This window comes from Elgaria multicarinata, chromosome 3, assembly GCF_023053635.1.
Source record: "Elgaria multicarinata webbii isolate HBS135686 ecotype San Diego chromosome 3, rElgMul1.1.pri, whole genome shotgun sequence".
In the NCBI taxonomy this organism is placed as follows: Eukaryota; Metazoa; Chordata; class Lepidosauria; order Squamata; family Anguidae; genus Elgaria; species Elgaria multicarinata.
This window is the reverse complement of record NC_086173.1, coordinates 23,916,624-23,981,696: the sequence shown is the minus strand read 5'-3', so window position 1 is coordinate 23,981,696 and position 65,073 is coordinate 23,916,624. Positions and strand designations below refer to the sequence as shown.

Sequence of the window (65,073 nt, the reverse complement as noted above, 5' to 3'; positions counted from 1 at the left end):
CAATCTTTTGCTATTTTGTATGAGGTTTCTGCCCCCCCCCCCGATTTCTGCGAGGATCTCAGCTTCTTTCCCAGGAATATATGTGGTTGCTCTTTGTGGTGGTGAGGAGATTCTATGTGCGCGTAGCGCTCAATAAACCGGCACATTGATAGCTATTGGAAGGCTAACATTACAGCCTAGTAACTTCTATGGCAATCTCCTGTTGCCATATCCTGGCCAGTACTCTGAGTATTAAATCAGATAAGTTATAGCATATTATGTTCCTCGAAGGTACATAGAAGAACAAAGCAGTTAAGCGGAGCCAAGAACCCAAATAGCTCAGGTTTAAAAATTAATAGCCATATTACATGCTAAAATCCAGGGTGGGCTATCACTTGCAAGACCTCAAGTCTTACTGTAGCTTTCTGAACACAAGCTGGAATATAACCTGCTCCCTACCACCAACCCACCCTCCCAAGCCCCACTGAAGAGATCTATGAAAGCTAAGTAACTGTTGACTAAGAAAATGACTCTACTCAGTTATATGATTAACAAGTTGTTGTGGTGATAGTTGTTGTCATGGTGCGACAGAGAGTAAGGATTAAAAAATTAAAAGGGGGTATGAGGGCTTTCTATTATTATTATTTTCATGATGATGATGATGATTATGGGGGAATCAGCAATGCGAGGAGTGTCATAATTTAGAGAGCAAGGGTTTTTTTTCTATTGAGAAAAGTAGTGCTCATTTGAAAGACTGCCCCCATCCCCAATTCTGTATTAGGTTGTTCTGAATAAGGTTCGGAGTTATACTCGGAAAAAATTAATTGAGAGAATACCCCTCTACCCCACCCCAGCAATACTAAGGAGGTGTTCTGATAGAGGAAGAAGAAGACATCAAATTTCGTATAGTGTTTCACAAAATAAAGAAAAGCAAGAACCCTGGATGATGTGCTGACTTTATACAATAGAAATATGTTTTTTAGGTTTGTGCGGAGGAAGTGTTATCAGACCAGGATTGTCTTTCTAAATATGGCAGGCGGTATGACACCCCACTCCCAAATTCAGTTTCTATTTAGAAACAGTTTTTTTTTAAAAAAAAATATGAGGGGATTTTCCTTTCCTCTGTATTGGAATGCTTTGTTTTTTGTTATTATTGCTGTTGTTTCTTTTTTTAAAAAAATTGCATCAAGCTCCTTATCAAACTTTCTGCAGGAGAAAGGAGACAATTTGATGCTCCTTGGAATTAATTGATACCTTCAGCTTTAATATGCAACAGGGATAATCACGGCCTTCCAAAAGTACTCAAGAGGAACTAAATAGATTGGCTTTAGGTTGTCAGCTTTCTAAAATATCTTGGTTTATTCTATTAGATATGTGCCTTTAAAAAAAAAAAACATGCAAAGGACAAAATAGGTCACGGTTTTGGCAAAGTAAATACTGTATGGACAGCAGCTATACTCATATCTTCCGAAGGTTGGATTCGCACATACATGCCCTCCAAGCTTTAAACATTTTCATAAACGCAGGTAATACAGAGATTCACCCATTATATTTTGTTACTGTAAATTAGCATTTCAACAGATAAATGGCTGATCATAGGTACCGTAATTATTCACAATAGTCTGTGGTAATTCATTGATTTCACTGTTTATTATGTATAGAAAAGTTTCCCCTTCTTCATATTAACAATTCTTAGATTACCTTCGTTTTGTTTTATAGCAGCATGAAGAAGGGTGGAGGGAGGGAATTTATCATGCAGTTATGAAGTTTAATTTTATTTTTTCCCCTCATGTACAGAGGGAAGTCTAAAGTAATATATGTTTAATCGACCCAAGTCAAGAAATGTAATAAAAGTTAAATCCTCCCCTACTGTGTTTTTCCCTCTTTAAACGATTCTATTAGATGTGGATGAAAGCGGAGAATTTACAGACTTAAACATTATTGCAGCGTATTCCTTTATCTCTTATGTGAGAACATGTGTAATTATAAGGATCTCGTGCTGTTTCGTTTACATCTCTCCCTTGACAAAATATTGTCTTGCTCAGTTGTTAAACAGGCTTGTCCTTTCTGGGGCTGTTGTTATGCATATAAAATATTAGCAGCATTCCAGTTCGTGTCCAGTGCTGCTTCATTTTTCTTGTGTATGTTGCTGTAATTCTGCGTTTCACAGCAGGTGTAACTTCAAAAGGCTTCTGTCTTTGTGTGTAGACCTGCGTGCGGCTGTTCCATGCAGTTTTACTCTTGTCTTGTTTCTGCGAATTTGGAAGGTCCTGGCAGGGGGGACGGGACACACACACACACACACACACACACACACTGCATATATGATATATCTACATCTATCAATATTTCCATTAGTATATCTACCAATGTATCTATTAATCCAGGCACACGTCTGTTTATGGCCACAATCCAGTAGTTATGTGGACTAACGCTGGTTAATTTTAGTTTTTAAAGGTCCTTAAGCCTGTGTTGGAGTGTGTGTGTGTGTGTGTGTGTGTTGTTTATGTATATTGTATACATATTATTATGTGTGTGTTTATATATTTATATGTACTCTGTGTGTATGTATGCATACACAGTCGCATACATATAAACACAAAGAGTAATGAATAGGAAGGTGTATGTTTATTATTGGGAAAGGCAATACTTTGATAAAGTTAATTTCATCTCCATGTTAGGACATTCGTCCATATGTAGTTTTGATCAGATGATCTACCTGGAGTTTTTAGACTCCTTTACTACTATGCTTACGTGTGTGTGTGTGTGTGTGTGTGTGTGTGTGTATAAAAATAATACTTCATCTCAATAACCTCATAGTGAATTGAGTGGAAAACACAAATTATTCAGTCCTAAGTGTTTTGTTTGGCTTTTCTTCTCTCTTTGTGTGCTCTGGCATAACTGCTATCTCATTTAAATAGTTCCTGGAAAGTGCAAAGGAATGGCCCAGATTGTTTCATGGAGTACAAGGAAGGGTGGTGTGTGTGTGTGTGTGTGTGTGTGTGTGTTGCTGGCAGGCGACTGCCTGTGCATTTGTGAAGAGAAAGTTGCTTTTACTCAGCCCTAAGGGAGACTGGTATGCCGAAGTCAGGTATAATTAATCGAGGCCTAGTGGAGCTTGCATGTGGGGTTTAAGACTCGAGTTGGAATGTGCCCGCCTTCAGTCGAAACTTGCCCTTGTTTATATATGCTGCCTTCGCTGTTTATATGCATCTAACACCTTCCGTTCTAGCCGGCTGTGCAGCTCCTCAACAGACAACGCAACATGCATCCTGGAAGCAGACTTATCTTGTGATGGAGATAATTACAGCCTGTCTTGATAGAAAGGAAGAAAATTGTGGTGGGAGAATTATAGTGTTGGGGTGTTGTTATTTGTTGTTGCTGTTATTGTTGTTATTATTATTATTCAGACTCACTGGGCTGGTGAGTCTAGGCTTGGTGTCTTTTCAATTAATTTAATTTGGAAATTTCTTGGCAGTGTGTGTTATGTGTGTTTGTGTGTATCTCAAAGATGAGATATAAGATCTGGCTCAGGGGAGCAACCATTTTATGCCTCGTTTAAATGTTGTTGTCCCCTTGGTGACTTGCAACCTCAACCTGCATTTGTGAATATTTTCCCCTTTCTCCTCTTCCTCCTCCTCCTCCTCTTTCTAACCTGAAATTTTAAGAAAGTCACCACAACGCAGTGGAATAAATTGGTCCTAAGGTTTAATTGCACGTTGGAATTTATTGTCTTCTACCCCCACCTCCAAGCACTTAAGAGTCTGGAATCCAAAGTCATAACATCTGACAAAATTCTTAGGAACAAGCATGGGAGTGCAGTTGGTGGGGCTGGGGTAGGGGGGGAGAAGGCCATTAAACAGGTACAAACTCCTCCAGAGTAAGTTTAATTTTAAGCTGCCTGTTTCTTTCCCTCCTCCTACCCTTTACCCTGGAGTTAAATTTAAAGATCATGTCCATAGGAAATAAAGTTAAATACATAATTGCCATCAGTAAATGGCTGATATGGAGTGGGTTGGGGAATCTGGCCCATATATTTTCAGCATTTTAGATTTTTGCATAACTGAAATATAATAGGAGGAGCAGTACTTGTAGTAGTACTAGTAGTACTGTTGCTATTACAGCTGCTATGGCAAGCATCACAAAGCTTAGGAAGGTTTAAGGAATAGTCCTAAGCAGGTAGTGGACCTCTTTATTTGCAACATTTTCTGCATAAGGAAAATGGGGATAGGGGTTGAAAGGGACATGCGGATAAAATCGAGAGCGAATGAACGACGGAAAGCACAAAACAGCTATGCCCCGATCCTGAGCGCCTCTCCTTGGAAGTAAGCCTCTTTGCTTTCCCGGCCATTTCCTTCCAAACCAGAGCGCCGAGAATCGTAAGCCTTGAGAGCCTGGGCAGAGAAGGGAGAAAGGGGGTCTCCACATGGGGAAAACTTCAAGGGACGACTTTATGCTTAGTTTGCTTTCGCTTTTGAAGGGCTGTCAACACCGCGACGCCTTCAGGCTACAGCTGTGGGGCCTGCAGGGGATGCGAAAACTGCCGGGAGTCCCCAAGAAGAGGAGAAAAGTGGATTTTTTAATCCGAACTTGACGGTGTTTATTGAACCAAGTGGAAACTCGGAGCGAAGGAATGCGCCATAAGCGTCGCCGCTGGGTCTGCGTGTCAAGGGTGGCGTGTGTGTGTGTGTGTGTGTGTGTGTGTGTGTGTGTGTGTGTGTGTGTGTGTGTGTGTGTGTGTGTGTGTGTGTCCTACGCCCAAGGCCCTTGCCCGGAGTTTGCAGATCCAAAACCTCGCTGCGATTTTTCGTCCTCGGGTTAGCCAGCGACACAGAGGGACCGTTTATAAAGAGCTCCGCCGGTCTCTCCTCCTTTCCCAGCTTCCTGGGGCGAATCCAGCAGCTGCTCAAGAGCCCCACAAGCCTGGCTTGTGTGTGGGGTGTGTGTGTGTGTTGCTGCCTTAAGTCCCCGAGGCCTGGCTTGGGTGCATAGGAAATCCTGAGGGATACTCCCAGACAACTGAGGGGCTAAGGTGGTGATGGTAGTGGTGGGGTGAAGGAGGAGGAGCAGGAAGTTCAGCAGGGCTATATAGGGTTTTAATCTTGCAGACACCCTTTGAAACTAGAAGTGGATTCTCATTATAGAGGCCTTAAGAGTGAGCAATCCAGTTATGTGCAGATAGAATCTATGGTGGGGGCAGAAAAAGAAGGTGGGGGCTGTTCATGCTTTAGGTGGGTAAGCGGGTGTTTTCCAAGTTTCTACCTAATACAAAGTTCCCCTACATGTACAAAAATGGCGGAAGCAGCTGAAAAGATAATGATTTTTAGTCTCAGATGTAAACTGAGGATCAATAAAATCTCCAATGGGGTCATTTCCCCCCCCCCTACCACCACTACCACCACCACCTTTTCCATTCACGTCACAGATGACGATCTGGGATTTTTATTTATTTATTTTAAAGCACATATAAATACAGTTTGTTTGTTTGTTTGTTTGTTTCAAAAAACCTATTTTCCTCCTCCTCCTCCTCTTCCTCCTCCTCTTCCTCCTCCTCCTCCTCCTCCTCCTCCTCCTTTTTCAAGCTAGCCCTTTATTACATTTGGTTTCTTCCGCTATAAAGGAGACAGAAGATGCGGGGAATGGGCCACGTTATTTCATGATTGATTGTCTTCTATCAAAGGGATGAGGTTTTGATAGGAAAATACCAGTCTTTTCCTGAAGTACTGGACAGAACGAGTAGAAATGTAGCCATTTCGTACCGCCAGCAGGTAACTGACGAACAAAACCCTGATGCCAATATATTACCAACTTCTCCAGCTGGAAATACATCTTTAAAAAGAAGAATATTTCAGGATGTTAATTTCTTCTCCAGAATGGTTAACCTAAGCTTGCCCGTGTAGACAGAGACATGGGGATAGAAGTATGCATACACAGCGTATTTCAAAGGTTTCATATGGTGTCCGGCAGTTCTGAATGCACTTTCTTTTCTTTCTTTTCAAGAAAAAAACCCCCTGATCCTTCTGTGTTAAAGGCATGCCTTCATTTTATCTGTATACAAACTGCTCCCGTCTCTCGACTCCTAGGCATACGACCCCTTGAACGAGGAAGGCTTTGCACTACAAGCCCTGTAGGATCATTGGCTATGAACAACCTGCACCAACGGGGGACATTGGTTCGGTTTTGTTTTTCTTAGGCGTGGGAGGCTTCCTTGAAAATAAACGACATCTTTCGCTGTTAGGTTTCTTTTTTGTGTCAACACGAAAACGCTCCATCCAGGAATATTTTAATGACCTTGCTTGCTTGCATTAAGGTTACCAGCAGTCTTGACTTTTCTACGCCCTTCTCTTTTATAATCCATTATTCTTGGTGTGTATTCATATGCTAGACTTTCTGTCTTTGTGAAAACAATCCTGTTCTTTCTGTCGTTGTTTTTCTATGCTCTGAATAGATAGTGTATATTTGTGTGTGAGAGGGAGAGAGAGGGGGGGAGGGGGGAGGGAGGGAGATATTTCCTTGCCAGTTCAGTATGTCTAAGCAACTAGCAACCCGTTGGAAGATGTATTTATTTTCCTAGACAACATTATATTTCTTCAATGCAAACATTTCATCTCTTCGACACATTTCATATACTCCTCTGTATCTCTCCTCACCCCACCCTCCCCTTAATTTCTGCATAGAGGAAGCCTCGGCAAAAGATAGCAGCCAGGCTCGCTATTAACTACCTTCGCACATTAAGAAAAAAAATGAAGTCACTGGAGACTTTTGATTGACAGATAAATTGAAGTCAAGAAAGGCCAAAGGACAACTGATGTCCCTACAGGAAAATGTCTCTAGGTTGAAAACGGCATGAGAATAGTGGGCAAATGATGGTTAGTTCAGGTTTCAGAGCCCAACTGTTTTCAAATCTGGATTTTTTAGGCACACACAAACACACACAGGGGTGGGATGGGGGAAACACAGGCACATCCAAGTCTAGTTAAAGTGTGTTCCTTATAGAATGAAATACTGTTTCTCTATACCCAGCTAGAGACGGCTGATGCATAATGATTAAGGACTCGTGAATTAAGATGCAGCCTGGAATCTTTAATCAATTCAATCCAGCAACTTTTACAGAGTCTTTTAAAAAAGAAAGAAAACAAAATAGCGGTGGGTGTAGAAAAGAGAGAGAAAAGGTATTGACTGAGATTTCTGCGAGGATTTGACTGTGCCTGGTTCCTGGCTCCTTCTTCCTCCCCCACCCCACATAGATTTCCCAAGCAAGGTGCCTAAAAATAAATCCACTCCTGCTCCTATGTCTATAAGGGGGTCCTGCACGATCTGCGAGTGTAATGCCACTGGTGGAATTGCATCTGTCTGGGGCACATGTGTGTCCCCCCTCTCCTTCTTTGCCCCCCCTCTCTCAATTTCTCTCTCTCAAACCTCCATAACCTTCCCTACTTACACTTTTCTTCTGCCTTTCCCCCTTTTGTTGCAAATTTACCGCACCTCCAAACCGCCTCTGCTATTACATTAGGAATCTTGAATACTCTGACAACACCACACATACACACACACATTTTCTTCTTGTTGTTATCCTGCTTGTTGTTGTTGTTGTTGTTGCATTTTGAAGAGAGAGAGAGAAAACACCCAACCATATCATTTTTCAGATTTCTTTCCCAGTTCAAGCAACCAACGCCATCCTTCCAGACTTCTCAGGGTACAAGCTATATACTTACCAATTTACTCTACCAAGCAAAAGGTTCTTATTTTGTAAAACAGACATAAATCCCCCCACACACTCAAACCCATACATGTCTTCAAGTGAAGTTCCACAATAATCCATTTGGTAAACAACAACAAAAGTTTCAGAAGCATGACAGTCTTCTTCTTCTTCTTCTTCTTCTTCTTCTTCTTCTTCTTCTTCTTCTTCTTCTTCTTCTTCTTTTAAAAAACAACAAAACAAAAATTAATAAAGCCAGGAAAACAGAATAAACTCTCCAAAACAAGCACACTGTGGCTTGCTGTCTTCTCATGCAAAAGGTCCCTCACTCCCAGCTATGCCTTATAACTGAAACTTACTCGTACAGTTTTATTTAATGAACGACACATTTATGAACAATCAAATGATCCTCGTAAAATTTTTATTGAAGGACATAAAAACATCTACCACTACTTGCTGAATAATGTAGCCTCTCACAAAGATGAGAGCCTCTTTTTTTTTTTTTTTTGGTTGTTGTTATTATTATTATTATTTTCCACTCATGTTTTACAAGGTCATCCTCTTCCTCCCTCTGTGCTTGTGTGTGTGTGTATGTGTGTGTGTATATGAATGAGAGAACACATGACTTCAAGATTTCTTGCTGCTAAATAGACTGACGAATATTCATCGCAATACAGATGGCAAAACGTCTTTCTATCAGGCAAAAGTATACACACACACACACACACACACACACACACACACACACACACACACTGATCATAACCATTCATGGGCTGGTGCTGAAGAGGAGGTGAGCCAGCGACCCAATTCTGTTAGGACCTTCAAGCGACCCCCCTCCCCCTTTAAGGATATTCCATGTAATGTATCCATTATAGAATACAAGCTGCAGAAGCAAAGAGACCAGACAGAGACAAATTGCGTCAAGAAATAGTTCCTGTGATACCTTGCTACACCAGATACCTTGCACACTCATTAACGGCGGGGCTATGGGAAAGCCAGGTCACAGAGCCAGCCAGCCAGCGAGCCAGCCAGCGCCGTCGCCTTTCCGCTAATGGCACGTAAGCTCCAACTGCTGCTAATAACTGCATTATTTCAAGAGTTTTATGAAAACCGAAGTCGCATAGGCGCTATTTAAAAAAAAAAAATAGGAAGAGGGGGAAAAAAAGACCTGCGGATTGATCTACACTGTATTTTGGGTAAATACAATCACGTGAGCGCTCGGAGCCAATGGCAAACTAGGAAAGGCTGAAAAAATAATTACCTGCCCTGATTGTTCTATGAGAAGATAAAAAGTACACATACAGTTCATACAATAATCTTATGAATGTAAAAGAGGGGGGAACAATGTCGGCTTCTGGTCCCATAAGCAACTATTATGTAGATTCCTTGATTAGTCATGAAAGCGAAGAACTGTTGGCATCAAGGTTCCCAGCTACTGGCTCTCACCCTGCAGCAGCCAGACCGTCAGGATTAGTACCGGAGTGCGCAGATTTTCCATCCTGCAGCTTTGCCCCCAAACCGGCCGTTTTTACAACTTCGTGGGCTCCCGTGCATTCCCAGTCGTCCGTGGTCTACCACCCGTATACCCACCACCAGCCTCATATTGGAGCTGACACCCGATATATGCGCACTTGGCTGGAGCCTATCTCCGGCGCTGTCTCTTTCCCAGGTTTTCCAGCCAGCAGCCGGCACTACGGGCTTAAACCCGACGCCTTCCACGGCCGCAGGGACTGCGGACCGGTGGATGGACGTAGTTATCCGGATTATATGTACGGATCCCCGGGAGATCTCAGGGACAGAACCCCGCAGACTATACCCTCCCCGGAATCTGAGGCCATCGCTTCCAACAAACACAAAGAAGAAAAGACCGAATTGGACCCTAGTAAGTCGAAGTCATTCTTGTTTACAACCGGGAAGGCATTACAGCCGCCTTGCACAGTACTCAATAAAAAGGAATTACCTTGCTGTTTAGAATTCTTGGCGTCCTTGCCTTGAAACTCCAACTGTACAGGAGTAAAAAAAAACCTGGCTTAGAAGATCATAAGGGCAGCTAGCAGTGTGTTTGATTGGGGAAAGAAGGGCGGAAGGAGAGGGCAGGGGATTTTTTAATTATTATTTGTTTTTAAAATATCATTGTCTTTTTTTCCTTTTGTCTTTTTTCGCTTGTTTTCTCACCTTGGGAAATCCATTTGTTTGATAAAATATTCATAGCCTGCCATGCCCTCACTTCCTTGCCCTTCATGCTTTTGACTTTTCGAGGAACTAATCTGGCAAATAAGATAGTCTTGGCATGTGGGAAGGGAAATAATATTGATATGTTTATGTATACTTAAAACGGGGGGGGGGCAGAGAAAGAAACCCCACACTCAGGTCATGATTCATGCAACCTTTGCATCTAGCCAAAAGGGTATGTCCTAGGGTGGGTGGGGGGGAGAACAGAGAAAATTAGTGTACATTAGCAAATCTAAATACTTTGGGCTAGAACAAGTTTACTAGACTGGGGGAGGGCAGTGGTACATGCACATTTTTTTAAAAAAAAGCATTTTATAGTTCTACTTGCCAGTGAAGGGAGCAAATGAGGAAATACCCTTGAACATTGTTAAAAGAGAAGCTAGGGCATCCAAAGGATTTGTGCATTTGTAGTTTAAAAAGCCATCCTTCTTTCTGCACAGTCAAATGTTCACTTCCTAGTGGACATATGTCATTTAAGTGTGGGTGATTGTTTCTGGGCAATTGGAAGTCAAGACACAGCAAACAAAATATATGGAATTCCAACCACCTTCATGGCAAGAATTAATGCCTACTTGTGTATATATATGCATATGTCTGCATGTATATGTGGGTGCATTTTTGTGCCCATAAACTGAAAGACAACTCTCTCTCATACACACACACACACACAATCTCATTCTCATGCCAGGTGTTTACAAAGCCTTCAGGCCTAACAGTCTTATCAAATGCTGATTTGGTCTTGATAAAGTTTATGTGCTATATAGGCAGAAGGATAGATAGGTAGATATATAGATAAGGAGAAGGAGGTACAGAATACAGGCGGAGTAGTTGGTTTAAGTAGCCTTGGATCAAGAACGTATTCATTCACTTCCAACCTGACCAAGGAAATAATTACTCTAAAATGTGTGATATTTCCCTTTAACAAAGTTGCAGTATAGCATAAGTTTAGTACAGAAGAATGTGGCTGAAGGTTGTGGTGGGGGGCATGTTTTTCTTGGAGCCAGTACGTTTATCCTGGGGCATTTTCAAGATATATTTTTTTAAAAAAAAATGCCAGCAATTCCATCAGTGGGAAGGTTATAGAGAGGGGATTGGAGAGTAATGGTTGTAAACAGAGTTTATGGGCCTGTGAAGTGGTAGGAATTTTGACTTTTTATGACTATGTTCTTAGATTACTCCTACTAGTGTTCATGTCAATAATAATAATAATAACAACAACAACAATAACAACAACTTTGCTCTGGTTTTGTTTTTAAATTGCAGCTTGGCCATTTAGTTAAAAAAAGAGAAAAGAATAACAGTCAGAAATAGGGTACCAAATAGGACAAGTAAAACTCCTAAAGAACTGCCCCAGTGCCTTCAGTGTTGTTGTGCATTGCACCTTCACTTCCTATAAAAGATACACACGCCCTTAAACTATCCTGAAGGTCACTTCAGATTTGATCAGATAATGTTGCCAAACAGAAGGGGCTTTAAAAAAATTAATTGAAAGATCACAATTGGCTGCATATGGAACTAGGGATGCTACCAGTGAAGTTAACGATAGCTATATAAATGCACCTACCTAGGTATATTGACATATATGTATATATTTAAATGCCCCAATCTTTCTTTTCCAGACAATCCCGTGGCAAACTGGATTCATGCACGTTCTACAAGAAAGAAAAGATGCCCCTACACAAAGTATCAAACGCTGGAATTAGAAAAGGAGTTTTTGTTCAATATGTACCTAACACGGGACCGCCGTTATGAAGTGGCCAGGGTTCTTAATCTCACGGAGCGCCAAGTCAAAATCTGGTTTCAGAACAGGAGGATGAAAATGAAGAAAATGAACAAGGAGAAAACCGATAATAAAGACCAGCAGTGAAATTGGCCGAGTCCCTCCAGTGACTGGAGAAACCCAGGCGGTGGCTCTTCTTTCTTGGGGTTCGAAGAGTTCCTGACTTTTTTTTCAGTGTGCTGATGAGTGTTTAGAATTAGTTAAACACACCAACCATTCTGGAGCAAAAGACATTTAAAGAATGCTTTTCGTAAAAAAACAAACAAAAACAAAAAAAAATCCCAAAAATTGCAACTAAAAATAAACTTTTTTTCTTTTCAGAAAACAACCAAGTACTTGAATTTTGTTGTTAGTATTTTTATTTTGTAAGTTAAATTGATCCAGTGTTTTGTTTTGTTATGTTTTATTTTATTTTTATTTTTAAAAATTCATGACTCCTGGCTGCATATTTTGTACAAATGGAAAGGAAAGTGGGTGGGGGAAGGAAGGAGAAAGGAAAAAAAGTGGGGTGATCGCTCAAACGATGTTTCTGTCATAGTGTTGGACGTTTCTGGTGTGCCTATTTGTGTCTTCCCTGATTGTCACAGAACCGTTCTGTAATGCTGTTATGTTTTGCTAAAGTAGAGAAGCTCTCTGTAAATATATACCTAACGTCACAAAAAAAAAGGAAAAAAAACCTTTGATAATCGAGGTGTCTTTTTTGTTTAAACTCTTTTGGAGAGATAGCACCCTGTCGCCACCCCACCCCCACCCCTACCCCCAGTTCTGAATGGATTACAGGTTGGGGAGACCTCGCCTTGGACCTAAAAGGTACAACCGCGGAAAATATGTCCATGAAATTAGCACTGAGAGTAATCTCGGATCTCTTGGAAAAGCCATTAGAAAAATAGATTACCATCTTTCAGGAAGTCAGACAGGACAAGAAAAAAAAGAATAGAACTTCCACTCACATTACACTCTCTCTCTCACTCTCTCTAGATCTAAATCTGTATTTATATAGTGGTAGACTCATAAAAGAAGAAGTTTGTGCAAGGGCGACAGTGTATTACACTTTTTTTTTAGTCCAGAGTAATTAATTGTACTAATTTATGACCCCCAGCAATCAAAGTATATGTACAAGATTAAATATGTGTGGTAGAGGGGCTTTGCTCGCAGCAAGTTCTTACCTTTGTTATCAATCTGAATGAACGCTATTGAAATTCTTTGAGATTATCAATGAAGTGACAAGAACGTGTTAACTATGTTGCTGGCGGGGGGTGTGGGGCTGGCCGTCTAATTACTCGAGTGCAATGCACACACAAAAACAAACGGGGGTGTAGTTTGTTCATAACCCTCTAAAGGGGGAAAAGATAGAAGTCAGAGGTGATGTTCAGATATATATAGATATAGATATAGATATATAGGCTAAAAAGTGGCGTTCAGGGCTGGAATATTCTCCCTCAACCCCTGTCTAAGGAAACCACTTTCTGGACAAAGAGAAAGTGGTTGACTTCCTTGACTTCCTCTGGCAGGCAGAAGGCAAGTCTAACACTGTTTTAAAAAATCAGATGTTTGCACTGCTTAGGAACGAGTTAAGTGACTCGAGGCGGGTGGAGTGGGGTGGGGGTGGGGAAGGCCAGGGATTCTCATTCTTTATAGTCCATTTTAGCCTTCCTTACAAATGGATGTTTCCGAGGTCCTTTCCAAGGGCTGGCTAAATGAAAGTCAAGGGATAAAAAATGAGCAGCCGCGAGATGTTTCATCATAACAACTTGTTTCTGGGGTCTCTTTCTCTAATGAAATGAGCCCAGCACCGTTTTAATCTTTCTAATGATAAACAGATCGGGGTAATCATGGCTTGGGCTCTCCCTAACGGATTCAACCTTCTCAAGAAATAAATAATCATTATATATATATATATATATATATATATATATATATATATATATATATATATATATCAACACCCCCACACACACCCAACAACCTGGAAGCCATTATCCCCGCTGATGTCATCAAACGTTTGTTTCGTAACGTCCAGCCTTTCTGTCGCATTAATAGATAATTTGCAGTTGTATGCATGCATGTATGTATTTATTTAGAAGGCATAAAGAGCTGTGGGGGGAGGAGGAAGGGGGAAATGGGCGGAAGAGATTCGCTATCCGCCTCGACAGAATCTAGGACGAAACCTTAGCCTTCCGCTGTGTTATTCAAGGCGTCAAGGAGCATCCAGGGGTGGTGGGGAGGCATTGGGAAGTGGGAAGGAATAGTGTTTTAAAACACACACACACACCATCCAGCGGTGGCAATTCATTTATTAACCCAATAATAATAATAATAATAATAATAATAATAATAATAATAATAATAATAACAACAACAACAACAACAAAAACAACAACAACAACAACAGATAACTATATCCGTGTATGTGTGTTGTGCATTTGAGAGTGCCAGAGAATAAAAAAATAAATTCCTATCATCTATCTTTCTTCTTTCCTTCTTCCTCACCACCTCAGTAATAGGCTCAGGGCCCACCATGAGGCGGTTTTTACTAACTTTGATCCTCACCATGCTTGTAGAACCCTCCACTTCCACCAGACCTCATTTTCAAGACGACTAAAGATGCAGTCTCTTTCACCTTTCTTTCCCCTCCCCAACCTCGGCACCACACACACACACACACACACACACACACACACACACACACAAACACCCTACCCGACTTTCTTTAGCAGGGCTGAACTCCCATTGGAGGTAATGGGGACGAAAAGAATGTAAGTTATGCTTCCTTTGTCTCCATAAGACTGTTGTCCTCCCTCCCTCCCTCCCTCTCTCTCCCCCCCCCCTCTCTCTCTCTCTCTCCCTCTCTCTGTCTTTCCCTCCCCTTCCCTTCTCTCCTCCTCACCCGTCTCTGTTTCTTTCTGACCTGCTTTGTTTTATGTAAGAATCCAGTGACAGTTCATGTGCAAGTCTTCCGCCTAAAATGCAGGATGTCTCTTGATATATATGAGTTCTGTGCACGCTTACTCTGAAGTGAACGCCACTGAATTCAAAAGGACCGTCTCTCAAGTAAATGTGCACAGGATTGCATCCTTAGGCAGTTTCATGCAGTGAAGAAAGTAATGTCATATGATTTTTATTTTATTTTTAAATAGCAATCCAACCTTGCAATCGAAGATTCATCCAGCCAGGCTTGGTTGGTGCATTATTTTTATTGTTATTAAAAGCTACAAAAACCCAAAGACAAAAAACCCACCAACACTTCTCCGCCTCTGTGGATACCTTCCCTGTGCTTCCTTCATGATAAAAGAAAAGACAAGAAACAGTGAACCGTAGAGTCCTGCGTGCTTTTACATTCTGTTATATGTAGGATATATACGTATATACATATTGGAGGGAAGGGTGTGTGTGTGTGTGTGTGTTTCACACACACACTCAGAGAGAGAGAGGGGGGAGAGAGAGGGAGGGAGGGAGAGAGAGAGAGAGAGAGAGAGACAGATCATCTTTAACTTAAAAACGACCCTTTTGTAGTCGACACAAAAAAGACAGGATACAGCAGCTCTGAAAGTAAAGCCATAGGTACATTTCCGCAGCCCAAAAATGCCAGTTTTACAACTCTGTTTGTCTCACTGCTGGGTGTACTGAATAGAATTGAACAAAACAGGACTTCAGAACCGGCTAGACGTCTGGCCTTAATTGTTTTATGGTTTAAATAAGGTGGGTGCTCTTCTCTTTGAAACCGGATTATTGGAATGTTTTGTCTACCAGCAACAAACAACAGACGCACACAGACCATTCTCTTCAATCCCCTGCCCCCCCCCCCCTCCTTGGCAGAAGAGAAAGAAGACCGGGGAATCTTCTAAAACATTGCTAGTTGTGTGTGCTTGGGGGGGGGGGGCACACGGTGGCAGGAGAGGTGAGAGGAGCTGCTGCATTTCGCTGGCGTATTTGTGCAAGTGTTCATGTGTGTGCACGCGCATGTGAGTGCATTGTTGCCATTGTTATGATGATAAGCAGTTATTTAGCGTATGTAGGAAAACCGAACAAATGCACTGCCTTTAGAACACTATTCATTAACATTAACAACAACAACAACAACAACAACAACAATGAGCCATAATCAAAATCTAAATTTTGATAGTCACCAAATAGGCACTGCAAGAATTTTCTATTGATTGAGTAATGAATGTTGATTCAGGATTATTGCACTCCTTATTCATCCCCATATTTTGTAAAATCAGTTTTTTGTTTTGCTTTAGTCGCCTTTCGAACTTAATAGGACTCGTGTGCTGGAGAGGGGGCGGGGGAGGAAGGGGGTTATAAAGAAGGTGGCGATTGGTGCTTGCGATTGGTGCTTGGAGATCTTTTTTTTTTTTTTTGACCGAAAGGTTTTGTTTCGAACACGGGTGACTTGGGGGAAAATGGCACAAGATGGCGCTGTTGCTCAATCTTAGAAGCGATTAGCCGATTAACGTACAAAGACTGGGGTTACTTTTAGGCCTCTCTGGGAGATTGGAAGAAAAAAGGACTTCAAAAAATAAATGTATAACCTGCGACTTTTTGCTTTGACTTGCAAGATAACGTCAAATCTCGAATTGGAGCACAATCAAGCTTTTGATTGCTTGTTTACCGTAAACTTTCAAGGTGAAACCATGTTGAAATTAGATTTGCATAGCCGTCAGTCATCATATACTAAATGCATCTAGTGAATAAAGGTATGGTCGGCCCATTCACGACTAGCAAAATATATAGATCCTTTCTCAGAAAATGGTGTGTGTGTGAAAACTAAAACAAGATACAAATCTTTGTGATTAATTGCAAAAAGCAGTATCATTTTAGTAACAGAACCTCTGGGTATTATGATTCGAAAAGTATTTTTTTTAAAAATAATCATCATAATGTATCACACAATACAATTGGTTTTATAAAGGTTCTAGTTCATAAACATTCATGCATTTAAAACCAAAAAAACCCAAAAATCCTTCCCAAAAAAATGGTCGTGTTTTTATAAACCCTAAAGGATAAAATGATGGTTATCTTTCAAATAAAAGAACTGCATCTGATTAAATTGTATGAACTTGTTTTTCTACTTTAAGATTATCAACCTTTTCCTCTAACTCACTTCTGTCTCAGAGTATCACAAACAGCCGTCCCTTTTTGTATCTTAATTTTATTCCAAAGCTCATTTGTTTTTGGTTGTTTTTTTTTTAAATGAAATAAAGATATGGTTAGGTGGGAAAACCACATTTAACAACTTTCTGCCATCACATAACTTAGTTAATTGTGTTCAAGAATGTAACCTGGCTTTGCAATTCCTGACACTGAATAAACAGAAAGTTTAGGTACTGGAATTTTGAAACTGGAAAGTCTTATTGATCACCCACTCTGAAAAATGGTCCCATTTACTCTGAGTATGAGTCTTATTTGCCAATAAAGCCGTGTCTAACCCATTCAATTGTTACATGTGTTGTTTGGGAGCTATTGAGCTTGGCCACAGTATTTTCTCATTTAACATTTGGCAAGGTGTGTGTGTAGTTCCCACTACTAATACAATATTTCATTGTATTTGATTTGCTATTTTGATGCAATAAAGGTAGAAAGAAAAATTAAACAGGTATTGTGGGTGGAAAGCAAAGGCAGCCCTGCTTAGCAAAAATTCTTCTTACCCATTTTAGAAAGAGGAAAAGCATCTATTTATTTTATTTGGTAATCTTTACTTAGGTTTTCCCCTCCTGGTACTAAGACTTTAGATTTTTATTTTTAAATTGCAAACTAGAGACAGACTTTGCTACTGCTGCTGCTGCTGTTAAAATCAGGCATAAATAAGGTAAGAATTAAGGCTGCTATGCAGACAAAAGGAAGGGAGAGTGTGAGAGATAAAAAAATATACTCATAGATTTGTTCTGAAGAGTGTTTTACTGTTTTGCACACTTCATAACAGTTGGGATTTCCTCAGCCTGGCAGCCCCTCCCCTTCTGAAATTCATTAACTTTCCATTTTCAGGGAGGGGGAGAAAAAGAGAAACACTTGAAGAGATTTTAGGGGCGGAAGAGGAGGAGGGAGGCTACTGATGATTTTATGAAAGGGCCCTGAGAACAGTTAATTTATAGAAGTGAGTTTGATTCGTGTCACTTTTTTAAAGTGGCGTAAAAACAATACCCCAAAAGCTCAGGAAATATTAATTTGAAAACTTTAGAAAGAGGGGAAAGCTGCCAGTGTTATGCTTCTGTTTAATGACCTGAGCTCTTTAATGCAGTCGTAAAAAATGAAGCCTCCCAGCTGAAAAGGCTTCAGCCCTATGAACACTTTGGAGTGGAGAAAGTACCGAGAAGTGGCTTGTGTGAGAGGTCTTTACAATACATAGGTACTACATACATACTACATGCATAATATGTGTGGACAATTAGCCATCAGCTGGTAATAAAGACTGTGTGAGGAGAGAGATCTACATTCTATCAGGACCCCAGGAAACACTGAATATATCCCGTGATACATACCCCACCTCTCACTACTTGGACGAGGCGTTTCCTGTAGACACAATATACTTATTTTCTTCAAGAACATAAACATTCCATTTCTTGTCATATGGGAGTAGTACACATCCACTGGTCCAAAGACAAAAAGAAAATATAGCAAGGTTCCTACAATCTTTATTTTAAAAGGCAAATATATACATACAAAAGAGATCCATAACCAGCCAAGGAAAATCAGTAGGCTGTCTATATTATTTTCATTAATCTATGCGTTGTTGGTTTTGTTTTTTTAAGAAAGGGGGGTTGGCTCCCCCCACCCTCACATATACATTAAATCATATCACACACACCCATGAGTGACAGACACATAAGCTAGAGTTGGAGAGGGGGTGAGTTTTAAAGGGGGGTCCCCTTAGTTTCCATCATCATATGGCCTGCTACTGATATCTCTTGCTTATTCCCCCCCCTTAAAAAAATCGATCCAGGCTGGTGTTTTATACCTATTACCTGTTGAAGTAACCTAAATTGACCTCACCGGCGCATGTATTTGCTCACATAAGTGAAGAGGCTCCGTTGCATGGGGGGCGAGGGGGGGAGAGAAAGAGAAGCACACCTAAGGGTATTACTGCGCACCTTTCATAACCCTGTTTCATTCACTAGATATGAGGGAGTCTTCTGCTCCCCCCTTTCCTCCTTTTGAAGGGCTGCTTCTTTCACCTCTCAGCCGCCGCCCCCCAACGAACCCCTCGATTTCTCCTTGTCATCTTCTTCCTAGCCTGTCTTGGCGTGGTGGATTGATGAATCTAGATCGCGTGTGTGTATGTGTGTGAGACACACACACACACACCACCGGGATTTTGAGGAATTTGCCTGTGGTGTTAAAGGGAAGGGAACAAGTAAGAGAAACTGAGAGAGAGCTCTACCTATCGACGGATATAAGAGAAGTCAAGAGCATTAGGCATAAGCAGCCATATCCATTCAGTCAGGCACTATGAAACGTCTTTGAGAGAGCGCATTAAAAAAAAAAAAAGCCCACAACCAGCCACTAACCAGGACTTTGCAGAGTCCAGGGAGAGGGGAAAGCGAGAGTCTTTAGCACTGACTGATCTCTTATAGAATTAAAGACTTTTTTTTTTTTTTTTTTTTTTTTTTGGGCTTAAGCTTGGTTTCTTTCTCTCTTTCATGCGAAAGCCATGAGTTCCTACTTTGTAAATCCTCTTTTCTCCAAGTACAAAGGCGGCGAGTCCCTGGAACCAACTTACTACGATTGCAGATTTCCACAAAGTGTAAGCAGAAGCCATGCTCTCGTGTATGGTCCGGGCACGACGGCACCCAGCTTCCAACACCCTTCACATCACGTTCAAGAGTTCTTCCACCACGGAACGTCCAGCATCTCGAACTCGGGATACCAGCAAAATCCTTGCGCCCTGGCGTGCCACGGAGACGCTTCTAAATTCTATGGCTACGAAGCCCTACCAAGGCAGTCGCTTTATGGTGCCCAGCAAGAGGCGGCCGTGGTACAATATCCTGACTGTAAATCCTCTTCCAACAGTAACTCTAGCGAGGGACAAGGGCATTTAAATCAAAATTCTTCTCCTAGTCTCATGTTCCCATGGATGAGACCTCACGGTTAGGATCATTTTTTTTCCTCTCCTCCTTCCTCTTTAAATGTGTTCTTTTCTATTTAAGCCGAGAAAGAAAAGGGTTGGGAAAGAGAGGGGGGGTGTCTGTATTTTGAAAAAGGCAGATAGAGAAATAGAAGGGTTGGTTGTAATAATATTTCTTCTTCCTGTTTGGGTGGGTGGCGTGTGTGTGTGTGTGTGTTGGGTGAAGGGGTGTTGTCTTTCTTTTTTACAAGGTAAACAAAGCTGTAGTTGGCTTTAAAAGCCAGCAAGGTGATTTCTGGGTTTAAATCACAATAAAGTTAAACTTTCTTTTTATGGCTTGCCTCGAGGAGAGGAATAAGATATAGGTCCCACGAGGTTATTAGCATGTTGATAATATGCTGCTTTTCCTAAAATGTCATACAGCTTTTCTTAACCGCTTGACGTCTTAGACTAAAAGGAGGGAGCTTAAAAGAAAGATATTGTTTAAGAGCATGGGGATACTACAATTAAAAGTTTAAACTTTTAAAGGGCAACTTTGTTCAGAGATTATTATTTTTAAGGAAAAGAGGAAAGAACCCTTAGAGTGCCCAATAATAATAATAATAATAATGACAATAATGACACTAACAATACCAATATCAAGAACAACAACTTCTCTACAAATTGCTAGATTAAGCCTAACTTTGCTGAAAGGACCTATACACAAATGCCTCACTGAATTCTATAACACTTCCCCTAGGACAAGTTTCTCACTCCTATCATTTAACTTTAATTTAATTCAAGTTTTAATTCAAAACACATGAAGGCTAGTTTGTGTTTAAGAGGGAAATTATAAGGCAGGTTTAACCATAATGTCCCTCCTTTTTTTTTTTTTTTTTTTAGAACACAGTGGCCCTGGAAGGATGGCTTGAATATGGCCCAGAAAGTCTTCAAATCAGACATATAGAGTAGAATAAAAAATGAGGTTATTCTTATGATTGATGATTTGGGCTTCAAAGCAAAACTCTGGTAGGATAAACAGTATATTTGTGGAGTTTTATAGAACAGTATATATATATATATATATATATATATATATATATATATATATATATCAATCACACACTATAGGTATAGTGTAGCTATATATTTAACGTATATAATCGTTGTTATGGGATTTGCTTTGAGTACATTCTCAATATGTGTGTGTGTGTGTTGCTACAGCCATGCAAATGGATGTATAAGAAGACACTCCCACAGACAACAGAAGGACAATTAAAAGAGAGAGAGAGAGAGAGAGAGACAGAGACCACACAAACAAACAAAAAAGAAATAGCTGGGTGAAATGCCTGTCCTGGGATTTACCAACAAAGTCTGAGAAACAAGGAGGGGATCTTTTTTTTTTAAGACCTGCATTTGCACTCGGAAGTCAAAAGTAAATATTGCACGTACAGGGAAGGTTGAAGGGGGAAGTGGCTGCTTGAGAACTCTGCTTACTGCTGCTATTTTATTTAAATTAATGGTTTCATTCATTTGACCGTTGGAATGCTACAAGGGCTGTAGGGGTTTTGGAGACGGGGGGGGGGGAGTAGCCAGTTTGCCTTTAGGGGAGATGGAAACAGAATCAAAGCAAAGAGAAAAGACCTTAACGAGGTATGTGGTGTGTGTTTTGTTTTATTTTTGGTTGTTGCTATTCCACAGCTCCCGGAAGGCGCAGTGGCAGGCAGACTTACAGCCGGTATCAGACCTTGGAGCTAGAGAAGGAGTTCCTCTTCAACCCCTATTTGACACGGAAGCGGCGTATTGAGGTCTCTCACGCCCTGGGACTGACAGAGAGGCAGGTCAAGATATGGTTCCAGAACAGGAGGATGAAATGGAAGAAAGAAAACAACAAGGATAAACTCCCCGGAGCCAGGGAAGAAGAGAAAACGGAGGAGGAAACCAACGAGGAAGAGGAAAAAGAAGAGGAGGAAAAAGAAGAAAGCAAGGACTGATGTCTCTCAGCTCCTTGAAGTCCTCGTTTTATGGCAGATGATAAATCGAGATGTTTACGACGGTCATTCGCTTTTATAGAGTATAGAATGGAGAGACTCACACACAACAGTAACTACCTGTCAAACAGTTGTAGCCCCCCTTTTTTATTGTCATAGAACTTCCCCTACCTCCCCCCTTATATCAGCGTTTTTAAACATTTTATTTTCATTTTTTTCTTCTTACAATAAAATAAATATAGAACCAGATTGACTTCAACCCTGTCCATACCCAGCATTATCTACTTCCATACAAATGGACCTCACCACCAGCAGCAGTAACCCCACCCCCTTTCATTTCTTCCTATATTTCAGTTATTCAACAAATACCTGCAACTTATGTATTTATTTGGAATAGGAAGGACTCCTGTTTCTTCTTGACCTACTCTCCCCACCGCACCACTCCAAGTTTGATGTAAAGGGGACTGGAAGGAGGGCGGGAGTGTATGAAAATGCTTTATGATGTAGTCTTAACTTTAAACAAACAAACAAACAAACCCAACAGCAATCCTAGCTACCTATGTATTCTTCCATGCTAAGGTCCAGTTATGATTTTAATGTTTAATGTCGGTACCTACTGAAGGACATTTGGGGGTGGAGATGGAGGCTTGACAGATGCCTGAAGACAGATCCACATGCTTACTAGTTATCTATGAATATATGTGTACATAGTGTCTACCTATATACGCCCTGTGATTTGGCAGCCAAAGGCTGTCACCCTAGGCATCTTAACTTGGGAAGAAGTCCCACTAAAATCAGTGGGGCTTAAGTTTGAGTAAATATGTTTAGGATAGCTGTGAAGGACATGGAACTATCTAATGTTTTCTATGGGCGTTGTTTACTAGATTACTTGTGTGAGCACTCGAAATTCTTAACATACTACCTAATGGGAAACCTGCAATAACCATCTATTAGCAACAAGGTGGGGGCTTACACATACCTTTAAAAAAAGAAGCAAATAAACATCAACCAGCTTAGTTGAAATCATTTTTTTTAAAGAAGAGTTGTGTATTGCCCTAATACAAGCTACTAAGTAGCAGAACATAATAATGATGATAACGATGATAATAATAAAATAAAAAATAAAAAAACATTGTAATGTATCTTATCACTACCTATAGAAGGAGTCATGCTTTGAAAGTATTTGTAATGCGGTTTTGTTGTCGTATGTTGCTGCTTATTTTTCCTGGAAAAAAAAATTCCCAACAACTGAAACTGCCTAGATAAGAACGCACAGTATTGTATTATTTTATTGTGCTTATAATGTAGTTTAGGACTTAAATTGCACTGAATGTATAGTTATCTATTTGTCTTGACTTATCTGTTAATGCAACATGCTCGAATTACACACACACACACACACACACACACACCTACACCTCATTTGTTTTATGTAAACCATCGTCCTCTGCGTGTTCAAAACTCTGAATGTAGCAATTTCTGCCAGAAATCCAATTCTGGCACCCGTGGATTTGTATTGTATACGTGGGACATTACGTAAATAAACAATAAAAAATAAGGGGAAAAATGATCGAGGTTTCTCAAATAACTTGGCAATTCTTTAGACCTATACATTCACACCCACTATCTCAGGATGTCCTAGAGGATACCAGTGGACAATTCATACGTTCAAGTTACCTAACAGTTCAAAACCAAGACCCAGCTTTTCACTTCCAAAGAAACGAGGCGTTATGTTAACACATTCACAGACTCGGGTTTAAGATCCTAACTGCTTTGATTTGGAACCATGAAGAGCCAGGAGATTTGGGATCACATGTGGTTCAACCTCTAGACAGCCAATGAGTAAACCAAAACAAGGGGGGGGATTTAAACCCCCTCATGTTATGATAAAGAGTTCACTCCTGGCATTAGGGATCTATTCGAGAAACTCTCTTAGGCTGCAATCATAAAGACACCAACTAGGGAGTAAATCCCATTGAACAGGGAAGGACTTACTTCCAAAGTAAATATGTCTAGGATTGCACTGCATGTAACACAAACAATCCACTATCTGCACATGGATTTAAGAATTAATACCTCCTACAGATTATCCCCCTTCCCAAAGTCTAATTTAGCTTTAAATTCTGTTGCTAGCTTACCTCTATTACTATTAAACACATTTATTTTTTATAAAGTCTATAAATATATGTCCCTCGTCTTCATCTTCTTGCATGTTTAAGCCATATTCACAGGAAATATTTTCTTTTCCCTGGCATTCATGGGGTGGGGTGGGGATCCATTGAAAATGTCACAGTCTGGTATTTCACATGTAATATTGCGGAGGGGTGGTATTCGTGCACAAAGATGGGCCGAAGGAATCACTGTTTCTTAGGTCCCTGTCCATGTCAACGTTACAAAGAGACATTTCAGAGACATGAAAATGTGCTTTGCGGTGCAATTGGGCTTATTTAGAAGACATACGCTGACTGTATAGGAACACAATCAGAAAACTGAAGGAATATTCTAAATAATATTTTTCCACGTATGCACGTGCATACCCACACCCACACACCACTATCCTTGACAAAATGCAGTTGGCTAGTATATTTATGCATGTTCTTGTGTATTCCCTTTTTTCCCCTTTCCATTTATGTATGAATGTCTGTGTCTGTTTGTCATCTGTATAGATATAGATGCAAGTGTGTGTTGAGAAGGGGGGTATCACTATATCTGGTTTGCTGTGAAATGGACTACATCCTACATCGGTATTTGGTATGAAAGTGGACAGGTTGTTTACACTGATACCCCAGATAAGGCATTGCAAGATTCCTAAGATACATCCTGGCTTAGTGAACTGAATCTGGAGAAGATACTGGGGAGTTGGGAACATTCTTAACTTCCAAAAACACACACCCAATCATAAAGCCCTTAAATGTGTAAAGTGTGTGTGTGCGTGTGTGTGTGTGTGTGTATGAGTGTGAAGGGCTTGACAACGGTACAAGAGGAAAGGTGGTGTGATGTATATTTACAGCTACATCTATACATCCGTATTTCAGTGTTGTTTTTTATTGTTCCAGCTGAACGCCTGTATTGGTATTTAGAGATCTGGGAGAGATTGTGGCTACGCTCGAATATTCAATGGTTTTTTGGAAGGTGGTTGCATAGGTGTCACAAGGAACCCGTGAACCTGAAAAATAATAGAAGTCTAGAGCAGGTTGCTTGCAAAGGGACATGCCTCTCCAAACGCAAAAGGCACACACTTTTACAGCATAATGCACATGCTTCCGCGATGATGAATGGAGGGTGGCTATGCGTCTATCAAAATTCTAGTTAGAAGCATGTTCGATTGGGAGAAAATATGACATGTTTTAATGATTGTATACATGTATAAGAAAGGCAGACTTTTGCACCAGCTGTGATAGAATTCGAATCCAGAACACAAAGTCGTAGCTCTCGTCCATAAAGGTGCACACCCCTATTATTAAATGGCATATCCTTGGGTGGACATCCTAGATTCCATCAATTTGCCTGCTCTTTTCAAGGGATGGACAATAACGCTTGCAATTGTGTAGACTTTATGAGGCTGCAGAGTAGAAAGGTAAGACATTTTATTACTCACCATAACTAAGAGAAGGCCTGGCCTATTTATATATGTGTATTTGTATGTATGCGCACACATACACACACACGTGTGTGTGTGTGTGTGTGTGTGTGTGTGAACGTGGGAGTATTCAGAGTTTATCAGTCTCACCTTCTGCGGGTTGAACTAAAAGTTGACACATACCTTTCAAAACCAAGCTTGAGAGCATCTTATCTGGTTAACTAACTCAAAAGTGTTGCCTTTACAGATAATTTTCTTTCTCTCCTCCCATCTTATTCCCAAAGGCTTAAGAAATTCACTGGATAGACAATTCTACAGTGAATTTAAGAAGCCGCAAAAAGAGGCGAGAAAACTTAGTTAATTTCAAAATAAGGGAATTGGGGGGGGGAGCAAAACGAAGAGGGGGAAAAAGCTGTATCTGCACTCTATCCATCATATTTAAGTCCACATTCCTAAGTGGTTTGAATTGAGGGAACCTTCTGAATGAGACTTATCTATCATAGGGTTAGGAGTTAAATTATTGAAATTGCAAGGAAAAGCTGTTACATTCCAGGGGAAATGTTTATAGCTTATAGTCAATACAACCAAGTCGCATCTTTAGATGACACGTGGTTTTTAATTTATTTATTTATTTATTATTTTTGGTAATCACTTCATCATTGGAAGAGGAGTGGTGGAAAGAGAGAAGGAAAAGGCCATTTTTATGGGGTGAAGTAATTTGAAAGAAGATAACGTTTTTCACAAAGTGGCTGATTCGGAAATGATCATTACTTCAGTATTACTGAAATGAGATTCCTCCACCCGCCTAGAGTAAGAAATATCATCCCATTCTGCGCCTTTTTTTATTAGCCAATCAAAATTCTTTCAAATCTCCATTTGTGATTTGTGAAAAATAGAATTCCTTGAAAAGCTGCACTGAAGCATATTGCTCATTTTCTCTTAATTTATTATTCTAATCACAGCAGCCGTTACATGATAATGCACTCATTAAGCAGGCGGGGTGGTGGTGGGTAGAATAGTTTCTATTCGATACTTGGAAATGTACACAAATGATATTTCACACACACATACACATACACACACACACACACACACACACACACAAGTTTAGAGGCCCAGGTTTTCAGGCAGAGGTTGAAAATAATCTGAAGGGGGAAAGTTTCCAGGTAAAGAGAAGTGAATTCTCTCTCCTTTTCCCCACCCTAGTCTCTATCTATCTATCTATCTATCTATCTATCTATCTATCTATCTATCTATCTATCTATCTATCTATCATCTCTATCTATTCTCTCTCTCTCCTTCCTTCCTTCCTTCCTTCCTTCCTTCCTTCCTTCCTATTCAACTTCAACTAAATTGGCAATCTACTTTTCTTCTTGCAAAAGGTAGGTAGCTTTGAAATTTCTTCCCTTCCACCTCCCTCAACCAGATGCGAAGTAACATGAAGTAACATTCACATCACCTTAAGGAAAGGAGTGTGCGGCTATTTCCAGGAGCAGGGAACTTCTATAAAGGAATAGAAACAATAGAAAAGGAACGAAATGTGTCTCTGCTTTGCAATGGGTGAAAGCTGTGCAGGACAGGTTATGCTCTTGGTGGAGAGAGAGAAATCCCCTGCTCTCTTCGGGATAGAAACAAAAGAAAGGGAAGGATATGCGTCGGAGCTCTACTTTGCAAGCGATGAAAACTGTGCAGGACAGGTTATGTTCTTGGTGGAGAGATAAAATTTCCTGCTCTCTTTATGGACCCCTTTCTCCCTAGAAAATGGAGAGTCCATTGTCTCCAGAGCCACTGTTGTGACGGTTCCTTCCTTGTCGTAACTTTTAACTACCTATTATAAAATTTATTGACGGTTTGTAAAGTGAAAAAAGTAATTTCCCTTCCATCCGGTTGGATTACAACCTATAATGTGGTTTCAGACAGACACACACTCGCACGTATACTGAAAAACACACCCTTCTTTCCCCCAATGAAGAATTTTTAAACATAAAAAGAAAAGTTAACTGCCATGCAAAATAAAATTTTAAAAATGGGTGCAATGCAGCTCTATTAAAAACCAATGGAATACAGGTAAAGTTTGACTGATATTAGGATAAAAGGTAGATATCCTCCAATTTCTATTCGCCCTCCCAGATTATGACTTATTTTTAGGTGCTTATTCAGTTATGAATGTTAACATTTTCAAGAAAGAATATCTATCGCTTTAGTCTGTCTATCTAGATATCTATCTAGATTTTGATCTCTATTTTGGTATCTATTTAGATATCTTAAAGAGAGATAGATGTCTACCTCTATCTCTATGCCACCACTGACTCTAAACTAGAACGTCTGAAAGAAAATGATTTCTTGAGGGTGTTTAAAAAACAAAACAAAAAACCCTCAGAATAGTTTTTTATCAGTCATCAGTGTCTGCCCTAATTCAAATAAATATTTCTAGTCTTAGACCCAAAATTTCAGTGTTGTAATACTAATACAAATACATGTCCATATGTTAAATCATACATGTCCATATGTTAAATCTTACTGTAATATAAAAAAGGTAGAGTCAACTCTTTGTGATCCAATATTAAGAAATTCTGCTGGTCCGCAAACGCTGAATATACTCAGTGTTTATCATATGAAGTCAAAATCAACTAATGTTGAAAAGCGCACCATTTTGGAAGTTCCCCTTACAGTTTTTGAGGAGTTGAAGGCTACCGGTAGACCAGTTGTCCTATTTTTGGGGTGAGGTATTTGTGTGTGTGTGTGTGTGTGTTTAATTAATATAAAACCCAATGAAGTCCAAAACTGTTATGTCGGCTCCCACTGAACATGGATTGGGATATAGGGGTTGTGTTGGTATCATTTAGATGATATGCTCTCCAAGAGTGAACATGTGGAAATTAAGGAAATGAAAATGAAGGGCTTTGCAAGTGTCAGAGAGGATGCACCTTGTATTAGGAGCAATGCTGTTTGAGGAGAATGTCTACTAGGAGTTGGAACCAGGGTGGGAAGGAGGGTAAATAAAGTCGTCTTGGTAAACCCAGTATGTGTGTATATGTGTGTATCTAAATCTATATGTGTATGCATATCTATATCTATATGCGTATACTTATCTATAACTAATCTATATCCATATTTATATCTATATATGTTCAGCTTATCCCCACTTTTTCCTTTTGGTATCCCCATGGGGCATTACCCATGAGTTAATTTGCTCGCTTTAAGGTGCAATCCGGACATATGAAAATCGGGGGGGGGGGAGGGGCAGCGTGGCCCTGGTGGGTTTGTCACTTGAATAAGCAAATAAGAGCCAGAATGGAAACAATAAGGAAATTAGCAGCAACAATAGGAAAAGGAGCATTGCATGATGGGCGCCCACAAAACCCTCGGGCCCCCCGCCCCCCACATATTAGGTTCTTTTCTTTTCTTTTTTGTTGTTGTAAGGAATGAATAAATAGGCTTAAAAACGAAAGCAGCCCCTCTTCGTCCTCTGTCAGATATCTCCAAAATGTATCCGGTAATAATGTCTTTTAATGAGCGAAAATAGGCGGTGAGAAAAAGGAAGCAAAGTGTGTGCGTGTGTGCGCCGTGTGTGTGTGTGTGTGTGTGTGTGTGTGTGTGTGTGTGTATGCGTACATATATATACACACACATGTAGATATATAGAAAGAAGAATTCTATAAACATGGCGACAAGAGAAGAGCATTTGCACTCGTCACAAAAATGCAACGCATTCTTGGTTGTTTGCAGAAAATTTACAGCTGAGCAATAAAAGTTTACGACTGAATCACAAGTTGGATTGGCCACAGGAAGTCATGTGGACTCCATCCATGAACGTGAACTTTTTATTGTGGTTTCTCTTATGACTCTTTCGCAGTAGTCCTTCCTTTAACAGTCCAAGCTGTGCCAGTGAAACGGGGGTACGATGGTATCTGTATTTTTTCCCTTTAATTATTATTAGTAATTTTTTTTGTGCGGGGCGGGGTGGGCGGGAGGAATCTCGAATTGTCTCTTGTTCTTTTTTCTTTGCTTTGCCTTTCCTTTTTTTTTTTTCCTTGGGGTTGGAATTGTTGGTTGCTGTGGGCATTTTAAGAATAATGAGTTTACTGCTGCGGCTGGTTGCCTCCTCCTCCTCCCATTCTCCACCCCTAGGGGCAAAACGCAACACATTTCCTTGGGAGGATGCAATGACGAGGGGGACAAGGAGTTGTAAATACCTTTATTTTTTTTTAAAAAAAAAAAGGGGGGGGAAGATGTGCGAGCCCAGTCTTTTCCCCTTATCCCCATGCCATGTTCAAAAAGAGAAGGATTATTTTACGTTTTGGTTTCTTTTCTTTTTCCTTCCCCCCCCCTTTTTGTTTCTCTCTTTTTTTAAAACATGCATATTTCTGTGGAGCTGAACACACCGTCAGCGGAACAGAAAAGAGGCAGAAAAGAAAGAGAGAGAGGGAGGGAGAGAGAAAGAGAGAGAGAGAGAGAGAGACAGAGGGAGAGAGAAAGAGAGAGAAAGGGGAAGAGAATCTGGTAAGTGTTCCCTTATTGGCTAAAATGTGTAACTAATGATCCATGGCGGTGGGTGTTAAAGATAATGATGCATCGTTTTCGCGAAGCAGACGAAAAGAGGGGTGTAGCCTGCTTATGACAGAATATGATCAGGAAGGATCGGCGCAAATGTGGTTAATTCGGGGTGGGGGGGAGGGGAGGTTTGCGAGTGGTGATGTCACTGCGGTCTGGTTTGCTGGAGACGGAGGATGCCGGCTGCAGTCTGCCTCCCCTTTACAATGGTGCAGTGTTTACTAGGGTGGGGAGTATGGCGGGAGGGCTCGGGAAAGGAAGCGCGCGCGGGGGGGTGGACGGGGGGGGGAGAGAAAGAGCTTGGGATAGTACCGTCCACTGGTTAAAGTCAAGGAGAGTGTCTGGAACGAGCCTCCGATGGGGCAAAGGTCATTGAATCCAATTACTTAAAAAAAAAAGTTCTTTAAAAACAAAACAAACAAGCAAACCAAACAAAAACAAAAAAAACCCCAACAGTAGCAACTTTTCATAAGAGCGATGGAGTGCCGTGAGTACTTCAGGCACATGCGCAGTGCGTGCTGCCTCATCCAGGAAACGGCGTAGAGAGAAGCCCCCCTGGTGTACAGCGAGCGAGAAGGCAAACAGGAGTGCCATTTTTAATGAGCAATTATGGGCTGGCTCTGTTTGTTGTGTATCAGGAGGTTCGTTACCTTTCCACTCCTTCCCCTCCACAACACATGGTTTCAATTGGCTTTGCCGGAGGCTTATCCTTTGAGTAGTGAATTTTACTCTATTTTTAGAAGTGGGTCTTCCTCACCCAGCCACCTTTCTTCTTTTTTTCTTTTTTGCGTGTTTCTCTTACAATTCCGCTGTGTCATCCTCTAGCTTTGGGGTGGAACGGTTCTGTCCAATATAACAAGCATTAATCATGACTTTCTTTATCTCTCGATGTGGTTTGGTACCTGTTTAAATAGTTTAACCTGCTTTGTTTGGGTTTGTCCATTCGGACATTTTACACGTGGCTCGTCTATTTTCAATGCACTGTGTGTGGAAACGGTTGGATGTATTGGTGACTTGTTTTTGTAGAGTTATACCTTTGATTAAGACGTTTCCTTTCCAACGTTTTAGAAAACTATCTGAGATTCCCCCTTTCTCTGTCTCTCTCTGTGTGTTTGTGTGTGTGTGTGTGTGTTCCTTTCTTTCCCATTCTAAACTCTCCCCACCCCACCAAATAAATGTATATATCAAAAGGCAGCCCACCTTTCAAACAAGAGAGGCAGAAAGTATTATGTCCACATTTCGGTGATTACTGATACCTATCTGTCTGGATTTTCCTCAGTTAATGTGGGTGCGGGCTATGTTCCAATAATTACAAATTAATCGAAACATAATAATAACAAACACAGGCAGAGATGATCAGGCTTATGCCAAAAGGGTGGGGGAGGGGAACAAAGACTGAGGTCCCTTCCTGAAGCATTATAAATGGCTCCCCCCCTTACCAATATTAATACAATATGTGGAAATGCAAATCTTGGGGACGCCACCCTGTTTGTCTGTCATTTTTAGGACCTTCAGCTGGATTCCTTAATGAAATATTTAACACATTCTCCATCAAGGTTTATCAAGACCTCACCGCAATTAAATTTGTCACTGCATGGGGCTCCCCCCCCTTTTTTTTAACAACGTCTAGCTGGATTGCTGCGTGCATTGCAATGAAAGACTATTGTTTATTAAAGTGGCAAAAGTAGCTGTCCTTTTCCTGTGGGTTGGAGTTAAGAGAAATCTGAACAAATGCTTCCGATTGTGCCAGTCATCTTATTCTTTGGGGAAACAGCAGTAGCAGCAGCAGCAGCAGCCATCAACAAACCTTTTAGGTGCTGTAAATAAAAGAAGCAAAAACACAGCAAGCGGTAAGTGGTATGTGTATGTATCTGCACAGATGGATGGATGGATAGATACCTACATGATAGATAAGTATGTGTCTGGTTTTGATTCTGGGACATGACGCATGGTCCATTTGGAATACACTTGTTTGGCAAGGGGGCGGGTAAATTAGCTTGGTTTGCAGCTTATGCATCCTTAAATGCGAGGGCGCGCCATTCCAGTCAATGGGAAAGGCTTACCCCCTTAATAAATGTGTTTTGCTTTAGGGGTGACAACGTAACCCATGTGGCTTGCTTGCAAGGTATTGGGCTTTGGTATGGAATAACATGCACCCTACCTTCATTGGCTTGGTTGAATATTGGTATTGTGTGGTTGGTGCCATTGCTGTGGTGTAAATAGGGTCATGGAAGCAATACTTTTAATGATGGAACAATGATTATTTGAACCACGTGGTTGCTGAAGTTGTCATCATTGTCTTCTTCTTCTTCTTCTTCTTCTTCTTCTTCTTCTTCTTCTTCTTCTTCTTCTTCCTCCTCCTCCTCCTCCTGCTCCTTCTTCTATCAGTGTTTCTGGAGTTGTATTTCTGTTTTTCCTGTGGAGTGAAGTTTGTTCGGAGAACCACTCTCAGATGAGAATCTCTCTCAGATTTCTTAGGCTCTTATAACTAAAATCTGAGTTATTAAATGTTGTTGGTGTGTCTTTTGTGCCAGCCTTGTGTAACAATCACCTCTCTCTTAGGGCAGAGGATTGACTACGCAAAACACATTTTAATGTATTGATTTTTTAAAAAACTGACATATTGCCGTTGTTCATAAACTTGGAATGTTTGAGGAGACATAAAAAGTGTAATAAGAATCTGACATATTCTCTGCATTTTACAGACTAAACGAAATAAATGACTTCTTTTATCTAGAGCATTGCCATGGAATAGAAGTTATAGTGTAAAGACCAAAGCATGATTGACATGCAGAAAAGAAAGGGAAAAAAAGAATAGATTGTAACATACAGGGCCAAGATCCTGTGGAGTGATAGTTATGTTGGGCCTCGTCATAGCTTTTAATGGTGGTTGATACCTTATCATAAACACTGTAGTAAATGTGAAAATTGAAAACCACGAATTTGACATGGAAATATAAATCATATATATTTATTAAAAGGTAGATAGGGCCATAATAAAAACAGCTGAAAAGAACCATACAGTTTTACAACTATAACATCAATAAGACATTTCATTACAGCAACAAAACCAATGATGAAAGACTATGACTACCAATAATAATAATAATAATAATAATAATAATAATATCGAAACCATTCTAGTATGTATCTATTTTTTCAACTCAGAACCAGTGAGAGAAATAGAGAGAAGAAGGAGCCTGGCAGGGACTGAGGGGTTACAGGTTATAAAACAGAATGAGTCAAAGTTTTTTTAAAAATGACAACTGCAATAATAATAGCAATAATATACTTTGAAGTCATGGAACACATTGATTTACATTCCATTCCATAGATAGAGAGGGGCGAGATATTGGTGGTGTGCGCCTGAGCGGCTGCAGTTGAAGAATAATCGAGTTGGGTATAATCACGATTTCTTAAATCAGGGTCAAATAGAGCATGTTGCTCAGAAGAAATAAGTTCTGACTGAAAAGCAATAACAACATCCAAAGCCCTAACTTTGAATTATTTCTAAAAAATAAATAAATAAAGTTGGGAAGGGATAAGAATATAACTTCTCTTTTCAGTGGTTTTTGTGATGAGTGATTTTGGTGTGTGTGGGTGTGTGTGAGTGGGTGTATTTGGGACTTAGCTTTCTACATTTTACATTATATTGGTTCACCATGTTTGGCCTATGTCACTATAAATATTTTGTGGCCCATTTTCTCCAGCGTTAAACGTTTCAATAGGAGATTATGCAGGTACTTCACTCCTTCTTTGAAGCCAATTTGGAATATTAATAAACAGTCTTAATTTCCCCCCCCCATTATGTCCGTACATTTCTTTGAGTGGAGTCCTTTAAAAAAAAAATAACAAATAAAATAAAAGGCTGCTTCATTGATAAAAAAATATATGTTTGGGTTAAGGCCGAAACTGAACAGAATGATCACAGAAGCAAAGGTTGAGAAAGTAGTATTTGGAAGGAGAAAGCGATGCAGGAGAATCATTGACGGAATAAGGAAATGTATCTGTAAGTCGAGAAAGATGTTATCGTGTGGGTGGGTGTATCACGAATAATGTGTGTGTGTGTGTGTGTGTGTGTGTGTGTGTGTACATTTCAATAATGCTTCAGCCCTTCGGTCTCTTTCTTGGAGTGGTCTTTCAGAGCAAAGGAAGTTACTTGGCTGGAGGTTTACAGCCCAATTCATTTTGGGCTTTAAAAGAATTTCAGCATTACATCCAGTTCCTTGGCTGAATGGAAACGCGTTTTGAACTGGTCACGTTTGAATCGAATGGCAGGTAGTCTGGAGACATGTGTCCTTTCGGGAAGTTCCTATATGCTCAGACCTGTTTATGTTTTCAGTGACATTCTGCCTAAGTGTCCGTGTACTACGGGGGTGAAGTTCGTGGAGTGGAGTGGAGCGGGGGGGGGGGCGAGGGGGCAAAAGAGAATTAGAAAGAGATAAAACGTGGCTATTTTGAATATTGAAATGGATATAGAAAGCCTGGTGTTGCAAAATCATGTGCCAAGTTGTTCCTTAAAACAATCCCATTCACCGAAGTTTATTTAGGATAATGAGTACAGTATCATTCGCCATTATTTGTCTTTGGGTGCGTGCGTGCGTGCGTGCGTGCGTGTGTGTAGACGCCCTGTGTCCTGCATGTATAAAATAAATGGGAAGGGGGGGAACACAAATTATTGAGACGCAGGGTGTAATCCAACTCCATGAAAATCCACGAGATTCTTGCCATTGATTTCAATGAGATTTGTGCACTGCCTCCTTATCGTCCTTCTCTGGCACTTTACACACGAACTAGATTTCGTGTGGCAACGGTTTTACCGCAAGCCACAGCCGCTTGCTCAAAAAAAAATGATAGCAGTTAATAGGCTTAGGCCGCCCACGTCTAAATCTCACTACGAAGAGAGACGCTTAAGGCTGTTTCGCTCTTTCTGAACGCATTACTTGGACGCAGCAAGTCCCGCCGGTTTCTGCTGGTGTGAACTGAGCGCAATGTGGTCGAGATCAAGGGGTTAGTTCCCGTTAAAGACTACCGCTGAGTCCTTTGCTTGAAAGTAACCTCAGTCGGTGGCCACGGCTCTTTTCACCTAGCGCCTCAACTTCTTCGGGTTGTTTGGGTGGACGAAAGTGGTTTGGTTTCTTATTTTCGAAGTTCTCCTTGATTTAGGCCATCATGAATGGTGCTATCTACACACCTACGCACACACCTTTTTGTACCCTTAACGTGCGTGTTGTCGCTGCTGCTACTTTTGCTTTCTCTCCCTCTTCCTCTCTCTCCCCCCCTCTCACCGTCCCTATCTTTTAATTGCTACTTTCTTTTTGTTTACTTGTTTTGTATACTGCCACCAAGTGACTGAAAGTTGGCAAGCCAACAATTTCCCAACTCGAGCTCGACTTCTCTCTCCCCCACACAACCCCACCCCACCCCCCAATTCTTTCGGAGGATGGATGTTGGATATTGGGAGAGACAGGGGGAGAAAGAGTAAGGCCAAAATAACTTTATTTCACGACTGGAGAGTTCAAATGCTTGCGGGGCTGTGGGCGAGTCTTGTCTGCTATAAAAGCCGGAATGGCAAAGATTTTTACTACTTGCAACCTAAGGCCGTCTCCTCCGCCCATTCCTTTTGCTGTCCTATAAACAGCCCCCTATTAAGGTTGTGGCTGGACAGTTCCTACTTTTAAAAGTTTGGTCTCTCAAAGCTATTTGGAAGTGGGCTGTTTGAGATGGTATCTATTCACTGGAAGTTTCTTGGTCGCTGTTGTTTAAAGCCTTCCCCAACCCCCCAAACCCGTCCGCCGCCCCCCACAAGCCCGCAGCCCCTCATTCTAGAACACTGTGTTTTAAATCACTTCCACCGTTTAGGCATTCATAAAAATAGATAAGGCGCGTCAGCTCCGGGTCACCATGCCCCCCTCCCTTTCTAGAAAAAGGATGGGTGCATTTAAGCAGATCTTAAAATATGAAATTGTGGCTCCATTAAAGGCTCTGTAAATTGCCTCCGTTTCCTAAAGTGCAAAAAGGATTGCCTCTCCAAATATATAGTTTAATTCTGTCTAAGTGATCACCTCTTTTAAAAACACACATCATTAAGGCAACTAATATTGTGCCCTGACTTATTGTTTCTTTTGCTACTGCTTCCTCACCCCCCCCCCCTTTTTCTTCCTGGCATCTTGAGATTAATTTTTCCCTCTCTCCCACCCCCATGTGCAAACAATAAAATAAAATAAGAACTGGTAGATAATGACAACCATTTCTCATGGTTGAATTATTCTTCCTGAACGTATTAAAATCATATTCTTCTTTGTTTAATCTGTTCACGGGCATAAGTAGTTGCTTATATCCATATTTTATGTTGCTCTATATTAATATCACGCTTTATAATTTTTAAGCCGGTAGCTATTCTCCATGACAACTCGGTGTGACGTCACAACCGCAACTCTCTTGAATGTCAAAAGGAAGGAGGGAACCATTGTATGGAACATTTCCGTGCCATAAAAGCGGAGTAATCCAAGTCAACCATAAAGTTCTTTAAACTGAACATTCTTTGGTGAAGTTTGCAATGCTACTGGGCCGTAGTAGTCAGCGCACAAGAGCGAGCAAAAAGCTAACATAGGCCCACCCAACCAATAATAATGTTATCTCCTCCTCAATCTGCATCAGGGCCTTGACATATAATAATAATAATAATAATAATAATAATAATAATAATAATAATAATAATAATAATAATAGCAATAACAACCCACTGCTAAATACACTCAGGTAGACAAGCTGTCAAAGTCGCCAGCCCCTCGTCCTCACAAAATCCCCAGTTAGAGTTGTCGATTAGAAGAAGCGCCTTTAATGGACTAAAATTTAACTCAGAGCTACAGTGGAGGCAAATGCAGAAGGCAACGTGGTTATTTGAAAATGATTGACCAATGTGCAGTTCCCTTTTATGAGCCTGGAAGGTTTCGGACCTTGGAAAGGAGGTGCAACCAAGAGATCTGGAATAAAAGAGAAATAGATAAACAAACAAACAGACAGACACACACGTACATGGGAGGCATGGTTTAGTCAGTAACGTTTTGGCTGGGGAATACAGCAGGGAAACTACATACATGGTTAAGGGTGTCAGAAAAGAACTTGAATCTCTTGCAAAGAACCGGGCCACACATTTATTCCCAACATTATTAAAAAGCATTTTCTCTTTCCACTCCACCGACAGCCAAAATTGTTTCGTCTCTCTCTAGGATTTGTGTTTTGACATTCCCTAGAATTCCCATCCCCCGCTCAGTGTGTGTAATGTTTAGGCTATCGCCTTTCCTCCCCACAACCCCATCTCCCACCCCCACCGTTTGAATACCCCAATTTGAAATCATTGGAAACTGGGATTCCTTTTCAGCAAGTGTTTGGGTTATGTAATTTTGAATTTACAATTTTTCACTTTTGGAGCATAATGCTGGGCGGACTCTGTCTCTCTCTCTGTGTCTCTGTGTCTCTGTCTCTCTCTCTCTCTCTCTGTGTGTGTGTGTGTGTGTGTGTGTGTGTGTGTGTGAGAGAGAGAGAGAGAGAGAGAGAGAGAGAGAGAGAATTTGGGCCATGTGGTGTTTCATATGGAGTGGGAGAGTGGGGCAGCAACCAGAATTTCCTGGGGAAATTATTAAGTTATAAACTGCTTTTCCATCAGTTATGGAGTTGTAGAAATACAATAGCATACAATCCAGGGATTTGTATTAGCATGTTTTAAACCGATAGCTTTGATTCTTTCTCCTTACAGTGAAGGATTTTACAGGCCCAACCAGGGAAACGGAATTTCCCTGATGGGGGAAGAAAAATAAAATGTTCTTAGAAGGATGTGGGGCAAAAACGTAATAATAATAAAAAAAGAAAGAACCTCAGTTACTATTATTGGTAGTTATTTATCTGTGCATCAAATAACAAGAATTTATTTTGTGATAGTTAAACTTTATCAATCTTTTATTATGGCAATGCTGGAATAAAGTTTAAGCAATGTTATGACAGAAATGTGTGTTGTGGGGTGGAGAGCCTGAGTGAAACTAGTAGTTTGCATATTTAAAATAATAAAAATGTAATTACTGTCATATAGGGGATGGTTCAAAACAATGCAAACGTTATCGGTCAGGCACAATTGGCTCCTGGTGTTTATGTGCCATATATTCTGAGATAGCTTTTTTAAATATATTATTCTTTAGTTATTTATGGGCAGAGGCAACATTTGATTAAGAAGGTTATTCTGCAGGAGCAGGAATAACTCGAGTGCAAACGCTCTAAATAAATAATTACAAGGCAAGAAACTCCCGCCTGTAATAAATGTCAAATGTAAAAAGGCTGAGATAACATATATAAGGTGAGATCAGCTGAAATGAGGTATCCAGTACGAGGTGCCACGTGTCGAATAGCCTGAAAATCCGTACTTCTTCCATACAATCTTATGACCTCATTCTATGCTTATTTATTTGTATGATTATCTGTCAGCCTTCTGTTTTCAATACATTTATACATAAAGGCTCTTTTTATATCCCCTCCCTGGCAAAAAAAGGTGAATCATCAAATGCGACTGTGTTACTCTGAAATGTATGCATTATATGTAAAACATTTATAAACATATATATCTATATAGATATATAGATATACACACACACACACACACACACACACACACACACACACATACATACGCACACATACATGCTTGCAGCAACAATTTGCCTCTTCAGCCTCAAGGTACATGGAATGAGTGCAAACTGGTACTATATACATAAATTAAATATGAGTACATATAATAAACAGTGGGTGGGTGTGCAGTGGGTGCTTGAGAGATGGGGCACTTCTTATTAATCTATCTTTGAATAGTAACAAACTTTTCCACAAGGGAGTGCAAGCTAATCCAGCACATAAAGAGTAAACAAACGCATTTGACCTGGGGCAACTTTGGATGCATATTTAAAGGCAACCAGACACAACCTGCATTTATGAATAAGCAGTTTTCTACACCTAGGCAAGAGAATGGGTGAGAATTTGTGAAGGTTTTTTTGTTTGTTTGTTTGTTTGGCTGCTCTTGCGTTAACGGTCTCAGCTGATCACCCTGCCATTAACATCTAACAGAATCCACTCTCGGTCTCTCGTGAAACGAACAGAAAAGTAAACAAACGCGTCTGGATTTGCATTCCAGATCACACAACAAAATCAGAATCTGACAGCATCTTATTGGAGTTGCTTGCAAGGGGAGAGCGAGACAGAGCTCATTGATAGGTCGTGTTTCCTTTCAGCAATTAGTGGGGATAAAAAACACATGTGTTGAGTGTGCATTTTTGAAGCTTTTCTCTAAATCAGTTCATCAATTCACTAATTATAGCTGAAAGAGAGAGAGAGAGAGAGAGAGAGAGAGAGAATTCTAACGAGACATATTTTTCTCCTTTAACATCAGTGTGGGGGTAAAATCCGGGGTAAAAACAAAAAGGGAAAACAGTTTATGAGTGAGGGGATGTTATTGCAGCTTTCTGTGGGCTCTTTAACTACAGGGGGCGGGAGTGGGGGGGAGACCCAACTGCTATTCAAGAACTACTCGAGGACTTTTGCATATTTTCACTGCTGTGTAGCAGTTTTAATAAAACATCTGTTCTTGCTTCTGCTGATGAGTTTACATAATTGTTTGCAGACCAATTTAACCAGAAAGAGTCCTATACATTTCCCTGTATATGTTTACAGGGAGGTGGAAATGGAGAGAAGGAGAGAGGAGTCGCCTTCTTTGATCAACTGCATTCTACAAATTTTAATAATGCTTTTATTAAAATAATAATAATAATAATCTCGTCAGTAAGATATCCATGGCACCAAAAAATATTAGGCATAGAAATGTGATTAATAGAACACTAAGCCTTGCCTAGATGTATATTTACTAGTGCCTTCCTTCCCTTCTAACCAAATGTAAGAAAGGTCCTACGTTAAGTTTCTTTGTGCCAGCTGTTTTCTCTTCCCTATAATTCGACTAGACTTTTAGGAGTTCTCTTCTGTTTAGAAAAGTAATAAAACACTCCACTTTCTCCACTCCAAGTCACTGGGTACTTACACAGGTCTCTCCAAAACAGCTCTTTGGGATCTATATAACCCACCCACCCCTTCCGCATCCTAACCCCCTTTTTGCATTTGTAGTCACGTCATCTTAGAACTTTTAGGAGTCTGAGATTAGTATTAGTATTAAAAAACGTAACAAAGAAGCTACCTTCAATGAATCAAACCAGTTAAGAAAGACAGAGGTGTGTGTTTGGGGGGAGGGATTTCGAAGTTCTGTCGCTAATAATGTATTCCTAATTTACATTAGAGTTTTAAAAAAACCCGCACACACACAACACACATTATTATGCAGTCTAAACACAAACATATATATATATATACTGGGCTGAGGAGTTATTATCCAAAGAACTCCAACCACCATTAAAGAAGAAGAAGATGAAGAAGATGAAGAAGGAAAGATCTCCCTTCAATCAGTTCAGGTTAATTGTGCATTTAAAAATAAAACAAAAGCCCTTTAATTTATGTGTTTTCAGTGTCTTAAAATGGATATTACTACTTCTTCAGAGTAATTCGGGTTTAAATGAGCTCTGTCTGCCTGTTTGTTTCTCTGCTTATCTGCCAACCTACGTATCTTCCTACATGTACAGGCATATTAGGAGCATTGTTATGTACAACTCTAAGTGTGTGGGTGGGTGTGGGAAGAGGGTAACGTTTTGGTGCTCTCCCCCCACCCACCCCCCTTGCCACATACACCTTTTCTCCTAGTGACTGTATATCTCTGTGTATATAGATTCCCCATGTATAGTGTGTTAAAGGGCTGGGAAATGGGAGAAAGCAAAGCAATTCAAAGGTTATTTTCAAAATCTACATGCTAATATCTATGCCATGTGTGTACTATGCCTTACGTGTGTTACAAGTTTAGATGACAACTATTGCAGGATAGAAAAAGGCATGTGCAGTGAATAGAGGAAAAACCCATGCCAGAAGCTTCATAATAAGCTACACAGCCCCTTGGTATCTTTTTATGTTCCCTCTTTTATTTGTTTGTTTGTTTGTTTGTTTGTTTGTTTATTTATTTATTTATTTTTAAAAACAGGAAACTTAATTATTTTCCCCCCATACTGACTCTCAAGCAATGCTTAATGTTATACAAGAGGAATACTTCAGCCCTCTTTTTGTCAGTTGTAGTCTCGTTTATGGTTTTATGACTACCATTGATTACTTCGCTTTGTTGCACAGAGGAAAAAGATCATAAAATCCTTTGGCATCCGGGTTCCTGTTAGAGTAGGGGGTGGGGGGGGGAGAAATGTGCTCCCCTTCTTTCTCAACCCAAACCTTTTAGAGATACTTCATCGAAAAGAGGGATTTTAGAAGTACTGACTCATTAGGAGCAAATATCAGGAGAAATATTCTAAGTTCTCCTGATATTGGTCAGATTTCATTTTTTGGATCATTCCACACACATTCTACCTTGAAAATAACCAAACAAAAACCCCCTAACATGTACATGGAAATAAGGCCAAGGTTTCCTAGCCCTAATTGAATTTTTAAATAGCAAGCCAATGGAATGATGAAGGAACCTTGCTATATTTACAGATCAGCAGGTATATTTTACATTTAAGGAACAATTTATGGCAGTGGATTGAAATTAAAATTAGATTAGCTGTCTTCATTTCAATTAGTGTGTCGGTGCAAATCCACCAGAGGAGTAGAATATAATCCACTCTCTAATCTAACTAAATATTTCAAGGGGGAAGTTTTCTAATCAGCTACAGATATCTGGAGCCATAAATTTTTCCTCCCTCTGCCCTTTTTCTTCTTTTGCAAACGTAAACATGAGCTGTTCTTTCTAACAAACACCATTCCAAATCACAAGGTAATGCTTTGTGGGTTGTTGATGTTGCACATGTAAACATGACCCTAACAATCTCAGACTATTGAAAATTACAAAGCAAATATTCAAAAGAGAAACATTCAAATATGCCCAAAGAAAAGATTTAAGGTGGACTTTGAATTTTGTAGGGCTTTAAAATAAAGATCCTGCAAAGTTCTTCAAATTTCAGAGTATAGGAATGCTCTAAAAGATACACTATCTGTCCAGCTGTCACCTTGCTTCCTTTCCTTGCTTTCAGGATTGTCTTATAAAGAACACAAGCACTTGATTCCACATTTATTGACCAACAGTAAATTAGTAGAGGGAACGAGAATTTATGGCTTAATATTTTATGCACACTTGAGATTTACGACTATAATTTCTGAGCTATTTGGTTGTTAGATATTATTAAGCAAGCATTTTCAAAAGAATACATATCCTGATTCCATGCCTAGGTTTATTTTTTCCCCTTTTTTTTCTCCCCCCCCCAAAAAAAACTAAAGCTCTATTTGGGCTGTGGCTTTTTAAAAATTATTATTATTAAGTCTTTTTTTCTTTCCTTTCTTTCTGTGCCCCTCCCCCTTAACTCCTTTCCCACCCCTCCCCCCCGAATCATACTTACTATTTTCCCCCTCTTCTTCTAAACCATCTTATATTTAGAATTTCGAGACTTACTTTCAATGCATACTTAGTTTCAACTGGGGAATCAACACAAGCAAAAGCAATTTTTCCGTGTCTTGACATCTAGCTTCCTATTGGCTCACAACGGGTCAGCTGACTTTGTCATTTTGTCTGTCCTGGAGTGGAGCCGTCCCTATAACAATCTAGTTCAGACTACAAACTGGAGACAGAAATAAATATTAAAGAAATCATACAAGCCAGGTATAGGGGGGAAGATATGAATTCCTATTTCACAAACCCGTCGCTATCTTGCCACCTCACCAGTGGTCAAGAGGTATTGCCCAATGTGGCTCTGAATTCCACTGCCTATGACCCTGTAAGGCATTTTTCAACTTATGGAGCAGCGGTTGCTCAAAACAGGATCTATTCATCTCCTTTTTATTCACCGCAAGATAATGTTGTGTTTAGCTCCAGTCGGGGACCATATGATTACGGATCTAATGCCTTTTATCAAGAGAAGGACATGCTCTCTAGCTGCAGGCAAAATTCTATGGGACACAATACACAAACTTCCATTGCACAGGATTTTACAAGTGACCAAAACAGGAGCACATCCCAGGAACAGAAAACTAGCATTCAAATATACCCGTGGATGCAGCGCATGAACTCCCACAGTGGTAAGTTTTACAGCTTGCAGAGATAAATTAAATAAACTGAACCATCTTTACGACCGTCTCCCTAGCAGAGCAGGCTCAGCTACTTTTTATGGCCCCATAAAAACAATAATATAGCTTCCTCACAGTTGCCGCTACAGGCCTTTTATTTGTTAAGTTGTTGCAAGCAAATATGGCTTGTTATGCTCTTTCTAATTAAAAGACTTCGAGAGTATAAAATATCTATAATAAAGTGCAATCAGCTCTGATTCCATCTCCCCCCCCCTTTTTGGATGGGGGTGATGATGGGAGTAAGGTATAGGAAATAGAACCGGGGTTATTTTATTTTATTTTATTTTATTTTATTTTATTTTATTTTATTTTATAAAACTGAAGATTCCCCTGGTATGTGAGAAAGGGCATTTTTACGAAGGGAGGAATGCAAAATGTCTTGTCCAATAACAGGTTTGGAGATGGGGATTTATGAAGTAGCTTGACTTCATAATGTATGGAAGGGGTGTCTATTCCTAGTAATTAAAGCAGCATTGGAGTAAGATCTAATTGGATTTTTTTTTTAAGTTTGCAGAAATAATTAAAACAACACATTTTGAACCTTTTCAAATAAGATAGGACCATGCTTTCAATTAGACAAACCCCCTTCTTATCCTCCCCCCTTCCATGTGTGCTGCAGGATTTTAATGGGTAGCAAGAGTAAGGAACAGAATTAAATTGTGTGTGTGTGTGTGTGTGTGTGTGTGTAGGTTGACAATAAAGGCAGAGCATAGAGGGTGGAGTTGGGAGAGTCCTGATTGATGGACTTCATTTTGTGCTCGTTTATGTATGTATATATATATATATATATATATATATATATATATATATATATAAAAATTGCTTATATTTTTTTAAAAAAATAATGTGTAGCTAATCGTTTTTAGTTTGTTTGGTTTCCGAATCTATAGGGGTTGGCTATGGAACAGATCGAAGGAGGGGGCGCCAGATCTACTCCCGCTACCAGACCCTGGAGCTAGAGAAGGAGTTCCATTTCAATCGCTACTTGACACGACGGAGGAGGATAGAGATAGCCAATGCTCTTTGCCTAACTGAACGCCAGATCAAGATCTGGTTCCAAAACAGGAGGATGAAATGGAAAAAAGAAAGCAATTTGAGTTCCACCCTGTCTGGAGGAGGTGGCGCTGGAGCAGCTGCGGATAGCTTGGGTGCAAAGGAGGAGAAAAGAGAAGAAACAGAGGAGGAAAAACCAAAGGAATGAACACTGACGGCTCAGCCAGTTCCTCCCCCTCCCCCCCCCACACCTTCCTCACAACTCATACGGTCCCCCTTTCTTTCCTCCCACCACCCCACATTTCTCCTCGTCCCCCTTTCCTTTCTATATTACCACTGGCACAAATTATATATTTGGTTACATTTAAAAGGAGAGAGACAGAGAGAGATGTGGATGCGAAATATCTCCCCTCCCCCATCCCCCAGTCTCCAGCACTAATGCACCCATTTTCAGAACTAGGTCCCAAATGTCTTTACTTTCTCCCTAAGGAGCCCACCACCTTCTCACCTCCAGCTCCACCCACTCTTTCTCTTTGCCCAGTTATCCACCTTTGCATAAAGACTGTATTTAATGCAGCAGCAACAACAACAACAACAACACACACACACACAAACACACACACACGCTGCGCACACACACACACACACACACACACACACATAGAGCATTCCTTCTCTCTAGAAAGAATCTTGCTTGCAAAAGGCAGAGCACCCTGTAAGGGGCAGCTTTGGATTGGGTTGGGATCCACCATGTCCAAATGAACTCTATGCAGTTTCGCTTCCAAAATGATGGTGGTGATGATGATAAGGCTGTTATTGATGATGATGATGATGATGATGACAAAAAAGACCATTGAATTGCCTACCCCTGTGAAAATATTTTCCCTCCATCTCCCCACCCCCCACTCCACCTCTCCCATGCCTCCAAGCTATGTCTACCTAAATATAGCATTTTCCAGAGTAAACTAATTGTATTTAAACACTACCTGGGGTCATTATGCATACTACAAACTGTGACAGGTCCTGTGTGAATATTTTTAGCTGTATTTGTGGTCTCTGTATTTATATTTATGTTTAGCACTGTAATGTTCAAACAGTATAAAGTGAATGGAATTCTATAGCAAGTAGGAGATTCAAAATAAATAAATCTTGTGTTACACTCTCTAACATCATGTATAAAGGTCACGTCCAGAAGACTATGGTTGAGTATTTAATAAAAACTGGATATTATTTTTAAAATTTACTGAATGGTTTCTGAAATTCAGTGGGGATGACCTCCAGTGGAAGAGTTTTGCACAAGACTTCACAGATTCTGAGCGTGTGAATGTCCCTTTTCTATCCTTTACCGCCTCTCAGTATGACTCTAACAATCTTTACTCAGAAGTAAAGAGGGCGGCGGGTGGAAATAAAAACAAAATACTTCCAGTAGGTATCTTTAGGATCGTTTTTCGAAATTTTCTTTCCACTAGAGCATATGAATGCACGCACACACAAAAAACACCCTACTTAGCTATATCTCCTTTCTCGTCACCATACCGTCAAAATTGCATGAAATCCCTGTTTCCATATCTTCGAATGTTAAAAGAAAAGAAAAGCTCAGTCAGAAGATTTTTATTTTATGATTTTTGAGGTCAAATAATTGTTTAAGAACATTTTTTTTAAAAAAATCAAACAGGGTGGTGGTGGTAAATATTTTTTTGGTGGAGGCTTAGAAAAGCACAACTGACCACCAATGTCTGTAATGCACTCACCAATGTTACATTGCGGCTTAGGCTCAGGAATGGCTTTATGTTTAGCTAAGGGGCATCTCTGAGCCAGATACAAACGCCTGTGAGCTAAATCCTGGTATCTGGATGCATACATTTGTTTGAGAGCCTTAGCTTCACCTTATAACATTTTGTATTAAACCATCAGGTTCCAGTTGAACAAAACAAAAGACTAATTGTAAATACTGAAAGCCCAGACTGAGCTAATTTCGTATCTCCGCTCCCTTTGGAAGGGTTGTGGAATATATCTGTTTCTATACGTCCTCAAAGCCTAGGACAGATTATACAGAGATCATCTACATTTTAAATACAAATGTATATAACATGGAGGAAAGGAATCTATACGACCAGATTTTAAAGAGGTCTGACCCAATATTTCTAAATGGCCCTCTCCTCTGAGCCAGGGAAACTTTAAAATACATGTCTAATATGAGCTAAAGATGTTAGATGGACTTTTAAAAGAGTCCACTGAATTAAAATTAGGGGGTTAAGCCACCACACCCGGACAGGAAGACCACATCAGTTGAACTGGTAGGAGGGGAAATAAGGTATTTATAAATTACATAGGTCATCCAGTGTGGCTGATGTTTTTTAAACGCAGAGTAAAGGAGAAGGAACATCCCCTAGGTCTGGAACTGGTTCCCTAAACATCCAGGAAAAACTGGATTTATTTCGCAAGAGAGCCCCGCAGAGCTAACCTCATATTTGCAAGCAGTAAATTGAAATTAACAAGCCAAGCGCTGGCACATACCTTTCCCTACGTGATGCCCACCCACCCACCCAAAGCCTTTTAAAAACGCTTCTCATGGGTACACATACATACATACATACATATATACAACGAAAAACAAGGCGAATGTTTATACATTCACTCAAGATACACAGATGATTTATGGGAAGGCCGAGTTGATTCACAGCCTTCTCTGGATACGCACGGACACACGGACACACTGATTATCAGCTCTGAAAGATACTGCACTCAAAATATACAGAAACATATGCAAAGAACAGAGGATTGCTATAGCGTAGGTTTCAATCTGCTGTGTATGTCTGAGCATAAAAGCAGTTCCATGCGTCTTAATATATGCATCCATGTCAACAGAGTAGTAGGTGGATGCGTTTACATAAAATACCTGATCTGAGGGTACATATAGAATACACAGAGTTTATTGCGTGCAACATATCCCATGTATACGTACATATCGGATTCTCTGGTGTACTAAGGATAACCCAAGAGAATTCGAATCCTGCACGTTGTCACCCTGCTTGCATTCAGTGCAGATATGATGGCTCTGTATCCATTCATTGAGGATCTGTGTCTTACACTAAATCCACCCAACAGGCGCTTGTGGAGCTGAACGGCACACATGCATACACATGTAAAGGCATAACCGCACTTCAACTATATAACCTCATGGAATAGCAGAGTTATTCACAAGGAAGTATATTATTACATGGATACGACTCTCAATGCCATATTTTACACGTCCCACATCAAAAGCTGAAAATTTCCTATGAAACGCCTTAGACGGGAAATTAGCTCTTGTCTTCCATCTCTGTGAAGGCTTAGGGGCGTTTGTGCGCGTTGTTTCACACCCATAAGCCTCGAGCGTTAGCAGAGGGGTAGTATTTTATGAGACGTCATACCCCAGACCCAGCACCAGGTGACGCTATAGTCTCATTGTCTCGGTGCTTTGAGTGTGGGGCCTTTTTTTTTTTTTTTTTTTTTGGTTTCGTTATGCCAACATATCACATACGTTTCATGGGCTTCCATCAATAACCTCCTGGGGTCATCAAGCCAAATTTATGACTGGCCAACACCGTCACGTGATTCTATTTAAACATCCCATATTTGGGCAGCGCACATAGAATAAAGAAAAGAAGAATCTCCACCTATAAATTCTGCACTTTAGAGAACAAAAAAACCCTGAACTTCAAAAGGGCCACAAATCAAGCCTAATCAAAGGGGTGTGAGAGAGAGGGAGAGAGAGAGAGAGAGAGGGCGAGGGAGACTGGGGGGGCAAAAATATAATTCCTGACATGAGTTCCTACGTAGCCAATTCCTTCTATAAGCAAAATCAAAATGTTCCTGCCTATTCCATGCAAAGTTATGGGAATTATGGATCTGTATCTGAGGTTCAGCCATCCAGGTATTGCTACAGTGGGCTGGATCTGAGCATTACATTCCCTTCATCTGGGGCTTCCAACTCTCTGAACGGTGTGGACATGTCTTCAACCCCCAGATCTAACCCCGACCGACCTTCCTGTACAGTCATGGGATCTTCAGGGCACACTTTAGGCAGAGACGACCAGACTCCTCTAAACCCAGGAATTTACAGTCAGAAAGCTGGTGGTAACAACAACAACACCACGCCGCTGGAAGATAGATCTAAGAGCAGTGGGGAAATCAAGAGTGAGCCGGTGCAAACAGCCCAGCAAAGCGGGCAGTCAATGCAGCAGCAGCGCCAGCAGCAACAACATCAACCACCACCACAAATATATCCGTGGATGACCAAACTACACATGAGCCACGGTAAACTTTCGCTTCTCGATTTTGTTTCACTGGATTTGCCTTGGTTTTATAGGCCATACGGGGCAAATAATAAGGGGGGGGAAAACCTGGGGTCGTAAATTTTACGACTAAGGCATCAATTGCTCGTAAAACTGTCCACTAAAAGGCTTAGAGGCTATATACGCCCAAATTTATGACGGCATAATTGGATCATAGAAACAAAACGGGTATAAAGGCAATATTCCATTTTTTGGGGGGCGCAGTAGGGGAGAAGGAAAGATTTTAAGGGGGAGAAATAACTTGAAAACGCGCACATTCTTTAATAGGAAGGAGAGGGGCTTATGGCTTGTTTTTTGCAAACCTTTCCACCTCCTTCCTAACCTAGGAAATGGACGACTGGATATAATTTCCCCTTTTATATACACTTTTTCATGGTTTAAATGGAAATCACTTCCTTAGTGACTAACCTTGGCTTGAACTCAAAACTTTAATGAGAAAGTGTTGGAAATCTCACACCTCGATTTACCATTAAATATAAAAATGTATCCTGGGATAGAATAGCCCCCTCTAAAAAAACTAAAACTAAAAAAAACATCTCTTTCTCTTGTACATTTTGTTTTCCCCTTCCCTTAAAATTATTATTATTATTATTATTATTATTATTATTATTATTATTATTATTATTATTATTATTAGGCTTTTTATTCGGTGTCTTTTATTTTCCAGAAGCAGATGGCAAACGTTCCAGAACCAGCTACACCCGGTACCAAACTCTGGAACTAGAAAAAGAATTCCATTTTAACAGATATCTCACCCGCCGGAGGCGCATAGAGATCGCCAACAACCTGTGTTTGAATGAGAGGCAAATCAAAATATGGTTTCAAAACCGGAGGATGAAATGGAAGAAAGATTCCAAATTGAAAAGCAAAGAGTCTCTCTAGGTAGAGAAGTCTGGGTTTGCTGGGGTTGGGAAATCAGCTCGTCTTGACCAGAGCTGCTGTTGTAACCTACCTTGAAGGGGGGGGGGAGGAAGAGAGAAACTTTTCTTTGGGAGGTGGGGAAAGGGAAGGGGTGGGAGGGTTGCAGGCTGGACTGGACTACATACTCTTGCAAATCTATCAGACAAAGGCGTTCTCTTATTAGTATGCAAACAGACCCTGGTCTTTAGCTTCAAGTAGAATTCACTATAAAGCTCTCTGGAGTGGTGGTGGGGGGGTATTTTTGGTGTGTGTTTTAAACCACCCCCGCGTTCCTCTCTAACCTGTGTCTCCTTTAAGTTGGGAGGAGATTTGCTGGTCAATACCAAAACCAGTCCTAAGAGTCAATGGGCGACTTTGGGCAAGTAGTCCTAACAAAATAATGACGAGCACTAAAGAATCGTCAGCTTAAGAAATTGAAACCGAAGCTCAAGTTAAGCATGAAAAAGGGGTGAGTGCGGTCATCGTTGCTTTTTGGAAGTCCTAAGGCCCCGATCCTAAACGCAGAATTTGGAAGTAAATTCCACTGAAATGCGAAGTACTTTGCGTCTGAGTCAAATGCGATTGAAGCTACAATCTTGTGAGTGCTTCTTTGCGAGTAAGTCCCACTGAAGTCAAGGGGTACTTACTTCCGAGTAAATGTGCGTAGGATCGGGCTGCACGATCTAGGTGTGAGAGAATGTTTACTTTTGGTGTGGACAGAAAGTGTCCACATAATGTCGTTTCCTAGATGCACTTAACCTGGAATATGTTGGGGAAACAGGCTCGCTGTGAGATGTGTTCTTCTGGGATGGGGGGCGTGGGGTTTTCATTTTATTATTCAATCCCCCCTCCCCATTGACTTATTTTTGTATTATTTGCATATGAAAGAAAGCGAATGGACTATGAGCAAATCTGCTTTAGCATCTCCTGGGAGATATTTGTGCAAAATATTAAAGCACTGTTCGGGAGGGGGGGAGGGGAGGGGAAGGAAAGTGTCAATCTTCTTGACTTAAATATTGCTGTGTATTTATTTGTTGCGTAATTAATGTAGCTTTGCAAAAATAATAATAATAATGCTGAACTCTTATACAAATGTACACTTTTTGTTTACATGTACTCCATTTTAGTAACTCCCCCATTCCTTCTCCCCGATGTTGTATTGCATATATTTATTGGTTGTAATATCATATGTGAAAGACCATGGAACATATATATATTTTGTCATATTGAATAAACGCTAAAGAATACTTCAAAAACTAAGGCCAAGTTTGGAGGGGGAGGGGATGTGTGGAAAGGTGAGTTTTCTTGAGCGCTGGCCCATCCCCATGTCTGGTTTTCTTTCCTTATCCTTTGCTTTTTAAAGGGAATTTCATTTATTAGGACAACATTCATTATACCTGAGAGACGATCCATCCAAAGTTAAGCATTCTGAAGGCTTGTTGATGTCAGTAGAAAGTCAAGGATAGGCTTAAATCTTTCCCATTGAAATCTTTGGGATTATTTCATGAAGTGTTAAACTTTGGATGGGTCGGACATCTGGATTCAAGCCTAGAGGCCCATTCAAATCAAATCTCTGTCCCAAAGCACAAGTTGGAAGTAAGCGCCATGGATGTGGGGGGGGGGGGGAACCATTTCAAGCAAGGGTTGCAGCGGAAATCGGGTTAAACCCTAGTATTTTACTGCAATAGGCTAAGGGCTGGGCTTTTATGTATATCTTTCCCCTTCTGTGTCCCCAATAAAAGAACTTTGGGTGTTGTATATCAATTGCCGGTCTCTTCCCAAGCTTTCTTAAATGAAGGCTTCCCCTGAACTAGTGAACAATTCCCGACTTACACAACATGGCTTTAGGTTCTTCAGAAGTCCTCCAAAGGACTTTTTCCGTGTTTGACTTCCTGATAAACCCTCCCCCCCCCGCGCCCCAATTACAAAAACGTAATAGTCCAGATACTTACAAGTAAGACCACCTTTTTAAGGAGCCTACTGTATACTTTTTTTAGTCCAGTTGAACAGAATCAATGGGGAAGGCTCTCCCCCTCACCCACCCCCACATGCAGATAACTTTCTATGGACTTTTAGTGAAAGTTGGGCAGGGAAGAACTGGGTGATTTGTGAATTACAATTGAGTTACTTTCGGGGACGGTGTGATGTGTGTATGATCATTAGATTGCGATGGCCAGAGCATGGTAGGTACCAACTCTATTCAAGTGTTTTAGGTATAACATACGAAAGATACAAGGCACTTTGGAACAGCTATATATCTTTCTCAATGTTTTGCAGACACCTTCCCTGTACCCACCTCTATGGCCTCTCCCACCCCCAAATCCTTTCCTATATAGTAGAATTATTGCATCCAGTTATGTATATGTTTGGCTGAAATGGGGATATGCACATACAGGCCTATGGCGATTGGGGAGGGAAGGAGTTGTTCATATATGTGTTTTTTGTGTGTGTGTTTCACCTGACTGAATACACCAACCTTCTCTCTCTCTCTCACACACACACACACACACACACACACTCTCACACACACACCAGAGGTCATGCTTCACTGGAGCTATTTACAGTACAAACAAACTGGGAGTGGGGAGGGGAACCCCAATGGCTCAATAAACCTTTATAGTATTTCCTTTACACATTTCAAACAATGGAGCAATTTCCTGAACCTGAAAACAAAAGTTACTTTTAATGATGGTGGGAACTTTTAAGGATACAACTGGTGCAGCCCTCTAAGATTCTGAGCTTTCCATGGTGTTCTTCCGACCTAAAACATTCTATTCTGTTCCTGTAGTTTAGTGATATTTTATTATTGTATCTATTATTATTATTATTATTAGTAGTAGTAGTAGTAGTAGTATTGAGTACTCCTTGACAAGATCAAATAAAATTGTCACTAAGGAAAGGACATTTTTTATATATATTGCAGCTTTTCAGTCCACTTGAACTGTCTCCTTTGCCTCCCCCCTCTGGCTTAACTTGCCATTTGATTTGATTATACGCAAATATCAGTCAAATCATGTAAACGAGATCAAAGCGCTGGCTTTTCCTTTTCTGTTTGATCCAAGAGGTGCTTTCATTATTGTCTAGTGTTGCCTTTGTAAATCATGTGAGATTTCCAAATAGGCATTTCCACACACACCCCTAAAAATAAAAAATAAAATATAAAAGGAGAGAAACAATACGGAATGCTAGAGGACCATTTAAAAGGTATTTCTTGTAGAGGTTTGGAAAGTATAAGCTACCCTGTGCAAAATCTAAGGGGTGTTTGGTGAGGCACCCAAGCAAACTTGCCATTTCTGGTTAACCGTTTTTTGAGATTGAAAATCAGGGTTGTTGTTTTTACATCTGTTCCAATCTATTTCGTGTTACGCTTTTCTCTTCCCTTCCCTCAACACCCACAGCCCTTTACCAAACCGTGGTGTTTCCCTTTCCTTTTAATCGGAAGTCTGCCAAGGAATAATTGGGCTTGACAGGTTAACAAAATCAGATGCACTTTTGTTTTATCTTAAAGAGGGGTGGGGAAAGAGAGAGAGAGAGAGAGAGAGAGAGAGAGAGAGAGAGAGAGAGAGAGAGAGAGAGAGAGAGAGAGCAGCCTTTAAGCGTGTAACAGTCCAAACTTTTCCATTACCATAACGCGAACCAGCCGGGTATACAGCCTTATGATTAATTATTCGTTTATCCAGCGAACAACGTGGGTCTATTTGGGCCTCTTCCCTGTCTTTTTAAAAAGTAATTTTTCAGGACTGATTAATATTTGGTTGTTGGGCTTGTCGTTGACTTTTGCTATTCAATACCTAACCCCCCCTCCCCTTTTGCCTGCTTTTCAGTCCCTTCCTAAAGAACTCTTGCAAAGCCGAGAAGGAAATGAAACATCGCTTACCTTTCACTGTCATCCGTGTCAACACAGTGGGGACTTTTAAAAGGCCTCCAAACAAGAAAGGAAGGGAGAGGGAGGGGGGGATGACAGACCCAAAGTTCCAAGTGTGTGTGTGTGTGTGTGTGTGTGTGTTTTAAAAAAGAGGATGGAGTAAAAAAAAAAAATCATCATCATAATCCAGGACTTCTTGAGCCCAGGCTTTTACTTTCCCCGAGAACATTAGCAGAAATACCCATGGCTTCTAAGTGAATTTAGTAGTTTAAAACTTTTGAAGGTTATTTATGTGGATAGCCCAAAGCAAAAGCCCTGAATGGCTCTCGGTGAGCACGTGATGTCATTAAACTAAGTTTTATGGTTTGGGGGAGCTGACATACCCACAATATATTTACATCATATATAATCTTAACTGTCCACCATCGCAGCTGCTAGAGCAGTTTAATGCTGGGACAGTGGGACAAAGCAGTTAGTGCGGATTACGGCGTCTCGGGCTGCTGCTAGGAAAGGTACATCTTCACAAATGCATCCCTGGCGAGATCAGTAAGTTAATTTCTTGGGGAGGGGGCTTTTCTGCGCCTCTCCCACCCTCCCGGCTTCTAACCTGGCCTCGAGCTTTGTTGGGAGGGCGGGGAGAATTCAGTTGCACCTTGGCTATAGAGTTGAAGGGAGGGGTGAAAGTGTTGTGAATAAGGCTCCGTGTGTGTGTGTGTGTGTGTGTGTGTGTGTGTGTGTGTGTGTGTGTGTAAATCTCTCTCTGTGTGTGTCTCTCTGTCTCTGTGGTTGGGACGCCGAGAGCTGCGGTTATCTGGAAGCCTGATCAGACCTCTTGTTTCCATTCGTGACTTCCTCGGGGGCTTGTGGAAAATCAGATAAGACCTTCAAAGCTTATGATACTAGTTAGGTAAAGAAGTCGCCTCACTCCCCTTTCTCTCCCACCCTCTTTCTACACCTGTCTGCAGAACGTTTTTTACTTAATTGGTGCTGCTGCTGTTGCTGGTTGATGGGGGTGGGAGAGAGGGGGGTGTCTATCCCTCTAAAGAGACATTCGTGTCAAGAAGTTTCGGCTCCCACTTGCAATCCTATTGAGAGATACTTTTAACTGTCCACAACTACTTGAGTTGCTTTAAAAGGAAGGGGGGGAGAGGAGGAGGCGATTGTGTGTGTGTGTGGATGGAGTGTGTGGATGGAGTGCATGCGCGTTAAAGTTGGACAGGGGTTCAACATTTGCGGTTCTGTCTTGCAGTTCTGGATGGTGTTGGCAGGTGGGGAACAGGAAGGCGATTGAGAGAGGCTGGAGCTAGGCCGAAAAGGGCTGATGACTCGATCTTTATCCTAAGGAAAGAAGGGATGGGACGGAAGAAAGACAAAGTTGAAGTAGAGAGTGACAGGACGTTGAGTTCTTCCATCCTCAGCCTCGTATGCAACCGTTTTCAGAAGCTGGCCGAGTCCACGCTCCTCCTCCTCTTGATCAGGGAGTGCCTCTTGCATGTCATTGCCTCAAAAAGCAGTGGACTTTCACAGGTGGTGCACACCTGCGCTGGGAACTAGGACGTTCTGGTCTGAATTGTATGGCTACTTAGGTGGGTGGGTGACGTAGGACAATGGAGAGAAGTGCTTTGCATGTTCAGATTTCCCGGTGCGTTGTTATAAGAAGTGGACGTGTCCTCCCGCTGCCCTCAATGTATCCCTGTCTACCGCCCTTTCTTAGTTCCGCCTATGCATTGATGCAATTCATTTATGGGGCAGGCTGATGGCCAGGGAAGCTCATCAAAACAGAACAGTTACACGGCAATCCTGAGTTCAATTGGTTACTCCTACCCGAAGTTTGTAAAGGATTGCACCCTTGGTGAAGAATTCTATTCATGTTCAGACAAAAAAAAAAAAAAAAAAAAACAGCATCCCCCAACCTAGGGAATGGTGGGAGTTGTAAAGCTTTTGTCTGTCTAACATGCATAGGACTGAGTCTTTACTCTTTTAAGGTGCCACAGGACATGGGCTACAGACTAACCTGGACACATTCCCATCCTTTCCCATAGACTGGCCAAGCCTTGCAGGGACTGTGTTTTGTTGCGTAGACTGGCTGGGAAGTTGCTTATTTGCCTTTCTAGTTGCTGGAGTGATAGATAGGTGCAATTTACCTAGGCCAGAGACTAAGTGAGCCAGAGAAGACTGAGTCTGTTGCATGGTCCTACACTTATCTAGCTGGCAGTAATGTCCCGAGCAACTTAGTGTGAACTCTGATTCTCAAAATAAGTGTTTAAAATTCGGGCGTAGCACCTGGTGCCACAGATCATCTTCAATGAGCAGAGAAAGCATGGAAAGGATGTGATCCAATAGTTCCCTTCCCCTATTCCCTTTGCTCCATCCAGCTAGCATAGTACTGAAGTTGAAAGCACAGCTGAGGTGGTAGGACTGCCTCCTCTTCTGTTCCTCCAGAGGTTCTTTGGCTCCTGGCCACCCAGCTTTGTATCCCAATGAATGCTGTTCTCTCAGCAACTCCAGAAAGGGAACAAATAGCTAGGAGGCCATCCCATGCCTTGGCTTGGCTTGGGAAAGGTGAGAAGAAGTCTCAGTGCCGTGGGAGGAAGGTTACAGAGAGTGGTCGGCAGTGGGACTGCAGGACTCACCAAATGTTGAGGCTATGTGGAGGTGAAAACAGGTTGCCAAAAAGGTCTTCACCCCCCACCCACTCTGGATAGACCTTCAGAAACATCTTCCACTGTGAGTGGTCCTTAGTATAACGACATCTTTTCTTTCTCCTTCATGTTCCAATAGCATCTTCAAGACAACAGAGAAAGTCTCTCCCACACACATGAACCCTTGAGAACAATAAAAAAAAGAAAAGAAAGCAAATCATTGCCCCTCCCTCCTCCTCTTTGCTTCATTTCCCTGTATAAACAACAGAGGGTGTTTCTCCCTCACCCCCAAGTCCCTCATTAGGATTTTTTTTAGCCATCATTGAAAAATATCCCCCTCCCCACTGCTTCCCATCCCCCCCTCTCTCTCGGAAAGTGTGAAGATAAAATTTCATTCAAGAAGGTGCCCAATTGGCTGTTGCTAATACACTTTCCCCTAAGGAGGGCACCTGCACTTTGTAGAGGCCCTTATGCACATCCAGTAAGGAAGTGGGGGCGAGGGGATTCTGCTGTCCAGAGGCATGACTGACAGCCTCTTTCTGGTTACTCTTCTTTAGATGACAAGGCACCCATGATGGTTGTGTGTTTCTTTTATTGGTAATTCTAACCAACAAAGCTTTACCATGAGCTCCTGGAAGACCCCCCCCCCCAACACACACACACACACACACACACACACACACACACACACTTGAGTTTCCAGTGCGTATCCCTGTGTGTTGCAGTCTCGATCAAATCACAAAAGGAGAGTTAGCACAGTTGTACACAGTGGAGGCTAGTGGCTTCTATATCAGTGGGGTGGTGAATCTGCTCTCAGGTTACAGACAGAACTCTAAAGAAGCTATCCAAAGTGCTGAACGTTATCCACAAAATGGTTTCAGTACCTTGGATAGCTCCTTTAGAATTCTGACTGCTCCTGACTGAAGCCCAGAGTGGATTCATTGCCTCACTAAAATACGAGCCACCAGCCTCCATTGATTGTACATTTAAGAAGGTACAATAGAAGACTGTCTGTCTGCTATCTATCTATCTTCCTTTATGAATCCCCCCCAAGGTCTTCCATGCTCCCGCATTAGCTTTAAGTATGTCTACGGAGTTCACTGTTATACGTACTAGGATACCCCACCCCATCACACATACTTTGATTATCCTCGGGTCGCCCGAAAAGACAATCACACCGAGACCCATCCACACTGCAGAAGTTTCCCGCCTTTGACTCGAAAGCCCGCGTGTCTCAGCGGGAAACTTTCAGGTTGCAAGCTTCATCAACATATTTGTATGGAAGAAGGAAGGCCCATTGAAATGAGTGAGGCGGACTTCCGCATAAAAGTGTTCATTGGGCTGTAAAGAGGTGCAAAATCAAGCATTTAAATGCAAAAGGATCGTGGCCTGAGCTAACAGTAAGGAACAGTTCAGGGCTAGGAATTCACACGCTGGGCAGTTCACCCCTGCAACCCATCTTTTCTACAAAGCAGACACTAGTGTCTCTCTCTCCCCGTTGCCCTTTCCCCTGTCTCTCTTCTCCTCCCTCTCCCTGTACTTTTCTCTCCTCAACTTTTTCTCTGTACAAAACCAAACGCACATTCTTTTTCTGTCTACACACACACACACACACACACACACACACACACACAAGGAACGTGCCTTTGCCTTCAATCCGACGTGAATTCCACCTGAAGACTTCCTCGCTTACTCACATACCTCTCCTGGGGCGAAATTCTATTCTTGTTTCCACCGGATTTGATTTGCATTCGGTCGAGCAAGAATGGAAGGCGGGGGCGCCGGGTGGAGGGGTGGACCTACACATGACCCTTCCAGCTTTGCAGAGCTTTGTGGACTACAGTCCTGGAAGCTAGTGGTGTTGTACAAATAACTGGGGGTATCAGTAGCGTCGGGCCTGACTCTGGAGTCCATATAGCCAGATATCCGAAGTCCTTTCAAGGTGCCAGAAGACAGTTGTTTTTTGTGCTTTGTTGGACAATGTTTTCATTATGTTATCATTGTGTGTGTTCCTGTTTCTCTTTGTGTGGACACAGGTGTGCCCAGGTTCCCATGTGCCTTCCTCCAGTCCTTTCATTTGAATGTTCAAAGTAATTCTATTCAAGAAACACAGGAAACTGCTTTATACCAGATGAGACTATTTGTCTATCTAGTCCAGTTATTGTCTATTCCAGCAGCATCCCTCTAGGGTCTCAAATAGAGCCCCTTCCCATTTACTGGTAACTGATGCCTTTCACTAGACAAACCAGAGATTAAAGCTGTGACTAGATGTATGCAAAACACAAGTTCTACCAGTGAACTATGGTCCATTCCATCGAGAAGAGACAGTGTGATCTTCTATGGACAAGAACTTTGCCTATGCAAGTGTGCTTGGGATTAATCTGGATATAGATTTTCTTCATACCTTTTGTGTATTTTATGGCCATAGATCAGGCTAAATGCTAGGACTTCAATTTCATCAGGATAGTAAGGATTGGGTGTGCAAATGCTTAAAATGTATCTGCATGCATTGAGAGGTTGCATGCAGGCCTAAAGTAAACCCACTCTCTGTGCTTACTCAATATTTAGTATGTGAGACCAAAACCAATCTGTGCTGCATGCAGACATACAAAACATACAAGAAGGTTCACTGTAACTGCAATGACTCCATCGTTTGAAAGGAAGTCAAACTATTCCTCTCTAGATGCTTTTTCAGTGATCTAAGAAAAAGTTAAACCAACTCTGGCAGTTCTGGCCCTGAGCACTTCGGCCCCTATTCACCACAGGGGGCACACTCATCCTCTTGACCATCCAAAATGTATTTGGGAAGCCTATTCTGCTCTGTAGGTGCTTTGGGAAGGGAGGAGGGAGTGATTGGTGAAGGGGTGTGTTTTTTGCTGTCATCATATTGGAGGCAGCAATCTGAATCTCGAACCCTCTTTGGGGAGAGGTGGCTCTTGAACTAGCATCTGAGGAAGACCACACACAACCTTTGTAAGCCTATGCGGCAGGGTCTTGCTATTTACTGTTTTACGCTGTACAGCACCATGTACATTGATGGTGCTATATAAATAAATAATAATAATAATAATAATTAATGACCCAATACAAGAAGCCCAAGATGACAAAATAAATAATTCTAATTAATTTGCTAGCCTTCCCCAACTACAACTCTCATCATTCCCAGCCAGCATAGTCCATATTGGCTGGGGATGATGTGAGTGGTAGTCCAACCCAACTAGAGGTCACCAGGTTAGGGAAGCTTGATGTAGCAGAATGGTCTTTCTCAAAACTTTGCTCCTTTGGGTGTTGGCCCTATGAGATGTACCTTGCACATGGAAACACTACTGGAACATGTAAGAGAGAAAGGGGAGGTGTAATTGAGTACCTTTCAACTCCTGCAAATGAACTTGGAATGGATAATGAGGATGAGGACAACAATTCATTGTAGAATAACATGGTCCCCATTTGAGGGGAGTCCGTTGAACCACACACACCATCGACAGGGCCTTCCAAACATTCACAGCTGGAGTACTGGAAAGCTGTGTCCAATCATTGTGCTCTGTGCAAAGAAGATCCAACATTGCCCCCAGGGCCCTGAAGTAGGCAACAGCTGAGCTCCTCTACCATTAGCTTAACTGGGCATTTCTCCTATTTAGCATGGTGCTGCCAGGAGCAGTGTGAAGCCTCTCTTTCTCTCCAGTCTGACTGCTGCTGTGTTGACTTCTGCCCAGCTCTTTGAGGAGAATGATGCCCCTGGTGGGTATCACACATATACCTGGATCTTAAACACATATCCCTCCCAATCTGCATGTCCATCAGTTGCATGCTTGCATCATGCATGCGAGGAGAGATGTATGTTGGTGCCACTCCATAGAAAGCTTATGCTGCAAAGGGGAGTTTCGGGCCGAGGTGGACAGGAAAGAGGGGAAAAAACATAAAAAGTTACAAGAGGTCAACTGATGCTTTATGTTAAAATTAGTGGCTTTGTCACAGTTTACTTTCCCATGGTTTTAAAGTATGCCTTCACTTGCCAACCCCCAAAAAAGCAACTCTAGTTCCAATCAATAGACAGACACAGTTGGTTTAGATTCTGATTCATACTGGGAGTTCTTCACACACACTTATGGCTTTCACTACTACCACAAGGTTTTCCTACATGGCATTTTTTTAAGGGCTACATTAATAGAGGAGATGAATCTGTCAGTGGCTTTTGAGCCAAGATTGCTTAATGGGACCTTCATGAATCCTGGTCTCCTGCCATTCAAAAAACATGTGTTGAAGGACAGACTTCAGGGCAAGGCCATTGCCTTTATGTTCTGCTTGTGCTGCTGGTCACTGTTGGAAACAGGTTGGTGGGCTAGATGGACTCTGGTCTAATCCATTAAGGCCATTGTGGTGTTAAATAATGCATGATAGAGTTGTATCCAACATACATTCTACTTAGAGTAGACCCACTGAAATGAATGGGACTTACATTAGATTAACACTGGAGTCAATTCACTGGATATGACCCCTACTGAAGGTTAGGCAACCTGGTGCCCTCAAAATGTCTGGAACTACAATTTCCTTAAATCCCAGCCAGCATAGCCAATGTTCAGGGATTACAGGAGCTGTAGTACAAAACATTTGGAGAACACCAGGTTGCCTACCATCGCCATAGATAGATAGATAGATAGATAGATAGATATAGATAATGTTATCTATATCAAAAATTTATATCCAGAGACTTTCAGTTTTGATTCCAATTTGCATATTATTGATTTTTGCTGTAATATTCATGGCTCTTACACACATGTGTTCACTCAACTTGCACACGCATCAAAGCGCTTGCAAAGTATTTTATCTATACTATGGGGAAATTACCTCTGGGGAGTTATGATTACAAGATGCTTTGAGTTCCTGCGCTCTTCAATTCTCTGGATTCTTTTCTGGTTTTGTTTACTTTCCCCTTAATGGATATTTGGGGGTGGCTAATATTTTCTTAAAAACAAAGAACAACCTGCCCTTTCTGTTACTGAAAGATGGAAAGAAAGCTATAAGATTTGTGCCCTTCTGTGAAATCAAAACTATTTCCTGAATGACAAGAAGCATGCCCAGAATAGGGTCATGTGATCATAGGCGGCCACTCAAGGAGAGGAAATAACACATAGGCAAGGATGTATGTGTACCAAAGCCAAACAGAAGAAATCATGTTGTGACTGAAAGAGGCAATGTGAATTCACATGTCTGCCCCATTTCCATCCTTTCTCCATACCCCACCCCACCCACCCCCACCTCACCACTGCCTCAAGTAATTCCATCTAACTTCATTAGTCGGAGCTTGATATTTCATTTTGTCTTAAAACTGTATCATTGTGGGAATATATATATATATATATATATATATATATATATATATATATATCTCCATAAATATGGCCCATGTTTTCTGCCACAGGTAGAGAAAATAGATCACAATGCTTAACTATTAATCATGTGTGCTCCCATTTGGAAATATTTGTAATGCATGGGTGTTTGACTTTTAAAAAAAATCATTTTGAGTGATTTGGAATAAAGATCAGACTCCATAAAAAACGAGCTCAGTTCTTTAAAAAAACATATCTTCAGTGTTGTGATATATGAAATAACATAAAAGTCGGTGTGATCTGGGACGAGTGGGGATGCAGCTGAGACAATAGCAGCTTCCCGTATTATGAAGAGCCAGGTGCCTTTTCCCCTTTTAATAGGGAGGACAGGAATTTATCTGTCTGTCTGTTATGAGTCTCAACCAGGACTCCGTTGTTGTTGTTGATGATGATGTTTTAAGGGAGAAAAGGAGGAAATAGAAGAATATTATTCATTATTATTATTATTATTATTATTATTATTATTATTATTATTTATATAGCACCATCAATGTACATGGTGCTGCGTAGATATGTATCCCTCCCTATCCCATGGCCTCTAGCCTGGTAACAGACAAGACTGGAACTTTATTGCACTCTTACTTGCAAAAAGAAACCAATATTCTGATTGTGGAGCAAAGTTGGCCACTGGGATCATCAGAAGGGGTCCATTTTCTGCAATGTAAGACTGCACGATTTTATTCCCATAAAATGCTTATATGAAGAGTTATATATTAAGGAAACAGAGGCGTGGCTCAGTGCCTGGACAAAAGCATCAGAAAGACCGTCTGTCCCTTTCAAGCCACCGTATTTGATGCGCTTTGAGGGTACTAACAGGAGATAAGGAAATCAGCCAGGTGGAGGATCGCTTTTACAAGCCATTGAAGAAGTGTGGTCCAGAATACTTAAATTTCCTCTTTGCATAACAAGGACGAGCTTCTTTTACAAAGTACCCTTGTGTGTGTTTTTAAGGCGCTGTAACCACACTGTCGCCTTATCTCGGGCAAATATTTTCATGGACCACATTTTAGGCTAATCTCGCTTCCTTAACAGGGCAATCTGGGGCTTACTCCCACGAACACGAGCACAGGATTGCAACCTTAAGGACTCAAAGAGTGCCCCCCCCACACACACATATCGTGAGACAAGTACCTGGATAAGTTTTGTTCCTTTCATATCTTTATCAACAAAAATGATCTTTCATATCTTTCCTTCGATCGGGACAATTCTTAGAAAAACGAACAAACTGACAACTAGACAAACACACTTGGTTATTGAATATTTTCTCTCTCTCTCTCTCTCTCTCGCTCTCTCTCTCGCTCTCGCTCTCGCTATGTCTTTGGTTCTAATCGGAGCTCGCTGTGAATGGAGTTGTATTTGTATGTCTCCCACGAGTGCCTTATAAATTAGACCGCTTTAAAGGGCTAACAGTAAAGAACAGGGAACCCATTGAGAATATTAATTAATCTGTGGGAATATATATATATATATATACACACACACACACACACACACACACACACACACACACATTCTCCTTTAAAATATTGCAATAACGTTGAGCCATCCAGGAAGGATGTGGGTGGCTGGAAGTGGAGGGGGGTGGGTTCTAGACTTTAGAGAAATGTTCACAATATAAAGGTTATTCTGGCTTGATTGGTTCCACCATGTTCACTAGTTTCAGTCAATTCAGATTTTCTCAGTGTGTGTGTGTGTGTGTGTTTTGGGGATGGGGAAGAGGTTGCTTATTTGAATATAATATATTCCCCTTTCCCGGTTAAAAAAGAAAGGAAAGACAGAAAGGCCCTATCTTGCGTCTATGCAAATTGCATTGATTGACTGATTTGTTGCTTGTATTGATTTATGATCTGGTTCTGAAAGAGCTTCCCTATCAAATGGTGTTTCCATTCGGTCAAGAGTTGAATTCCCAGATATCGATTTTTATTTTTATAGTTTTTTGGGGGGTGGTTTGCTTGACTTGCATTTTCTGTCTTTCCTGCCAGAAATCCAGATTATCTACACCTTGTATCCCAAGGTGGTGGTAAATACAATGTTCTTGTCCTCCTTGAAGTAGTAATAATAGTAGTAGAAGGTGAGGGGGTTACTTCGATGTTAGAGATGTGAACGCAAAACTCAAGCCAATGTTTACAGAATGCTTAATAGTAAAATGACACAATGCTGGTATTTTAATGGTGTAAGAAAGAAAGAAAGAAAGAAAGAAAGAAAGAAAGAAAGAAAGAAAGAGCTTCTAAATCTATTTGGCCATCCATCCATATGTCTCCTTGCTTCCTTTTTGGAGCCTAGAAAATGGGAAACAGTAAATTTGCAGGAGGCAATCCACCCCAAAACTAACAAGCAATATCTAGTTCATTACCCTTTCCTCTGTAATGTCTGCCGACATTTACCCATCCATTCACATACATTATATTATATTATATTATATTAATAATGTATACTGCAATACAACATATCCGTATGTTATCAATCTGCACATCTATCTATCTATCTATCTATCTATCTATCTATCTATCTATCTATCTATCTATCTACACACACACCCTAACATGCAGATGCACACAGAGGTAAATGTATCCAACTATTAATATGTCCCTGCATGGTATGTCCTGACAAGTACAAATTTCTCCTTATTCGTGACCCAGCGATAGAACAATCGTATGTGTGGGTGGGTGGTGGGGAGCTTAGGGAAGCGAATGACTACTGTTGACCTTTCTGTTTATTTTCTATCCAAGGCAGGATTAGAGAGTTGCGTGAGTCTGTAACATAAACAGTCACAGTAACATGAACTGTAATGTAATCTATGAGCATTTGCAGGAGATTTGCGAAGCCTCTTAAGCCGCGTGCCTGTGGTAAGAACACGCCTCTGCAGTATCCGTTCTTTTGGACGCAGGAAACTTTCTATTTCCTTTTCTCTTCCCACCCCACCCCGCACTTTCTCCCTCTCTAGTTTTCATCATGGCAAGAGAGGGGGGAAGGAGAGGGAGGGAGGAGGGAGGGAGGGAGATAGAGGGAGAGAGATGGGGGCACCATCAGTAGAAGCGTCCTTTCCCCCCCAAAAAAAACCCTAACCCACTCCTCCTACCCCAAGAATTGTAGTGAGCTCCCTCCCACCCCCTTGCCTCACCAGGTGGCCTGCAAATAATACCTACCATTTCCCCCTCCACTCCAAATAAAAGTAATGTGTGGCTAGACTTTTATTACAGGAGCCTTTCCCAGCCAGGAAAGGGCGGGGGTCATAAACGCAGGTAGGTGTCCGGTTTGATCTGTCTAATCACAGGAAGTGGGGGATGGGTGACTCTCAGGTCGTAAATTCCACCGGTCTGCCCGCCTTTTGCTTTCCCCTTCCTTTCTCAAAGGTGCCTGCGAAAAGATGAAACAGCCAGCAAGGCAGGGGCTGCGGCGGCGGCGGCAGGGTGGGCGCAATAAACCCCTCTCCTGCCGTGGTGTAGGACAGCTTATCACCCAGCCACCATCGCTCGCCCTCCTCTTTACGGTCGTGTTTTAAACAAACACTTGGTGTCTTCCCCTGCCTGGAGATCTCAGACAAGTTTTATTTGTAGTTTCTGGCTTCTCTCATGGCGACGGATCATAAGGTGGAAGACCCCTTGGTAGTTAAGATGGATGCGCCCGGGAGCTGTGCAGGCTGCAGCTCTCCCGTGGATGGTAACTGTATTTGCACTAAATACGTAAAGCAGAGAGAATAAGGAGGACCTTTAAAGCCCGTGGTCAGCCTTACCTCCTGCGGGAGGTTGCAAGAGCGGAGGGAGCCTTCAAGCGTGAGACATCGTTCGAAATCCGCTATCTCCCTGCTTTGAGGTTGATGACAGAACCTATTGCGATTAACGAGGGAGAAGGGC

General features: G+C 41.1%; 4 protein-coding genes across 6 annotated transcripts; all 4 read left to right on the top strand.

Annotated features, from left to right (window-relative positions):
- Nucleotides 1-8,855: 8,855 nt before the first annotated feature.
- On the top strand, nt 8,856-12,363 carry HOXC9 (homeobox C9). The gene is made up of 2 exons (XM_063123113.1): nt 8,856-9,563; nt 11,533-12,363. Exons 1-2 carry the CDS (start codon nt 9,002-9,004, stop codon nt 11,778-11,780), a joined length of 810 nt encoding a protein of 269 aa, XP_062979183.1. The 5' UTR covers nt 8,856-9,001; the 3' UTR covers nt 11,781-12,363.
- Nucleotides 12,364-19,236: 6,873 nt separating this feature from the next.
- Nucleotides 19,237-22,261, top strand: HOXC8 (homeobox C8). The gene is made up of 2 exons (XM_063119626.1): nt 19,237-19,777; nt 21,436-22,261. Exons 1-2 carry the CDS (start codon nt 19,342-19,344, stop codon nt 21,726-21,728), a joined length of 729 nt encoding a protein of 242 aa, XP_062975696.1. The 5' UTR covers nt 19,237-19,341; the 3' UTR covers nt 21,729-22,261.
- A 6,926-nt stretch (nt 22,262-29,187) lies between these two features.
- HOXC6 (homeobox C6) lies at nt 29,188-44,326 on the top strand. 3 transcript variants are annotated; one of them, XM_063119619.1, is made up of 3 exons: nt 29,188-29,204; nt 42,823-43,047; nt 43,986-44,326. In XM_063119619.1, the coding sequence occupies exons 2-3, from the start codon at nt 42,894-42,896 to the stop codon at nt 44,294-44,296; spliced, it is 465 nt and encodes a 154-aa protein (XP_062975689.1). In that variant the 5' UTR covers nt 29,188-29,204; nt 42,823-42,893; the 3' UTR covers nt 44,297-44,326. The 3 variants fall into 3 exon arrangements, with proteins under 3 accessions (XP_062975689.1, XP_062975690.1, XP_062975688.1); XM_063119620.1 differs by having other exon boundaries at nt 29,199-29,212; nt 42,839-43,047; XM_063119618.1 differs by lacking the exon at nt 29,188-29,204 and having other exon boundaries at nt 42,360-43,047.
- Nucleotides 44,327-47,894: 3,568 nt separating this feature from the next.
- HOXC5 (homeobox C5) lies at nt 47,895-49,385 on the top strand. The gene is made up of 2 exons (XM_063119621.1): nt 47,895-48,387; nt 49,093-49,385. The coding sequence occupies exons 1-2, from the start codon at nt 47,895-47,897 to the stop codon at nt 49,305-49,307; spliced, it is 708 nt and encodes a 235-aa protein (XP_062975691.1). The 3' UTR covers nt 49,308-49,385.
- The last annotated feature ends 15,688 nt before the right edge of the window (nt 49,386-65,073 follow it).

What these genes read in the sequence shown, in the direction of transcription:
- HOXC9 (XM_063123113.1), top strand. Translation starts at nt 9,002, where the DNA reads ATGAATGTAAAAGAGGGGGGAACAATGTCGGCTTCTGGTCCCATAAGC. An exon ending in AAAGACCGAATTGGACCCTA is followed by an intron (nt 9,564 to 11,532) that starts GTAAGTCGAAGT and finishes TTTCTTTTCCAG; the next exon opens with ACAATCCCGTGGCAAACTGG.
- HOXC6 (XM_063119618.1), top strand. Translation starts at nt 42,648, where the DNA reads ATGAATTCCTATTTCACAAACCCGTCGCTATCTTGCCACCTCACCAGT. An exon ending in GCGCATGAACTCCCACAGTG is followed by an intron (nt 43,048 to 43,985) that starts GTAAGTTTTACA and finishes CCGAATCTATAG; the next exon opens with GGGTTGGCTATGGAACAGAT.
- HOXC8 (XM_063119626.1), top strand. Translation starts at nt 19,342, where the DNA reads ATGAGTTCCTACTTTGTAAATCCTCTTTTCTCCAAGTACAAAGGCGGC. An exon ending in CCCATGGATGAGACCTCACG is followed by an intron (nt 19,778 to 21,435) that starts GTTAGGATCATT and finishes GCTATTCCACAG; the next exon opens with CTCCCGGAAGGCGCAGTGGC.
- HOXC5 (XM_063119621.1), top strand. Translation starts at nt 47,895, where the DNA reads ATGAGTTCCTACGTAGCCAATTCCTTCTATAAGCAAAATCAAAATGTT. An exon ending in CAAACTACACATGAGCCACG is followed by an intron (nt 48,388 to 49,092) that starts GTAAACTTTCGC and finishes TTTATTTTCCAG; the next exon opens with AAGCAGATGGCAAACGTTCC.